This window comes from Hippoglossus hippoglossus, chromosome 8 (assembly GCF_009819705.1).
Source record: "Hippoglossus hippoglossus isolate fHipHip1 chromosome 8, fHipHip1.pri, whole genome shotgun sequence".
NCBI lineage: Eukaryota > Metazoa > Chordata > Actinopteri > Pleuronectiformes > Pleuronectidae > Hippoglossus > Hippoglossus hippoglossus.
Genome location: NC_047158.1, coordinates 19,440,783 through 19,500,145, shown reverse-complemented (window position 1 = coordinate 19,500,145; position 59,363 = coordinate 19,440,783). Strand labels below are relative to the sequence as shown.

The 59,363-nt window shown below is 44.3% G+C and overlaps 5 protein-coding genes across 11 annotated transcripts; 2 read left to right on the top strand and 3 right to left on the bottom strand.

The window, feature by feature from the left end:
* Positions 1-1,720: 1,720 nt before the first annotated feature.
* Positions 1,721-15,073, bottom strand: smurf1 (SMAD specific E3 ubiquitin protein ligase 1). Of its 2 annotated transcripts, none has more exons than XM_034593089.1 (18): positions 14,755-15,073; positions 9,913-9,951; positions 9,327-9,435; positions 8,994-9,127; positions 8,822-8,887; positions 8,670-8,745; positions 8,224-8,435; positions 8,030-8,114; positions 7,462-7,608; positions 6,520-6,751; positions 6,101-6,204; positions 5,289-5,403; positions 5,015-5,193; positions 4,697-4,834; positions 4,417-4,537; positions 4,025-4,226; positions 3,404-3,488; positions 1,721-3,316 (listed from the first exon to the last, which is right to left on the bottom strand). In XM_034593089.1, exons 1-18 carry the CDS (start codon positions 14,807-14,809, stop codon positions 3,217-3,219), a joined length of 2,199 nt encoding a protein of 732 aa, XP_034448980.1. In that variant the 5' UTR covers positions 14,810-15,073; the 3' UTR covers positions 1,721-3,216. The 2 variants fall into 2 exon arrangements, with proteins under 2 accessions (XP_034448980.1, XP_034448981.1); XM_034593090.1 differs by having other exon boundaries at positions 3,404-3,479; positions 14,755-15,072.
* On the top strand, positions 14,099-33,037 carry LOC117766297 (myosin-16-like). Its single transcript, XM_034593199.1, has 47 exons — positions 14,099-14,244; positions 15,771-15,819; positions 17,821-17,930; positions 18,323-18,553; positions 18,649-18,792; positions 19,641-19,797; positions 20,252-20,279; positions 20,374-20,470; positions 20,629-20,721; positions 20,847-20,910; positions 21,122-21,220; positions 21,695-21,798; positions 21,971-22,109; positions 22,401-22,502; positions 22,584-22,750; positions 22,830-23,000; positions 23,106-23,282; positions 23,484-23,669; positions 23,812-23,899; positions 23,989-24,106; positions 24,408-24,528; positions 25,384-25,520; positions 25,608-25,689; positions 25,784-25,957; positions 26,054-26,134; positions 26,352-26,498; positions 26,617-26,721; positions 26,844-26,930; positions 27,115-27,260; positions 27,432-27,522; positions 27,681-27,737; positions 27,878-27,964; positions 28,055-28,300; positions 28,410-28,527; positions 28,632-28,759; positions 28,999-29,195; positions 29,357-29,489; positions 29,789-30,005; positions 30,128-30,264; positions 30,394-30,497; positions 30,933-31,125; positions 31,226-31,429; positions 31,597-31,722; positions 31,836-32,006; positions 32,123-32,323; positions 32,478-32,699; positions 32,781-33,037. The coding sequence occupies exons 4-46, from the start codon at positions 18,344-18,346 to the stop codon at positions 32,673-32,675; spliced, it is 5,832 nt and encodes a 1,943-aa protein (XP_034449090.1). The 5' UTR covers positions 14,099-14,244; positions 15,771-15,819; positions 17,821-17,930; positions 18,323-18,343; the 3' UTR covers positions 32,676-32,699; positions 32,781-33,037.
* wipi2 (WD repeat domain, phosphoinositide interacting 2) lies at positions 22,198-39,985 on the bottom strand. Of its 4 annotated transcripts, none has more exons than XR_004614686.1 (13): positions 39,759-39,982; positions 39,088-39,170; positions 38,360-38,529; positions 37,854-37,950; positions 37,336-37,433; positions 37,104-37,196; positions 36,891-36,961; positions 36,655-36,768; positions 36,197-36,361; positions 35,956-36,063; positions 35,338-35,435; positions 34,918-35,119; positions 22,198-22,211 (listed from the first exon to the last, which is right to left on the bottom strand). XR_004614686.1 is itself a non-coding variant. In XM_034593125.1 (12 exons), exons 1-12 carry the CDS (start codon positions 39,830-39,832, stop codon positions 35,007-35,009), a joined length of 1,284 nt encoding a protein of 427 aa, XP_034449016.1. In that variant the 5' UTR covers positions 39,833-39,985; the 3' UTR covers positions 34,494-35,006. The 4 variants fall into 4 exon arrangements, 2 of the variants coding, with proteins under 2 accessions (XP_034449016.1, XP_034449017.1); XR_004614685.1 differs by lacking the exon at positions 22,198-22,211 and adding an exon at positions 34,383-34,394 and having other exon boundaries at positions 34,688-35,119; XM_034593125.1 differs by lacking the exon at positions 22,198-22,211 and having other exon boundaries at positions 34,494-35,119; positions 39,759-39,985.
* A 3,034-nt stretch (positions 39,986-43,019) lies between these two features.
* Positions 43,020-50,959, top strand: mmd2a (monocyte to macrophage differentiation-associated 2a). Its single transcript, XM_034593166.1, has 7 exons — positions 43,020-43,380; positions 46,876-46,957; positions 48,097-48,257; positions 48,573-48,647; positions 48,732-48,833; positions 49,015-49,084; positions 49,741-50,959. The coding sequence occupies exons 1-7, from the start codon at positions 43,268-43,270 to the stop codon at positions 49,942-49,944; spliced, it is 807 nt and encodes a 268-aa protein (XP_034449057.1). The 5' UTR covers positions 43,020-43,267; the 3' UTR covers positions 49,945-50,959.
* Positions 50,960-51,249: 290 nt separating this feature from the next.
* On the bottom strand, positions 51,250-58,623 carry ap5z1 (adaptor related protein complex 5 subunit zeta 1). 3 transcript variants are annotated; one of them, XM_034593080.1, is made up of 19 exons: positions 58,504-58,623; positions 57,615-57,752; positions 57,186-57,363; positions 56,570-56,720; positions 56,316-56,428; positions 56,055-56,229; positions 55,816-55,869; positions 54,793-54,933; positions 54,578-54,615; positions 54,100-54,262; positions 53,795-53,973; positions 53,556-53,698; positions 53,330-53,448; positions 52,784-52,911; positions 52,579-52,676; positions 52,289-52,421; positions 51,816-52,030; positions 51,462-51,728; positions 51,250-51,407 (listed from the first exon to the last, which is right to left on the bottom strand). In XM_034593080.1, exons 1-18 carry the CDS (start codon positions 58,542-58,544, stop codon positions 51,476-51,478), a joined length of 2,460 nt encoding a protein of 819 aa, XP_034448971.1. In that variant the 5' UTR covers positions 58,545-58,623; the 3' UTR covers positions 51,250-51,407; positions 51,462-51,475. The 3 variants fall into 3 exon arrangements, with proteins under 3 accessions (XP_034448971.1, XP_034448972.1, XP_034448973.1); XM_034593081.1 differs by having other exon boundaries at positions 51,250-51,414; positions 51,469-51,728; XM_034593082.1 differs by lacking the exon at positions 55,816-55,869 and having other exon boundaries at positions 51,250-51,728.
* Between the last annotated feature and the right edge of the window lie 740 nt (positions 58,624-59,363).

Sequence of the window (59,363 nt, the reverse complement as noted above, 5' to 3'; positions counted from 1 at the left end):
CATCTTCAAGTGACAAAAACTGAATGCAACAAAACTGGTTTCCTACCTGCTAATTTAAATTTGTGATTATATGAAATTTTTCATTATAATAATGAATAGGGCTACAAAGCAGCACTTAGCGGGCCCGAGAACTCGGGACCTGATGGGGGATGGCGGACAGGGACTGGGCAAAAGGGCTCCGCGTTGCGTGCATTTTGCGCACAGCAGGAAGGATAAACGCTTCACTTCCTGTGTCCAACATGCAAAGCCAACACTAATGACGCATTACGGTCCACGCCATCAAATGCAGACCACACAGTAAAAAAAAATTATGTAAATATTAGAGTTGTAAAACTAGGCTTACTTCCTGTTGCCAGTAGGTGGCGCTATCACTATCCCTACATACAGACCAATAGATCTGTACAGGTCGGGGCTCTGATGAAGTTTGAGCAATTTGGAGTACTGGACAATGTACAGTGGAGTGACAACAACCTAATTTTCACGCTGATCAGTAGGTGGCGCTATGACTGTCACTACATATAGACTAATAGATCTGTTCAGGTTGGGGCTCTGATGAAGCCTGACAAATCTGGGGCTGATCGGACAATGCACAGTGGGGTTGCAACAACTTAATTTTCATGCTGATCAGTAGGTGACGCTATCACTAACCCTACATACAGACCAATAGATCTGTTCAGGCCCGGACTCTGATCATGTGACAGAATTTTTCAGGCACTTTTCATTTCCATCTTGTGATGATGACACTCACCTTGATCTGATGATTTTCCCAATGCTTCGTGAGACTTTTTTGTTCGTCTGGTCATGATACGTGTGTGTACCTATTTTCGTGAAGATCAGCGAAAAAGCAAAATCAGGGGCTGCCTCTATCACTACAAACAGACTAATAGATCTGTTCAGGTCAAAAACACTTGTTTCTCTTCAGATCGTATAAATCTTTCACCTTCGTAGCATCTAAGACATCAAATGAATCAATGACCACTGACACTGTGACATTATACTTATACAACAACCTTGTGTTTTGATTGGCGTGTGAAAGCAAACTTAGGGGATTTTCCTTAGATGGCGCTGTTGAGCTATTTTGCCACGCCCATTTCAAATTACTCCAGAATACGAAATTGTTTTTTGGACTTTGAAGTTCCTTCAAAGTTTCACGAGTTTTTAGAAATAATCACAAGAATAATGTAAAGCTTCTTTCTGTGGGCAATCTTCAAAGAGACCAAATAACGTTAACTATAAAACACACAAATTACATATTTTGCGAATAAAGTCTTTGCAGCTGAGCAGTGCCAAAACAAATGCACCACAGATTCTGGACATTACAGAAGCTACAGTTTGCATCTGTCTTATTTAATTTATAGACTTTGGCTGGATGACATTTAAATTACACCCACCAGAAATCATCCATTTAGGTCAACAAATGTAAATGTACACACACCACTTGTTTCTTTATGCTGCTGGAAAAGCATTTATTACATGTAAATCATATCAGGCATGAAAATCAAACATCAATACGTTCATGTTTATATTAATCTATCATATAGAAATATGTTATTACAAGAGCTTATAACTCAACAGAAAATCAATTTGCAGATATTTTGACAATAAACTAATAACATCACAATTAACACATTAAAATCATTACATTTGATTTTAGTCAAATTATTTTATTTATCACCCCTGTGACACATCCCCCCCAATAATGCACACAACACAAGACATGTATTTTCAATTTAATTTCTTTTAATATAATCTTATTTACATTGTATTTTTTCATAAATGTTTAGTACATAGTAAGTTACAATACTCTTGCATCCATTACACAGTGAACTGAGAACCTAAAAAAAAGCAGATTGAAATGATACTGCTTAACAGTCGTCACTCTTCAATCTACGACAGATCTCAATGTTTTCCACGTCACTCGCTCAACATTTAGGTTTTTGATTTCATTCACTTCGATGGAGAATTAATGACTGTAAAGAGACTTTGTTCATTCATGGTGGTCTTGAGGAGGATGATTACTGTTCCTGACATTCAGGCTATTGACAAAAAGAGACGGGCAGAGAGAGATATCCAGGCTAGAGACGCAAAGAAAGTTGGTGAAATGGATGATGAAACATGTACGAAAGGCTGAGGAGATTTTATTATACACGTCACATACAACCGAAGAATTCCTGAAGCTGACTCCGTCTTTCCGTCCTCCTGGCTCGTTTTTGAAAAATATCCAGGTCATGCCCTCGGTCCTCTCGTGAACGTCAGTAGAGTTAGATTTGTCAAATTAGGGCCGGGAAAAGTAAATCCCTTTCACTTCAATAAATGTAACATGGTATTTTACACACCAACACACAAACAGTTTCCATACAATGACAAAGAGTATTTCACCGCAATAAAATGATGGTTAAAAAAATGTAACGAAATTCAATAAAACCCACTTTGTGGATTACTTGAATCACAAGTGAATTGACCCTTCAGCTCTGGTAGAGGGGCTGATGAAGAGATTAGTGTCGGCTCTTTGTAGAGCACATAGCAGCTTGGTCGGTAATCACTTAGTAATAAATAATAGAATATTAGAGTGGATCAGAGTGGTCGCAGATACAAACGGAAGAGACAAAAAGTTACCAAACAAGAGGAGCAGGCTCATTTGATCTTTTTTTTTTTCTTTACAGCGTAACTGGGTGCCATGCCTGACACACACACACACACACAGTCACTCAGACGCATTCACGCACACACACACACCCACCCACCCAGGACAGTGGTTAAACATAAAGCATGAATATTAGTCGATCAATCAGCTTGTCAGACAGAAAAGACAATCGGTCTCCGCGTTGTTCTTCACACATCGAATTTCAACATCTCTTGTTCGCAGGCTCGTATGTGATTGGTTGATTCTGTCCGGAGAGACTCAAGCGCGACTGTGGCGGTTAGACATTCTGATGGATGACATCATAGCTTGTTAAAACTGAAGGATAAAAATGCTTCTTCAAAACATTTGAAAAATTTTAAAATACTTGTCCCCCCTCCTGCTGTGCTTCCTCCTTTTACCCCCAACAGTCCGGTGGTGAAGAGGCGGCAAGAGACTGTTCTTGTGATGCTTGGCTGCTCAGTATACGCTCCGTATACATCATATTCCGTTTGTGTGTGTGTGTGCATATGTAAAATGTCAAATAGTCGTGTGCAAGCACAAGTGTAATTGTGTGTATGTTGGTACTGGATTCATCACTCCACAGCGAAGCCGCAGGTCTCCTCCACAGCCGTCAGCAGTTTCTCGTAAAGTTTCTCATAAGACTCGTAGGGTGGGATGTCTATCCTGTTAAAACTAGACACAGAAAAGAGAGATGAGTCCCTCCAGGCCGAACACCAATGTTGATCAAGAAGAGCATTTAATCCTCTTAGGTGTCCTTACCATGTGTGGGCCTTGGGCAGGTTGTCTGTGTTGGCGTCTATCAAATGGATGGTGAAGAGCCTTGGTCCTGCAGAACCTGTAGAACCTTACACACATTCATTCTAGTTATCACTGCTCTACTCTGATACACAGAGAGTTACACAGCATTTAAGGTCCTGTTCAAACCGGCTATAAACAACCATCCTGAGAAATGATCAGAGCCCACTTCCCTGCTGTATATGCAAGTACATGCTTACATCATTTATGTTCATGAAGATCAAATGATGTTGTTTCAACCCCGTCTGAGTTTACAGATGTGATGGATGAGTGTTTGTGTGAGTGTCAGTTATTGTGAAACTGTGAGGGTGGTCCCTCATATGTGGCCCAGGACACATTTGTGTTCACACAGCTAGAACGTAGCCACATGCGTCACAGACCTCCTCCGAATGTGGTCGGAGAGATCAGATCTCAAGACGCATCGAGGACACGTGTGTGTAACTAGCTCTGACCACTTGTGATCAGATAGCTCAGGACTGATGTTAATACGAGGTCTGATAACAGTAGAATTAGGTATTTTAACTGGCCTGCGTTAATACTGCATGTATAGTGTGTGTGTGGCGTCTGAGCCAGTGCCTGACCCACCCTGCAGTGCTTTGAAACCCTGGAGCGGGACCCTGGTGGAGCCGGTGACGAACTGCAGCAGGCGTCCTCTCCTCTCCTCACTGAAGGCCTCCACCGCCTGCCAGAACCACCGAACCACATTGCTTTCACTTGTGCAGTGCTTCAGCCGGGTGTTTGTCTTCCAGTCTGCAAGGTCGATCTTCCCCAATCCACCGATGATCAACTGGACGAGGGGAATGGGAATGGATCAAAAAGGTGACTCAATATAAACACCACGCATTTAGACTACACAACTTGTTTTTACTGTTGTCGCCTTTCTGTGGCCAAAACCAAACAAATAGGACTGAAATGACCGTTATGTCTCAATGATACAGAAGTTGAACTATTAAATCTCTCTCAGTCAGCACATTTACCTCAAGTTCTTTATGGTCAAACGGTTTGAGGAGGTGTTGGGGGATGAGTTCACTGAATCCCTTCTGTAGAGCCAGAAACTGGGCTTCGATTCCTCGCATGAACCTCCAGTTCACGTAAAGTCTGAAAAACACAAACACAGGTGATGTGAGCGAAATAAAAATAGTGTAATATAACAGCAAAACTATTGGGCATAATAGCTCTATTGTTTATGCTGTATCTGGAGAAACACTTTAGATAAGACCCCCCAAACAGATGGAACATAACTCTCTTTGTTCTCACCTGACATATTCTTTCTTGTTGTCCTCGGTGACGGGGATATTCCGCCCATTGGGCTTGAGTTCATGCTGTGAAAACTTTCCAAAGGCATTGTGCTCCACGCAGAACGTGTGGTCGAGGACCGAAGTGATGTCGTTCTCTCTGCGTTGGGAGTAGAAGAGTGAATTTCAGTGAAAGAGAAAATCTATCCTTTTCCAGAAGGGAACAGTGCACGACAACCAAGAGACATATTCATGATAAAAGAGCTTTCTGCTGTCAGATTGACTTGAATTTGATATATCATGTAAGAGTGATTTGACTTGTGCAGGTTAATGTGCTCACAATATCCAGACGAGACTCTTGTGCAACTCCGGGTCGGTGGTCTCCAGGTCGTTGAGCTGGATGGGTTTGCCCAGCAGCTGTTTGTAGAAGGGCAGCGTGAAACTCCCGTTGATGTAGTGACCATGGAAAACTGCAAGGCCCATCACACGACCCACAAAGTGGAAATATGACAAGTGGTCCTGAAAGTAGGCAACACAAAGAGACAGTCAGAGTCGGAGAGAGGCCCCTTATATAGCCCAGCCATGAAGGGCTTTATGTGTTTGTGTGAACTCACGGGGTTGATGGAGGAGTCAGGGTTGATTTGTAGTGTGTAGATATTGTCTGTCGAGTATTGGAACAGGCCGTAGTATGGGTTCAACATTTCATGACAAAGCAGGTACAGCCACTCCCTATAGAAAACCAACACATGGTTAACAAAAGGTTCAAAAGTTACACAGAGTTTGGTAAATTAATAATTTACAGGAAACAAAAAGAGAAGAGTTGTGAGAAAGTTGTCAGGTCTGTTGAAGCTTAATGAAAGTAATGGAAATCACCCATTTCTGACTGAGTTCAACAGATGAAAAATATTGTACAAGCCAGACAATTCAAGACGAACCAGGGAAACCTGCTCAGCCACATGATTATTATACGAAGCTGACACTTAGAAGAGGCTCAATAAAAAAATAGTTATATCAATATTGTCAGTACTAGCCAGGGAGTCAGAGCTCCCAAAAAAAGTTCATATCACGATCAGCTCTGGCTGAGCAGCTGTAAACCAACCACAGGCTACACCAGGTAAGTTCACTGAATGGACCTCAAAGAAAATTGTTTGTTTGATTTCAAACTGCCAAAGAACATTATAGAAAACAAATGTTTGACACAACATTCATTTTTAAAAAGCTGTGAATTAAATAGAAATTTCATATTCAGGGAATAGCTTTGAATTTCAGAGAAAAACAAGAACAATCTGCAGGTTTTTGACTTATTTGCTGTATTCTGATTTCCTAAGCACCTGTGTACTAAGGTAGCTACTATTTCTTTACCATTTTAAACTAGATCACATGTTTAGTTTTATAAATGGTGCTCGAGGACAGAACAATGAATTACCTGGCCACCCCACCGTAGTCCAGACCCTCCTCTCCCCTGAACTTCACCATGAGACGCTTCTTCAGGTCTTTGGGCCTCATCTTCATTATTTGCCGATATGACTCCTGCAGCAACACACACAACATTAATACATACATATATATGATCAGATACTCATTATCACAGTGATACACAGCACAGCTCTTTAGCTCAGTGATGACAACCAGAGCCGCTTTTGTTTCTACAGAGAGATGACAATGAAAGAATGGTTTGAGGTGACTGGTGTAGAAGTCAGGAGGCGTGTGGATGTATAAATAAAAACGTTCACATTTGTACAACTGTTCGATCTGTCTAGCTGTGTGTATCTTGGAGATGTTGTGATTTCTTTCAGCTGGTTCTTTTACAACCTCTTCATTTCGTTACTTCCTGGTTGCACCCACCTCAAAGATCTCCTCTCGGGACACCTCTATACGACAGTGTCCCGCTTGTGGCTGCTGCAATGACAGCTCGTGCCGGAGCAGCTTCAGCTTATGGACCAAGTCTCTCTCGTAACGTGCTGCCACGTCTCCATCTCCTCCTCCACTGCCGCCGCCTACTCCGCCACCTCCTCCATCCTCGCCCCCCACATCCATCTGGGGGGTTTGGGAGGATTCCTTTGCTTGGGATTGCTGGCTGGAAGTGTGGAGAAGCAGAAGAAGACGGGGGGGGGGAAGAGACAACATGAAGAGAGGAAGAGAAGGGTTGAAAGAAAGACAGGAAAAAGCATTGAATACCGTGCATTCACTTTGAGTAGCTTAATCTATTGCAAGCCTGCATTTCTGTAAATCACACTATGCAGCCGAAACATAGGTGATGACTGTTAGTAGGTCATGTTCATAACCAGTCTGAGTTCAGCATTATAGCAGCAACAGATTAGATTAACAACAGATTAAGTCAGGAAACCACCAACGGCGTTTTCAGACATTCTCCGGAGAATGTCCGAACTTTCTCCGGAGTTTGCCTTTCACATATGAAGAACGAAACAGGAAATGCTATGTTCAGATGCATTCTGTTTACAGCACATCTTTCCAAGTGGATATCTTTGTCGGTCTCTTCTACGTATATATAGCACTTCTTTTTCATACAGAGATATTTGTTTAGTTTTTGCTTTTTCTCAGATTTCTGTCCTTTGCATGTTAGAAACGCCCACTTGTTGGCGGTGAATCCTCTGTAGAATCTCCTGCGGTTATTCTCACATGGACATTATGTAGAGTTTTCACTAAGGGGCTTGTTAAAGAAACGCCGGAGGAGGTCCGCAACTACTGACTCGGACATTTGCATTCTCACACACACCCTCTGGATTTCAGGAGAACAAGTTTTTAAGTGCGTGTGCATTCCTGTACCTGATGATGGTGTGTAGGCGTGGATCTGTGAACTGTGTGGTTCTGTTGTTGTGGTCCACAAAGTAGATCCGACCGGACACAGTGCTTCGGACCTCCCAGCCCACCGGCAACGGACCAAGCTCTTCGCAGCTCACACTGGCCAGGTCCCTGCAGCAGAGACAACACTTCTTTAGCTCTTATAATCCTACACACTGTATGTTCTTAACTCATCGTACTGACGCAGGAGGCCCAAGGAAATAACCCGAGAGATTTTCTTTTAAAACTATTGGTGTAATTAGCGGAGCATTTAAGTTCTTCTGTTGAGTGATGCACGAAGTGATGCTACCATGAAAGCGAGGACACTTTCATACATTTCTGAATCCATGCCTTGACTGGAACATTTCCTAGTCATAAAAATAGAACGATAATTTAAGTTTTATGGCATTTCAAAGACTTAAGTGTATAAACAGAAAACAGAATTATCCTCTGATGCTGAAATGACCTAGTTCCTCAGCAGGGTTTATTCTAGGGGAATCTCGTTTCAGGTTAAGCTTGGACTAGACCCAAGTGAAGGGGGGTGTGATCGTACCGTGGTATCCGAGGGTCGTGCCAGGTACTGACACCTGTCTGTGTGTGTAGGAAATACACCTGGCCCTGCACCGTTGTTCGCTGCTCTGTATGATTGAGAAAACAAAGAAAGATGTTATATGAGTTTATAAAGTCCACATGAGCGATTTCGTTCAGATAAATATCAAGAGTTGGTCAGGGAAGTGTTGGACGGACCATATCCTTCTGGTAGATCTGGCGGCTGGTGCCCGTGAGGTCTGTTCTGAGGGGTGTGGCCGTGGCCTCTGGAGTCCTGCCCTCTGATTCGCTGGGTCTGAAGACGGCTCTCCTGACCGGGTGAGTCAAGCCGGCAATTCCCACCCCCCGCCGCACCAGTGGGGTCAGAGTAGGGCAGCGGTTCTTCACTGAAACATCCCTCAAACACAGGCCTACACATACAAAAACATACACACAGTTTCATGGTTAAACGAGATACTATCTTTTCAGGAAACAGAGTTTGATCCACCAAGAAAATATCAAGTATTTAGTTTTTCACAGTTAAATCTTTCAAGTCAGAAACCGAGATATGCAATAATCTATGAAACATGTTGAAACATTTAGTAATCGTTTGTCAAAATGTGACTATATGACTTTGGCAGCATTATGTCCGGTGACACACTCACCCATCATTTTCCAACAGTCCTCTGCAGTCCACCACGGGGCCTCCGCTGCCGATGCGGTCTCGTGTCTGTAAGCTCACTGGAAACAAGAAGGGGTCCGAGTGAGATTAAAGTGACAAAAAGTGAGAGAAAAAGATCTGTGTATTCATCCTTACCAACAATCTGCCCCCGCACCGCGTCGCTGTCCGAGGGGTTGAGCTTACATAGATCTAGACGCTGGTCTGGAAAGAGAAGGTGAAGGAAATACATTCAGTTAATTCCACAGACCTGATCTGTGAGAATGTATGAATTTATATCTGAGCACTGGAAAAAGAAAGGTAGACTTACAGCCTGTGTCTTTTAGCCTGCTGATAGCATTAGAAAGAAGTCGTATGCAGCCGAGGAAGCCCGCCCCCTGTCGTTTATGGATCTTTTTGTGGTTCCATATACTGATGGTGATGGAGTCTGTCTTTCCAATGTAGCTGAAAGAGAAACATCATCACGATCTAATGTCTTCACTTTAAAAGCAAAACACTGAATCAATAAAAGGGTGCATTTAATAAGTGAGCACATCATTTAATATTGATTTAAAGTACGGCTACACTTCATTGTATTTAACATCTCAAAGACAATCAGCATCATCAAGAACACAAGTAAGTGAGTGTGGTGCAGGAGACTCACAGGTCATAGTGCTGATTCCATTTGGGATCCAGTGTGCTCTTGACTGTGTCTGTCGAGTGGCATTGACCTGATCCGTCCACCACAACTTTGGCAAATGGATCTGGCAGACCTGCGTGCACATAATTCAGTTGTTTGCACACACATAATAAACTCACAAAGACAATAGTAAGAGTGTAGCATGCAACACTCTACACAACAATGTCAAAATCTCCATCACTGCACACATTCAGCTAAATGTATTATTCTTTTCTGCATCTTGTTATCTGTTATGACAATAAAGTCATTTTTAAGTGAAGCCTGAGAAGCTTTGAGAACATGTCTGAGTGTGGGCCGCTCGCTGCAGTCCACTCAGGCAGGCCAGATGAACGTGTTATGATGGTGCTATCACAGGTCAACACTGCTCCTCCCTGCTGTGCGGGAACGAGGGGAATGCATAGTATGATCACAGCGCACAGCAAGCGAGCCGCAGCAAAGCCAATTTATGCGGAGTTGCTTTTGATGGCACAAACAGCTCCTTAATGACACACACAATCATCATCACCAATCACCACACTGTCGGAGTAGCACACACAATAGAGGTACTTACGAAAGAAGTCTTTCTTTGCGAGGTTCTTGGCACATAATACTGCAAAACAAAAAAATCATTATGAACAAAATGCCACAGACACAAATATGTAAATGATCTCCGTGTGTGTAGGCTGCTGCAAATGGATGCTGCTGCAGATAAAATCATCTGAGGAGGAACAATGTTGGACAGGATAATATATGAATGCCAGGGGATGGTAATGAGCAGGAAAACTTATGTGACATGCAGACTGAGGGAGACGTAAAGTATAGGCTAGTGTCAGGACCATGGCGCACACACGCACACGCCGCCCACAGTGAGAGTGGCAGAATGCCTTCTCTGCCACATCATCTTTGTGGATTCAGAGAGCAGCTCTGATCTGACCAAGACAATGTGAATTTATAAGTCTGTGCTAAGTATTTAGTTTACTGTGTGTGTGGGCGAGTGTTTTTGTTTGACAGACAGTCTGTGTGGTGCAACAGCTGGCATATGTCACTCTAGGTTAAATCTGCTGCAACAGACAACTGAACCACATGAAGCCAATTTTTAGAAACACACTCATGTCCAGTCTGTCACAATATGACTTGATTATAGGGCAGTGTGGAGGAAAACAAGCTGCTTGTGTGTATTCAAGGCTGATGTAATGACCTCAGAGAGTGACTGCAACAAAAAACATTTAAACTATGATTATATTAACACTGCAGGTCAGAATGGCAAAGTCAGTTTTTTTTATCATAAACTTTATTTGGTCCAATGTAAGCATGAACATGATAATCTTCTCAAGAGTGATCAGAAAGAGATGCATCACCCCGACAAACCCAAAATATTAAAAGGCAGTAGTACAGCCATATTGAAGAACATTTTTTCGAGATCGTAATTTATAAGAAAGACATGATACAACAGGTTTTAAGTATTTTTAGGAAACAGCCAACAAGGAGTAACACTCCATCTGGATCCAAACTCTTAATCTCATCGTTTCTTAAGAAACTGTGAAACCTCTTTGAATAACACAGATGTAACCAACGATGTGCAGCCGACCACTACCAAACCTTTCCTCCTCCAGTAAAGAGGCAATTTCCTTTGAGTGTATGTGGTTCTTTCTTCGGAATAGACACAGATTCTTTCACAATCTTTTCAAAGTCCTGATACTTATTACGATGTGGAGCTGATGTGACAAAAGATGAAGTATTTCATTAGTTATACAACCTGTACTAAAAGTATAACTTCAAAATATGCTCCACGTTCCTCATGTCAACATGTTCCTGTCGAGGCTCAAAAGAACAAAAGCAATTTCGTGATCGACATCACCTTAACATGTTATCACTGCTTTGAAATCCATTTACAATCTGACATGATTTGGTTCGGCCCAGACATCTATCTAGGAAGTTAGTCAGTCAGCCAGTGGTTAAGGATGTGGTGACTGTGGTGGCGTAGATGTGTCTAGTGTAGGCCCATCTATTTCCTGTGATTAACGCGTGGAGAATGGCTGCAGGATATCCTTCTCTCTTCCTCATCATTCCCTTTGATTCCTCCTCCTCTTCATCCTCCCCCTGACTCATACATTCCACGGCGAAACCTCATCTTTTCTACACAGACACAATGAAAGAAACACAGCGACAGAGGGAGAGAATCAAGTTTCTAGTTAGCCCCAGCCTCCTCTTCCTGATGAGCAGGAGAGGACTTTCTCTGTCACTGTCACTCCTGCGCTCTCCTCCCCTCTCACCCTCCAATCTCTTGCCAGAGACAAGAGACACCCCTACTTTCACCCTATCTCTCTTTCTTTCTGCCTCTTGACCAGCTCTTCTGTGTTACTGAATGTGTGACAGGCCCTTTCACTGCATCTCAGGAAATTCCTCTTTCTGCCAAGGTCAGGGCTGGTGAAGGCACACACACACACAGCCACAGTTCAACTGGTTCTCAGTTTTCCCCCAATGCCGCTGTCTTTTTTAATGCCATTTTTTGTCCTCTTTAAAAAAAAAAAAAGCAAGAGCTGGGGAGAGGCCGTGCGGGGGACAAATTCTATTCATCCAATCTTGAGTGAAAAAGCAGAAGCATTTTAAGGGAGATTGAAAAACGGAGCTACTTCTGTACCAGGTGAGCAGCTCCTCAAGGAATTTGAAGACACAGCACGTTTGTAGCACAATTAACCATCTCACAAATATCTCAAGTGTTTGCACTACTGCTCCCCGCTTGCAGCTTAACTTCTTAGAACTTTAGATATTTTTCAGGTAAATGACACGAACCATAGAAGTTTAGAAGGTGATTAAAACTTCTTAAATCAGATAATAGTTAAGTACTTTGCTTGATGGGGATTGATAACCATGAGCACAGATCTAAAAAACTTAATGAACGCTAAAATCCTTATGGGTCCGACTAGACCGTCTTAAAATGCAGTTTACAAGTGAAGTAAACAGACGTGTGTAATATCACTTTCTGTCTAACCATCATTCCTTTGCTCCCGTTCTCTTTAGTTATTCCTCATTGTCCCACTTCTCTGCCCTCTTTCCAGTTTTCCCCCTCTCCCTCCCTGCTGTCCTGACATTGCCCTGTGCTGGCGCCTGGACAAGTCGGCGTTCAATCCAACTAACGGGCACAAAAACCACAAGCAGCACGTGTTGCTTCCATGAGAAAAATTAACATAATCCTGCTGAATCACTGATTCTTTCATTCATTCATTCATTCAAGTGCATTTCTCACAACAAGGCCCATTTATTTCAAAACAGAAAGACACTTATTCCCCATCTTTGTTTTCTGTCTCTTGCATTGTTGTGATCATGTATCTACATAAATAAATCAGGGCAGAAGAATCTGAACAGTTGTCCCCAATGTCAGCATTAAGGTTCAATAAATCCTGCCAAGATCAGAGTATCAGCAATTGTTTCCTTGAAACGTCTACTGTTCTTCCACATCTCACAAGAACACATTAGATACGGACATTTTTCTTGCACACAATTTGCGCCTCCTTCGTGTTTTTTTCAGCTCATACCCAAGAACTGATGGCGGAGACAGAGAGAGACACAACAATCACCTCTTCGTTGACGAAAACACGTCTATACAAACACAAACCAATCTCTTTAAATGTGAACCAATGTCAAACTTGCCTGGTCTGTTGTCTGAGGCCCTGCCACAGACACAGGCTTTTCCGATGTAGGCCAAACAACCCCTCTCTCCCACAGACTAAACAGAGCACCGGCCAGCCAGGCAGCATTGCACTTCCATTGGCTCACCACACATTCCTTGCCCAATTAGAATTCCACTCATACCTATGGGGGCGGGACACACAGTCACAGGCAATAACTCCTGTTTGAATCCAAGCTGAAATAATGAATGACTGGTTCATAACCCCAACATACTATTATCAATGTCAAGTCAATGTGTTGAGCACTTTCTTGATTGATGGTTTGCTCTACTAAATGTGATTTATTACGATAAACGTCACATTAATATTTCTTTTAAATTTAAAGACTGACTTTTGCTTCTTGAAGGTTATGGCTTTAAACCTGATATCCGGCAAAACATTTTACAAATCTGAGCCCAATCAATTATGTGTTATACCTCCTCACTGTGCTTGCAAATGCATAAGCACTCTATTTACATTATGTTTCTATTGATTGAATTCATACTGTGATAATTGATATCGTTCTAGTACCCAGGCCTGTGTGATACCTGCCAATTAAATGTAAACTGAAACGAGCACGTCAGAGTCTAATTTTATTCTATTTTATTTATTTTGATTCTCTCGAAGCTGTAATCAAGTCTCAGAAAACGAGGAACAGAGTAGAAAAATAACCACACGGCACTTTGGCTCATCCTAAATCATAAATTTGACAACACCTTCCTTCATAGATCTTTATAAACCAAACAAAGGCTCGAAATTGGGAGTTTTGCTCAGTTATTATGAACCAGGGGGACAAGGCGCCTGCCCAGCGGCAGAGGGGTCATTACCATTTGAATGGAGGCCCCTGGATGCCCAGTGGGGTCACATTAGCTACAGTAAAAACCATTGTTCCAGCTGTGTGTGTGTCTGTCTGTGTGTGTGTGTGTGTGAGGCTCCTGTGTGTCCTGCAGGGGAGACTCACACCAAATAACCCCGCACAGAAATGTCCGAGTGAACACTGAACCCTGGGAGCAAACGTGTCCAGCCTCTCCGGGCACAGGACAAGTTCAGCGAGTCAGACACTCGTGTGGCTGCAGCTGACACAGCAGCGAAATCAATACTCAGAGCTAATCTAGGCTAGCATGTCACATCTTCCCGATAGATCGATTCCCGGTGAGGCTGCCCGGTCCACGCTCGCTCCACATCCTTGGTGCAGAGTTCGTGGCGGCCGGGTCAGTCGGGGATCTCGACTGGTGGTCAGTCTCCCCCCCCCACCCCCCAAAAATATGGGTGTAACGTTAGCTAGCTGAGCGTTAGCGGTCAACGTTGACTACAGTGTTGGTGTTAGCTAGCGCAGGCTGGCTAAGAGTGGAGAGGGGAGAGGGGGGAGAGAGAAGTGTTAGCATCGGGTAAAGTTTCTGGCTAAATCGTCGGTGTTTCCAGTGACCCGGTAAACAGCGGACCGGCCGGGGGTGTGAGCGGAAACACCCGCGGGACAGAGGGGCTGCTTCCTAGCTCTCGTTTCGGTTCTCTGGCTAGCATGGCAGCTAACAGGCTAGCACTTGTGCCCCTCACAAAAAACCGGATGTTTGGGCTAAAGGCTGAGCCGCACACACTCCGCGGCGTCTGGCTCCGCTTCGCTAGCAGCCAGCACTTGTGCGAGTGGCTCGCGAACAAACAGAAAGCTCCAGTTTAAAAAAATAAATAAAAAAAACACGCGCAGAGAGCGTTGTGTTTTTTTCCCCTGCGTTTTTTTTCCCGTTTACCTGTCAGTCGGATTTTAATGCTGGACCCGTTCCTCCTGGTCCCAGGATTCGACATCACTCCGGGGGGGGGTTGGAGGGGGGGGGGGGAGCCGCGGATCGCACACAAACTTCCCGTTCGGAGTCGCCGGTAAAAAAAAAAGCCGCGGTTTCGCCTCTCAGCGGGGACCCGAGCAGCCGCGGGTCGGACTCATGCGCTGCGCCGTCGCTCTCCTCGCGGACCAACACGTATCATTTCATGGCGAAGTCCTGCTTCTCCGTCGAAACCCGACAACACGGGAGAACATTTTCGGGCAGGCTCAGAGCGCGTGCTGACGTCACAGGCTCTTAACGGGCAGGGAGCGTTTCGCGTGCTCGCGTCCGGGAAAGCGTGGGCGTGCCCGAGAGGACTGGGGGGGGGGGGGGGGGGGGGGGGGGGGGGGGGGGGGTTCCTCCAAACAAAGCGCTGAGGTTTAGTTTGATTTATTTAAAAAAAAAAAAAAACACTTTAACCCCCAAAAACTGCCTTTATTCTTTCATGTTGTTTTGATTCTATTATATTTTTTTATATCTCTAGTTTTATATTTTAGGTTTTATCTATTTACATCTGCTGAACCATAATTTACAGGCTTTATATGATTTTACTCATCTTATATCTGTATTGTAAATATCAACATTAGCACATACTTCTCTACAGTGTAATATTTTTATTAGTTATGGTGGCTAGGCTTTCATCTCACTACAATAAGTGGACTTATTCTTAACTTATCCTTGACTTTTTATCATTCTTATGCTCTTGTGTCTATCTCTCTATCTCTCTATCTGTCTATTTATCTATCTCTCTCTCTATCTATCTGTCTATCTATCTATCTATCTATCTCTCTCTCTATCTATCTATCTATCTATCTATCTATCTATCTATCTATCCATCTCTCTATCTATCTCTCTATCTCTCTATCTATCTATCTATCTATCTATCTATCTATCTATCTATCTATCTACAGACAATGCAACAGGACAGTGGTGGACGATGTCAACAGTTTGCTTAAGTGAAAAGTACAACACATTAACTTTTCTACTTTACTAAAAGTAAGTAAGCACTGGCTTTTAAATACACTTGAAAGTATTAAAAATAAAAGTAACCTATCCCCCATTTGAAACAGTCTACTACACCAACTGTGCCCACTGTATATCTAGTTTGATACAAGAATAATACAAACTCCGTCATATTGCTGCAGAATGCTGCATATGACGCTGACGATAACAGATTATTAGTCATATTATTAAATGTTTAAACTAGTATTGATTTCTCCCAATGTCACCAGCTCCTGGATATTTACTCTCTTAAAGTCGTACCCCTAAGAATAGGCATTTTTGTCTGTCTGCCCCCAATCAGCTTCCTCCAACGTCATTAAATTGACATTAAAGTACTTTAATGTGAGAGCCTGACACACTTTTTTTTTGTATTCTCCCACGATCAATGAATTCCTCTGGTGTCGGCCCCTCATCAATAATATCTTTGTTCAAAAGAGCGTGTTGTTTTTTTTGTCACTTGAAACATTCACTGGAGAATCATTGCAGACATCATCCATGAAGCAGCAACTTCATGGACGTTGGAGCCTCCTAAAAGCACTTGAATGCAACATAATGATAACTTTCCACAGTATGGATGTGCAGATTTGAGCTCTAAATAGTGGCTGCATTGAAATTAAAGTAACTACATTACTCACTAACATGATGTACTCTAAAAACTATAAATCAGTAGCGCACGGTGGATGAAAACACTGGTCCCGTCCGCAGAAGGCTGGGGGAGAGCCGGGTGGACAGGGATAATAGTTGGAGGGATTTGGTTCTTTAGCAGCACTGGGTTTAGCTGCATGGCTGCAGTATTAGCTGCTGGAACAATGGACTCTCTCACCAGCCTGTTTACAGGGCACACTAAATCCACATAAGCAGTGAAACGGCTTGCAGGACACCAGGCGAGGCTCGTAAACACACACTTTCCTCTCATAAACAGAAACATGCAGTTTTTAACCTGCATATCGGTTTTTAGTCAGTTGATCTGTCTGGAGTCTGGAGGTGAACGTGATGTTAAACCAATTATCTTTTTGTTCTAACCCGTCCCTCCTCTATTACTACTTCTGTTTAATTCCCTCATGTGTTTTTATGTGTTTGTGTGTTCAACTATTTCAACACTCCACAGGTGGCAGGAACATCAGACGCACACAAACCAGCACACACAAATTAGTTTATCCCTCATGTACAGCTGTTAGTGGGATTATGGGTGTGTACTGTATATGTGCACATGTACGTGTGTTTGTAAGTGTGCGGTGAGGAGCCCCTGAGCAGCTGAGTGTGTTCACGGCTACTTAGATAATTTTGCTCATAGAGACAAACTTGGTCTGGGATCACAGACACACACACGCAGACACACACACACACACGCACACACACACACACACGCACGCACGCACGCACGCACGCACAAACACACACACACACAAAATATGGTCAAACTCAAACATTAACTCTTTCGATGCTGATGCTACGTGTGTGTGTGTGTGTGTGTGTGTGTGTGTGTGTGATTAGTGTTGATCTGTGTCTAAGAACAACAGCTGCTTCAGTTCTATGGAATCTACATTCTGGATAAGCTTTTTAATGAGTTATTATTTCCTTGTAATACAGTCGGTTTAAATAGTTTTACTTAAAAGATCTGAGGACTTCATCCACCACTGTGAGTCAGTGATTTAAAAAAGTCATGTTTCTGTGAAGTGGTACTTCAACAGAACTCAACTCAGCTTTCTCACAAAAACCTCAGCTCAGCCTCAGAAATCTGTTCATCCATCCTCCAGTCCACAGCGGATTGTGTGAAGATAACATACGATGCACATGTCCTGATTAGGTCATGTAATTAATACTTGGTTAGAGAAATATACAGATTTATTCTACAGCAGATGTGGTTTTGAGCACCGTAGAGAAAAAGACAAGGATTATAACATAACTAAGACATCTAGACAAAATGTGTCCACTCCTGCTCCGTGTGTCATTGGTTTTAATTTAAACTGTCTTACTCATCCCAAATCCCATCAGGCGCACAGAGAGAAAGCAACTGATGGTCAAGAGCAGAGGCCGTGGTTGGATGAAAAGGTGTGGAAGGGCGGAGGGATGGAGAAGATAGAGCCAGCGATGGGGGTGAGGAAAGGAGATGCTTTCAGCCGGAGTGATGGCTTTCCAGGGAAACCTTAAATGGAGGGAGACACACTGAAGAAATTCCCAGATCCGGAGCTGCCACACAGATCAGAAAGATGAGACCTCAGGGTGGTGGCTGGTTTTAGAGTTGTGACCATATCAGGAAAGTGAAGCCCTGATATAAAGCAGCATGACTTCAATACCCGCACCCATAGTCCTCCTCAGCGGAACTCTGCCTCTTGCATTGGTGAGTATCATATTGATCAGACAGCTTCTGTCCGTCCTTTGATTCTCTTGAACTTTATTTCCACTTTCTATTCTGTCGCTCAGCTTCTCTCCGCAGCAGCCAGTGGGTGAGTGAGCCGGTCAGTGTGTGTGTGCAGCAGCAGCAGCAGCAGCAACAGCAGCAGCAGCAGCAACAGCCATGCCGGCTGCGTATAAAGGGGAGTGCGGGGACAATGTGGACCCCATGCCGTTCCTGGTTCCCGTAGAGAAGGAGCGGCTGGATGCTATGAATACCCCATACGACATCAAGCGCTCCTGCTGGATCAAAGATGAGAAGGAGGCTTTCGTCGCTGGGCAGATTCAGTCAGAAGATGGGGACAAAGTCACCATCAAGACGAGGAAGAACACTGTAAGAAGAAAGTTGTGTTTAACGTTTACTTTAAGTGAAATGATAATAATATTCATGATTCAAATATTGACTCAGTGATGATTGTTTGTGCTCAGACGGTGACTGTGAAGATGGATGATGTTCAGCAGATGAACCCTCCTAAGTTCTACCAAGCCAGCGACATGGCCAACCTCACGGTCCTCAACGAGGCCAGCGTCTTGGAAAACCTGCGCAGCCGCTACGTCAGCATGAGGATCTATGTAAGCCTGATACTCAAAACACAGAGAACCTCACAGGCCCCTCACGACCAGGTCCTCGTGACAGCTCGAGGGAAGTACAAAGATCTTTGTTACATCGCTGTCATGGCAAAAACTGATTGGGATAAATTCAGCTTAATTTGCTATGGGTTATAAAGGGCGGTTCCGCCAATTCTACACATTAATATCATTTCATTTGACACAAGAAGTATCTGTTATCCCTTTGAAAACAGTTATCTAATACATCAGGTCTTCTGTGTCCCGGGAGGAGCTTTGTTAAGTCTGAGAAAATAACCACAATGATGTCGAAGCAATGTCATCGGGGTTCTGTCGGTTTAGGGTCAGAAATTGGACATTTACAACAGAAACTCTGAGTTGTATTATGGGAAATGTGGTTCTGAAGCTTCACCCATGCTGCAGATTAAAAATAGTTTTACATTTTATTTTGACAGCTGTTTTTAATCAGTCTCTAAAAAGTCCCCTGACTCTATGGAAGAGAAATAATAGAAATGATAGAAATAATCAGTGGATTAATTATGACATAACTAACTGAAGTAGAAGTACACATCTGACAGTAGAAAGATGAAAAAATGATTTAATTTCATCACAAAATATCTCTGCAGTTGTATTGAACACATTTAAATATTAATATTATTGAGCTTTCCCTTTAATTGCATCAGATGTTTCCCTTTTTATGTACTGAATTAACGTTTAAGACAGATACACAAGGAGAAAGGGACTAAATAACATTTGAAAGCGCCGGTGAATCAGATGCGTGTCCCCTCGGCGAAAAGCTTCTCAACTATATCATCCTGTTTGCATCTTTCCTCTTCCCCCCCCCCCACTCCCAGACGTACTCCGGCCTCTTCTGCGTGACCATCAACCCGTACAGATGGCTGCCCATCTACGGCGCTAAAGTGGCCCAGATGTACAAGGGGAAGAAACGCAACGAAGTTCCTCCTCACCTCTTCTCCGTCTCCGACAACGCTTACCACGACATGATGATGGGTGAGGAGAGGGCGAGGGGTTGGAAGACTAAACAAAATGAGGGACTGTCAATCAATCATAGGTCATTGATGGGTGAGGGGTTATAAAGTTGGCAAAGAGGAGTGGTAAACATGCAAGTGGTATGTGGTGATTCGGGATGACCCCCTCGAGATGAGTTGCTTGGATGTAATTGCACAGTTATATGTGGAAAGAGGGAGTGGGGCAGTTGCTGGAGGTGTGTGATTAGTGCGGCGTCCGATGATTTGTTCAGGGAGTAGAAAAATACTTTGAGGCCATTATGTGGTATCAGGGGAGGGCTGTCAGCTGTCTGTGTTCTTGCTAATGCTGACAGGGAACATCAGCAGTGCTCTGATCTGCTCTCAGGGAAATCAGCAGTAATTATTCCCGCCTGGCTCACACTGTCTTTCTGTCTCTCTCCTCTCCTGCCTCCCCCGTCAATGTCCCGCCACCGCAGAGCATGAGAACCAGTCTATGCTGATCACGTGAGGACACCGTGCTTTTTTTACACTCCTCCACAAATGTTGTGCATCATGTAATCTGTATGTGAGTGACTCCTTTCTGGCGTCTGTCCTCCAGTGGAGAATCTGGTGCCGGCAAGACTGAGAACACGAAGAAGGTCATCCAGTACTTTGCCAATGTTGGAGCCTCTGGGAGCAAAGCCTCAGACTCCAAGGCAAGTGTGTCTGTGTGTGAGCGGATGATGCAGACATGAGTTCAGATGGTGCTTTTCTAGTCTGATATGAATCATAACTCCTCTCCTCCTCTCCTCCTCTCCTCCTCTCCTCATCTCCTCCTCTCCTCCTCTCCTCCTCTCCTCTCTTCTGCTCTCAGGGCTCTTTGGAGGACCAGATCATTCAGGCTAACCCGGTGCTGGAGGCATTTGGCAACGCCAAGACCATCCGTAACAACAACTCCTCACGCTTTGTAAGGACACACACACACACACACACACACACACACACACACACACACACACACACACACACACACACACTAGTACAATCATCACATCAACAGGAATCAGATTCATGTCTCTGTCTTGGTTTCAGGGAAAGTTCATTCGTATCCACTTTGGGTCGACAGCTAAGCTGGCTGGTGCCGATATTGAGACTTGTGAGTGGCTTTACTCTTTTATTACTTTGGATCAGGCTTCACCAGCATCATTGCACATTGATGAAATACCAAATGTTCTTTTACTTTGTGATATGTGTTATCATTCTAAAACCAACATTAGCTGTACCATGAAAAATAAGCGAATTCTTATTAACTGTGTTTATCTTTTTCTTTTTTCTTTCCCCCGTGTCTCTGTTCGCGTGTGAATCAGATCTGTTGGAGAAATCTAGAGTGATTTCCCAGCAGGCCACTGAGAGAGGATACCACATCTTCTACCAGCTCCTTTCTGGAAAGAAGCCTGAACTCATTGGTGAGAGACATGAAGCTGCTCTGTCTCTACTTTTTTTATTGAACTAAAGACAATATTATATATAACAAACCAGAAATCTGTTGTCAATTTCGTTTGGTTATTTAAAACTAATGGATTAGGGGTGAAAAAGCAACAGGTAATGCAAGTATTTGAATGAAAGGAAACAAACTTTCTTTTCGATCATGTGTGAAATGACCAAGCATGAATATGAATAACAGAACCAGCTCAATATCGACAGAACTGTTTCATATATTTAAATTTAAATACAATAATATAAGCAATGATGTGAATAATATTTTTAGCATATAATTAAGTGAAATATTAACATTTTCGTTTTCGATAAGTTGAGAAACAGGCAAAATATGTTATAAATGAAATGTGTGGTTAATAATGATTAGCATCCATTACACAGATTTGCTTTCAAGGTGACACATGATTATTTTCTTCTTATTATGTTAATGATATGTTTTCCAGAGGCTCTGCTGCTGAGCCCAGACCCCAAACAGTATGTGTGGGTGTGTCAGGGCGTCACTGTGGTGGACAACATGGATGACGGAGAGGAGCTGCTGCTCACTGATGTGAGTCAACACGTGTTCGCTCTCATGCTTTGATTCAAAGCGTCTTTGTGTGGCTGAAACACTCAATCAATCATGAATCTGGTCATATAAATCCAGGAGCCTGTTAATAATGATGTTTGCCACTGACGACCTCCCCTCTGTCCTCACTCTGTCTGTGGTTGTGTGTCCACAGGAGGCGTTTGATGTCCTGGGCTTCACTCCCGAGGAGAAGAAGAGCGTGTACAAGCTGACTGGAGGCATCATGCACTTCGGCAACATGAAGTTCAAACAGAAGCCCAGAGAGGAACAGGCTGATGTGGATTCCACTGAGGGTATAACCTCCCCCCAACCTTTCTATCAACATGCCTGTCTATCGTCAAACTACCTCACTCCACCGTGTCTATGTGACCTAGTTCTCTTCTTCCTCTTTCATTCTTTTTTGACATTTCTCTCAAAGCCTCCTCTTTCATTTTGACATCCCAGCTTAAACTTTTCAAACTGTACATATTGTTTCTTCCTTCCATAAATCCTGGTCTTATTTGTGTGCAATACCTTCTGACGTAAAAGACGCTGTTAAAATATTTAATTAAATCCTCGTCCCCTCTCGTGATCCTTTCCCGAAGTGGCCGACAAAGTCGCTCACCTCATGGCCATCAGCTCTGGGGATCTGCAGAAGGGCATAACGCGTCCCAGGGTGAAGGTCGGCAATGAGTTTGTGACCAAAGGTATATCGCAAAAACATTATTAAGATGATTAAAGAAAAATCTTGGAAACATTTAACTTATTCCCGGTCCATATGAACTCAGGTCAGAACCAGGACCAGTGTGTGTACTCCATCGGTGCTCTGGCAAAAACCATCTATGACCGCATGTTCAAGTGGATGGTGACGCGCATCAACAAGACTCTGGACACCAGGATGCCGCGGCAGTACTTCATAGGAGTGCTGGACATCGCTGGCTTCGAGATCTTTGAGGTGAGATGCACGTGGGTTTTTTGGTTTGAGATATTTAGTTTATTTACTGTTGTGATCCAACTCCGTCTTTTGTCTCCAGTTCAACAGCTTTGAGCAGCTGTGCATCAACTTCACCAACGAGAAGCTGCAGCAGTTCTTCAACCACCACATGTTTGTGCTGGAGCAAGAGGAGTACAAGAAGGAGGGCATCGACTGGGTCTTCATCGACTTCGGCCTGGACCTGCAGGCCTGCATCGACCTGCTGGAAAGGGTAATGCACTCACTAATGCACAAGTGCACAGACGTGGATGTACAGTATCTTGTACATTGAGTATGTGTTTCTCTTTCTGGCCCCCCCTCTGTATCTCCTCTTCAGCCTATGGGGATTTTCTCCATCCTGGAGGAGCAGTGTGTGTTTCCAAAGGCGACAGATGCGACCTTAAAAGCAGCTTTGTACGAAAACCACCTGGGCAAGTCGTCCAACTTCCTCAAGCCGAAGGGGGGGAAGAAAGGAGCCGAGGCCCACTTTGAACTGGTGCACTACGCCGGCACTGTGAGTACTTGATGGATACAGATAGAAGTTAGTGGCAGGTATGTGTATGCTAATGTTGTATAGGTATGTTCTGTCATTTCCTGCAGTGCATAGCCACTCACCAAGAGCCGCCCCAAAGTCCTTAACATCTCTGACTTCATACTAGAACATGTAACTTTAATGTGTACATGGGTGCTTTAAAGGGGTTTGTGTCTTTCACAGGTTGGTTACAACATCGCTGGCTGGCTGGAGAAGAACAAAGACCCCCTGAATGAGACGGTGGTGGGACTCTTTCAGAAGTCCTCCATGCCCCTGCTGGCTCTGATCTTCAAAGAGGAGGAGGCCTCTGCAGGAACCAAGAAGCAGAAGAAGGGCTCTTCCTTCCAAACTGTCTCCCACTTCTACAGGGTAACTCATGTGTATTATACTTAAATATATCAGCTAAGCAACCACAATACTTGACCATCACACCAGTAAAACTAAATACTGAGGCTCACAAACTCACAGGTGTCTGTTTACTTATATATTTATATTTATATTTACACTCAAGGAACAACTGAATAAGCTGATGAGCACCCTGCGAAGCACTGCTCCCCACTTTGTCCGCTGCATCGTGCCCAATGAGTTCAAGAAGTCAGGTTAGTGAGTGAGGAGTGATGTTGGATTATTGAAGACGTTATAAGTTTAGAAAAGTGTTTTCACCTCTTCTTTGTTTCATGCTGTAAAGGTGTGACAGACAACCATCTGATCCTGCACCAGTTGGCCTGTAACGGCGTATTAGAGGGCATCCGTATCTGCAGGAAAGGATTCCCCAACAGACTACAGTACCCAGAATTCAAGCAAAGGTCTGATTCTGTCATTACTGTGTTAGTCTCCATTATTCTAGTATCATCTCCATTTTTAAAGAGCAGTAATGTTAGATATGTACATTCACATAATCTGACTATTTATTATACCTGGTGTTTTAGGGCTTTTACATTGTGGTGTGTAGGAAAAGTGTAAATACAGAATCTGAACAAAACATGAGGTGGTTTTTTGAGAGATTAAATGAATTTTGAGCTCAAATCAGAATCTTTGTCTGACCCAACTTTTCCATTCCCCCCCCCTGTTCTTCTTCTCTTGTTCTACCCCTGATGTCTCCTTCAGGTACTATATCCTCAACCCCAACGTCATCCCCAAGGGATTCGTCGACAACAAGAAGGCCTCGGAGCTCCTCCTCAGCTCTGTTGGCCTGGATAATATGGAGTATCGCATCGGCCACACCAAGGTACATCAGCCATGTATTTACATATGTGTTGAATACACGTTGATAAATACATTTACACAAGTTCTGCACCTGCGAGTACAATTTTGAGCTAGTTTCTTTTATTTTACACAGAAATACGCCTGTTTCTATGCACTGTAATAGATGTGTTGCACTGTTTAATCTGAAAATATGAGCTCCACCTCGACCAACTGATGAATAATAATGGCCCATTAATATACACACACTGACAGAGGCCATTTTAGACATGCATTTTATTCCTAATGCGTATGAACCGCTACTCAAGTATTTAGTTTTGATGCAGTATCTTTATTTTTGACTTTTTATGTATTTTTCTTGTATATTGTGCTACTTTTACTAGAGTCAATGATCACCCCCTAGTGGTAGCTACTATAAAGTTACATGTTATGGTCAACATAACACAGGCTTTTCCAATAGAAATATACAGTTATTATATATCTAAAACACAACAAAAACATAATTATTTCTTATCAAACAATTATAATAACTAAATAAATAAATATATTGAAATGTATGTATAGATATTAGGAACAACTTCACTTGTTACTATCAGTATTATATTAACATATATACTTATTTTTTTACCAATCATTAGGGTAATTGCTTACATTGTTGTTTCCCATATTCAGATACAGTATATGGTAAATATATTATAAATATATATTATGTAAATAATTGAGAAAATCTCAGAAAATCCCAAGCGAAATCACTTTGTGTACATTGTCCTCTCTGCTGCTTATTGTCTATCATCTTCTGTGAAGTGTTTGTGTTTGAGATGTTTTTCCTCACCCCATCTTCTTCTTCCCTCTTTCCCCTGTTGGTGTTTTTCCTCTCCAGGTGTTTTTCCGTGCAGGCGTCCTGGCAAAGCTGGAGGACATGCGTGACGAGCGGCTGGCGAAGATCATAACCATGCTGCAGGCTCAGCTGAGAGGAAATCTGATGAGGATTGAGTTTAAGAAGATGGTAGACAGACGGTCAGTGTGTGTCTGTGGTTAACAGCCTGGTTTTCCTTTGGTGGTGACTCATGTGAGCTCTAACTTCTGCATTTGTGTGTGATGCAGAATTGCTCTAATGGCCATCCAGCGCAACGTGAGGAAGTTCCTTCAGTTGCGTTACTGGGGCTGGTGGAAACTCTACACTAAGGTCAAATCTTGAACCCCCCCCTTAACAATCGATATATTACTTTAACTATCATCATCATCATCATCATCATCACACATCACATATCTTCCCTCAGGTGAAGCCCCTGCTGATGGTCGCTCGTCAGGAGGACATCTTCAAGGCCAAGGAGGAGGAGCTGAGGGTGGCGGTGGAGAAGGTCAAGGAGCTGGAGGGAAAGGTTAAAGTTCTCGAGGGGAAGGCGGTCACTCTGTCGCAGGAGAAGAACAACCTGGCCCTGGCGCTGGCTGCAGTAAGTGCACAAACCTCAGTTTACATTGGACTCCATGTAAGGATCACACGTGTCTCTTGAAACATGCAAACAAGTGTAAATCTTGTTTCCCTGCAGGAGCAGGACACGCTGGGTGATGCTGAGGAGCGCTGTACACAGCTGATGCACCAAAAGGTCCAGCTGGAGGAGTCAGTGCAGGTAACTTACCGTTCTGATTGAAATAACTGTTCACCAATACCTAGATCTATGCACTAAACTGAATAAGAAGGGATGAGGGAGGGAAGGAGGATGGAGGGATGTAGGCAGGGACGAGGGAAAGAGGGAAGAAGGTAATGTTTATATGCAGACGCACATGATGTCTTGAAAAGAAAGATAAAACTAACTGGCTATTGTTTAACTAACATTGTGAATTTAGGATCTGCATGAGCGCCTGGAGGAAGAGGAGGGCAACGCAGCCTCCCTCCACGGCCAGAGGAGGCAGCTGGAGGGGGAATTGATGGAGCTGAAGAGAGACCTGGAGTCTCTGGAGGCCATACTGGCCAAGACTGAGAAGGAGAAACAGGTAAAGGGAGGGAGAACCAAGCCGAGGAGAGAGGACGTATATCAGCTTTGGAGAATTTATTTTACTGTTTGGCATCTTTTGAGTTTAGCACTAAATTCTTGTTCAATGGTGCGTTCAGGGTCTGGACTTCAGGGTGCGGACTCTGACAGGGGACCTGAGCCAGAGGGACGACCAAGTCAGTAAGCTCCAGAAAGAAAAGAGAGCTCTGGAGGAACTGCAACAGGTAGACAGACACATGGACGCAGGGAAACATGCATGCACTTTAATTTGTATTTTCTATCATGTAACATTATGTGTATGAGAGACCAAGATATAAAGCCTACATGTTTTTTATAATCTATTCAGAAAACTCTGGAGGATCTGCAAACAGAAGAAGACAGAGTGAACCATCTAACCAAGACTAACAACAAGCTCAACACCCAAGTGAACGAGGTACCACAGGCTTCACCTTCAGAGACCTGACGGGTTGTTTGTCTGCAAAACTCTTTATGATGCAGACATGTGTGGATTGGTCTGCGTGGGTAATGTGCATGTGTGTATGTGTGTGTGTGTGTGTGTGTGTGTGTGTGTGTGTGTGTGTGTGTGTGTGTGTGTGTGTGTGTGTGTGTGTGTGTAGCTGGAGGACAGCTGGGAGCAGGAAAAGAGGATCAGGGCAGAGGTGGAGAAAGCGAGGAGGAAGGCAGAGGGAGATCTGAAGATGACGTTGGAGAACCTGAATGAGATGGAGAACGCAAAACTCGATCTGGAGGAGGTCATCAAGAAGTAAGAGAGGAAATCTTGCACATGACCGCACACACACACACACACACACACACACACACTCTTATGCAACTTCATATCTGACACAGTCGCTCTTAATTCTGATAAATCTGATTCTCTCTCTCTCTCTCTCCCTCTCCCTGTGTGTGTGTGTGTGTGTGTGTTTTCGTGCAGGAGAGACTTTGAGATCAACAACATGAACTCCAAGCTGGAGGATGAACAAGCTCTCTGCTCCATGCTCAGTCGCAAGCTCAAAGAGCACCAGGTTTGTGGTCAGAGGTCACAATGATGTTTTTATATCATCAAATTATTCAATACCAAATTTACTAGCCTTTTACCTGCTAGACATCAACCTGTAAACAAGTAGTTTTGTTATCTGAAGAGCCACGTGTTCATCCATGTTGTCTTCTCCTCCTCCCTCAGGGCCGCATCGAGGAGCTGGAGGAGGAGCTGGAAGCTGAACGGGCCATGAGAGCCAAGGTACAAAGTTTTCAGGCTACTTTAGTACAAACCCCATTCACGACTGACCACTACAACATGTGTATAAATGTTTGGATAAAGAGGCTGAAAGGTGAAAGATTACATGCTGCAGTTAAATTAGATTCTCTGTTCTCTGGTAGGTTGAGAAGCAGAGGGCAGAGCTGTCACGAGATCTAGAGGAGCTCAGTGATAGGCTGGAGGAGGCGGGAGGAGCCACTGTCGCCCAGGTGAGTGTGACTGACAGCTGTCAATCAATCAGGCGGTGGTACTCAACGTGACCTTTGCCCTCTGACCTCCTCTGTGCCCTGTCGCTTCAGATTGAGCAGAACAGGAAGCGGGAGACGGACGTGCTGAAGCTGAGGCGGGAGCTGGAGGAGGCGGCGCTGCAGTCAGAGGCCACGGCGTCGGCGATGAGGAAGAAGCACTCGGACGCGATGGCAGAGCTGGGCGAGCAGCTGGAGAACCTGACCAGGCTCAGGGTCAAACTGGAGAAGGACAAACAGAGCATGAAGGCTGAGATCGAAGACCTCAACGTCACCATGGAGGCCACTCAGAAAGCAAAAGTACAGTGTTATTTGGAAAATCTTGTTTAATGAACTCTACCAAGAAAACACAACATGGATGAATGTAAACTTCTCTTGTTGTGTCTTCTCTGTGTATCTGTGTGTGTAGATGAACTCTGAGGCCCACGCTCATAAGCTGGAGGACAACCTGGCAGAGGCAAACGCTCGCCTGGCGGAGATGGAGCGAACTCACACTGAGCTCAACACTGCCAAAATCCATCTGACTGGTGAGAACACGCCGCCACAAACACAAGCACATCTTGTCATACTCCTGTTTTCTATTTATTTTTGTATTCTTGGTATGTGTGTGTGTGTATGTGTGTGTGTGTAGTGGAGAATAATGATCTGAGTCGGGAGTTGGAAGATGTGCAGAGTAAACTGACGCAGTCGACCAGGCTGAAGGCCTCGCTCACCCTGCAGAACGATGAGCTGAAGCGACAGGTGGACGAGGAGAACAAGGTACAAGTCAACACATTTGTATTATATTCTGTCGTCTAAAACTTTTTTGATGCAAAAACATCAACAAAACAAAGCAATACGATGCAAAAAAAGATGATACAAAACAAGATGATACGAAATGATACGGTACAAACAAAGATTCAACCCAATTATTTTTGTTGTATTGAAAACTTGCCGATCAAACTGTTATCAGACCCTCAAATAAAACCAACAACTTAGACCCCTCTCCCTCTCTGTAGGGTCGCAACACAGCGGTGATGGCCCTCGCCAACGCCCGCCATGACCTCTCCCTGCTGAAGGAGCAGCTGGAGGAGGAGTCGGAGGCCCGCGGGGAGATGCAGCGTCTCGTGTCCAAGCTCAACGCTGACGTCACCTCCTGGAGGAGCAAGTATGAGACGGACGCCATCCACCGCACCGAGGAGCTGGAGGAGACCAAGTAGGTTAAATAAAGCTTGAAAAAATAAAACTCACAGACAGTGTGTTTCATATATCAGTCAGATATGTGCCAATGAATGAAACTACTGAACTAGTGTTGATACTTTTTAATTTAATGCCACTCTTGACTCTCGCTCTTTCCTCCCACCCACTCTCCTCCAGGCGCAAACTCGCCGTGCGTCTCCAGGAGGCCGAGGAGGCAGCGGAGGCGGCACAAGCCAGAGCCGCCAGCCTGGAGAAGGTCAAGCAGAGGCTGCTTGGGGAGGTGGAGGACCTCACCATAGACCTGGAGAAGGGACACACACACACACACACACACACACACACACACACACACACACACACACACACACACACACACACACATACAAAGAGATCCACTCATGCCTTAAGTTTTACCTAATACTACTAATCCTTATTTCTCACAGATTTTCTTACTGAACAGATTTACTTACTTCAAGCCCCCTGCATTGTGCTGAAGCTTTAGTGTTATTCCCCTGTTACTTTGGATAAAAGTGTCTGCTGAATTAGTAAATGTACTATAATATAATGTAATGTGCATATAAGTGAGACATTATCTTTTTAATCAACTAGTCCAACGCAGCAGCAGCAGCTCTGGATAAGAAGCAGCGGGTCTTCGACAAACTGGCGGCCGAGTGGAGCCAGAAGAACGAGGAGCTGCAACTGGAGCTGGACAGCAGCCAGAAGGAGAGTCGCTCCTACATGACGGAGCTCTACAAGCTGAAGACGGCCTACGAGGAGAGCCAGGATCTGATAGACAACGTCCGCAAGGAGAACAAGATCCTCTCAGGTGCCTTCTAACTGCTGCAGATCCTGTGGTACAGCAGATTATAACGGGAGGTGTGAGAGATGCAATGGAATCTGAAGCAAATGTATATTAACATGCTTTTTTTTTTGACTATGTCCTCTCAGAGGAGATCAAGGAGCTGGTCGACCAGCTTGGCGAAGGAGGCCGCAGCGTCCACGAGCTGCAGAAAGCCAAGAAGAAACTGGAGGTGGAGAGGGAGGAGATGCAGCTGGCTATGGAGGAAGCAGAAGCTTCATTAGAGGTGCAAGAAGCTCTTACGGCCAAGAAACAAACGGGCCTTGTGTAGAGTGACTGAGTGTAGATTTTGTGCAGACTTCCCCCCCCATTCCCAGGTGCAGTGGTCAGAATGTGGTGTTTTGTGTGTGTCCAGGTGGAGGAAGGTAGGCTGGTGCGTGTGCAGCTGGAGTTGGCTCAAGTCAAGGCCGACATCGACCGCCGAATCCACGAGAAGGAGGAGGAGTTCGAAGTCACCAGGTCAGACAAACTGTGACATGCACACACACAGACACACACTTAAAGAACCACCTCAAAACACAAAGGTCATACAACCACTTTGTATTTGTATTTACATATCAACGTGTACTTGTGAACACGACATCTCAAGAACATCTCAATGGAATGAATGAATGAGATTCTAGAATGATTAAAAATATCAGGAATATCAAGTCAATATAGTGATTCTTTACTTTTCACTATTTGTGAGATGCATTTTTCAACATTTTTGCTGATTTCTCTCCAAATAAAAATATGGACCTAGTTAATTTAATTGTGGTTTTAAAGGGGGACTGAGAAGTATGTGCTCTAGTGAGTGACATTGTAGTTCTAGTTAAGCAATTACAGACTTTTCATTACTTCTGCACTATACATGTTTATATATCTAAATACGTCCTGTGTGTTTGTGCGGTCTAGAAAGAACCATGCTCGTCAAGTGGAGTCGCTGCAGGCCAGTCTGGAGGCGGAGGCCAAAGGTCGTGCCGAGGCTCTGAGAATGAAGAAGAAGATGGAGGGAGACTTGAATGAGATGGAGATTCAGCTGGAGCATGCAAACAGGAACAACGCTGAGCTGGTCAAAACCCTCAAGAAGCTGCAGCAGCAGATCAAAGTGGGTGTTTTATTCGAGGTGGAACTTCAAAAGATACCAAAGTGGGAAAAGTACTGCAGCGCTAACTTTTTGTGCCCCGCCCCCTCCACCTGTAACGCAGGACCTGCTGGTGCAGATAGATGAGGACGCCCGGCACCATGAGGAGCTGCGGGAGAAGTACAGCCTCCAGGAGCGGCGTCTGTGTCTCATTCAGGGGGAGATGGAGGAGCTGAGAGGAGGCCTGGAGGCGTCCGAGAGGGCCCGCAAACTAATAGAGCAGGAGCTGGTGGACACCACGGAGAGGTTCAGTGAGATCAACATGCAGGTAAGTGGCTGCACAGGACGGCTACAGACAAAACGATGGGGTTTTAATACCATTTTCCCTTTTTAATTACTGTAGGTAATGTGTTTATTTGGATCCCTCCTTTGACTTCCTGTTGCTGTCATCTTCTCTTGTAAGATATGAGGTCAAATCTTTTTTTCTCACACTAGAACCAAAGTCTGACGATCCTGAAACGGAAACTGGAGGCCGAACTCACCCGGCTGTGCAGTGAGAACGAGGAGCTGATCTCAGAGTTCCGAGCTGCTGATGACAGAGCCAAGAAGGCCGTGACTGACGTGAGCCACCTGACTACACACGGGAAAAAAAGAAATACAGAAAGTTTTAAACATGCATATCACGGCAAAGGCACAACACATCCTAATGCGCTGGTATTTGCGTCTGCGTCCAGGCAACACGACTGTGTGAGGAGCTTCGGCAGGAGCAGGATCGAAGCTCCCACCTGGAGAAGATCAAGAAGAACCAGGAGCAGAACCTCAGAGACCTCTCACTGAAGCTGGAGGAGGCTGAGCAGCAGGCGCTGAAGGCCGGAAAACGCACCATCCAGAAACTGGAAACCAGGGTGAGGAGATGGATTCCCTGAGGGAGTTATAGAGGGGAGGAGGTCACACTCCCACACACCAGGATCAGGCCTCTCTTCCACATTTTACATACTTTTCCCCCCATTTATTGTTCTAGATCAAGGAGGTGGAGAATGAGATGGACCAGGAGCAGAAACGCCACCTGGAGACGGTGAAAAACCTCCGTAAGGGAGAGCGTCGACTCAAGGAGCTGATCTTCCAGACGGAGGAGGACCACAAGACCAACCAGCGCATGCAGGAGCTGGTGGAGAAACTCCAGAACAAGCTCAAGTCCTACAAGCGGCAGATTGAGGACGCTGTGAGTGGGAGGGCTGACACAGGATTTAAACTGCAGACGTTTGAATTGGGGAGGATGTTTTACAGGGAGCGTCTGCATGTGACATATTTTCCACTTAATCTGAAGTTTGTGATTATTTGATACTGAGACCAACTTGTCGTCCGTGTCTCTGCAGGAGGAACAGGCCAACAGCAGCTTGTCTAAGTACAAGAAGACGGTCCACGAGCTGGACGACGCAGAGGAGCGTGCAGACATGGCGGAGATGTCCCTGAACAAAATAAGGACCAGGAATCGAGCCTCGGCCACGAAGGGCTTCACCTCGGTGGAGATTGTCCAGGTCACTAAGCCCAGCAGCGGAGGACAGGACGGCTAAAGTGGACACACAAATAGCTAGAAGGTGGACACACACACACACATAACATGGAGATAGACTACCTGAGCATGTGCTTATATGTGTGTTTTTGCCCCCCCCCCACAGTGACACACACTCATTCAGCCCTCTGGAGGACGCGTTGCCGAGGACAGACGAGCACAGGCACCCAGAAGACAGTCTTAAATAATCCCAGACAGAGAAGCTTAGAAAGTCTTAAACAATAGAACAAGTCTCTAACATCACCAATAGTCTTAATCACAGGTCACGTAGCCTGTTCTTGTTCCTTTTAGTCTGCATGCTGTTTGACTGTTAGATGTCTGTCTGTACTCTGAAGGTGTTTTTATGTCGTGTCTGACCTTTCCTCTCGTGGCTCTGTACAGGTTGTCTGATCCCATTTTGTCTGTCAGTATGTGTGATAGTTCTTTTTAAATGTGTTTATAAGTGTGTCCCTGTGCCGAGCGTCGTCTGGGCTCGTGTCCCCCGACTGGAGGGAGGAGTGGGTGAAGCTGCGTTCTCACGTCAACGATAGAGAGCCCACGTGTGTGTGTCGCTGCTGCTATGAAGTCTCAATAAACATCAAGCAAGCAACAGTGCCGTCATGTCGTCCATCTTTACTACTGGTACTACGGTCAATGGTGTAACTGAGGCAGTGACAATCATTATGAATAATTATATGTGTAACCAGGTTATTTTCAGCTTTAACAGTAAGTCAATCATTCACATTTTGTGCTCAGGGTCTTTTCTTTGGTTCACTTGAATATAATCATGTCTATATTTTTAAATAACATCAAAATCTAAAAGTAGCAGGGTGAGTTTACACCTAGTTTAAGAGTGCCACAAACTGTTGTGATTGAAAAGTCAGTGCTTTTCTTAGTGAATCTAAAACACCAGTGTAACAAGAAGAAGAAAAGCACCTATCTCATACATCAAGATGGAATTTATTTATACTCATTTTAGTTTCAGATGAACATTTCACATTTTTATACAAAATCATTAGAAAATGCCTGACACTCCGAAATCCCACGGCTAATCCTCGTTTACTAGATTCAGACACCAAAGGACCGATGGTGGGGGTGGGGGGGTCATGCAGCATCCTGGACCAGGTGACCGAGCTCAGTCCCGTTCAATCCAAACTATAATCCACAGTTCACTCGTTTGGCCGCACGCCCGCTATCCCGCTGTCTTTCACCCGACAACATGGTACAGTGATATCTTGCCACATCTAGTTATGTACAGAGTATAGATACTGCGGGTGAGGAGGAGGAGGAGGAGGAGGAAGAGGAGGCTGTCACTCAACAGCTCCACTGATCTGACTGATCTCCACCCAAATATCTCTGATGTATGGACACAGTAGCACACCAACACCACCATGCATGTTTTCATACACATGACACATCATTGGCTATGATTGGTTAAGTAGATATATATTTTTTAAAAGTTCATTAATACCAATGTTTGAAATCAACCCAATGAGTGCAGGCCTCAGGAGGGAGGGGCAGGCAGGAAGGTCTATCGAGCCTCTGGTTGGATGAGGAAGGAGTGAGCGGGGGGGGGGGGGGGGGGGGGGGGGGGGTGGGGGGGGGGGGGGGGGGTGGGGGGGGCAGGTGGAGGCTAATCACTCACTGCTGCTGATATACATGCCCGGCAAACACACACACACACACACACACAAATAAGGTCTCAACACAAGCGCACAAACACACTCTTACACACAAACACCTCGGCCTCGCGCACCGAGCCTCCACGTTAATCTTTCAAAAGTGAACTCGACTGTGTGTGAGAGAGGAAGAGGTTAGAAAAGATAGCACACACCCTCGATTAAGATCCAACAACTGAAAATAGATTTTTATTGAGCCAATGAGAAAAGAGATCTCCCTCTCGGACAGAACGCGCCCGGACACCGGGGCGGAGAGGCACTTACACAATCGCTTTCATTTCACACAGTGCTTGTGTCCGTCTTTTTCGAGGAGACACGGCTACATTGTTTTGATCGAATGTCCAAATACGCGCACACACAGACACTCGTTTTCACATTGGAGCGTGTTTTTAGCGGTTGGCACGTGTTCATGCAAAAAAGCGTCAGTTTCCGCCCACGCAGGCGAAACTGGGGGGGGGGGGGGGGGAGGAAGCCGAGGAAAGGTGGGGAAGGAGGGAAGAAAAAGATAAGACTTGATATGAAGAGACAAACGTACAGATGGACTGACGGACAGGCTCTTGAACGCTTTGAGCGTTTTAAAAACACCCCCCCCCCGCCCCCCCTTGTGTCACATGTTTGTAGCAGCACCAGAGGAGCCCTCTGATTGGTGGGTACAGCCTTTTCCGTTAAGTCAGTCAGTCAGTTTCAAGGATGAGCGGCGGCTGCTCGTTCTCCTCATCTAGGCGCAAGTCGTTGAGGTCATCGTCTAGGCCCGCCCCTCCCACGGCGCCCTGCTCTTCACAGTAGCCTAGGACACAAAAGTTCAAAGGTCATGTTCTATTTACGGTACTAAATATAGAACACAGAACATATATATTTAAAACTTCCTTTCGAGGGAATGATCAACTGCTTACAAAGTAAACACAACTAAACTTAACAGTACAATTCACTGCAGCGAGAATCCAAGAGAATGTTAGAAAACTTATAAATTAAACGCATCACTAATCTATTGAAGGTGACACTTACCTTTAGTGATAGCAGCACTGTAAGTTTGGGCCACAAGTGGGCGATCATGTGACCCTTGATCAAGGATCTCATTGGATGGTTCAGTACTGCCGTCTAACCTGAGGTGGACAGAGAGCACAGATTCAGTCAGGGTTGGGGATAATCCACTGAATTGGCAATAACAGTGTGAACAGTGAAACACTGTGCCGGTACAATCATTAGCATTAGTGATGCAGTGTAGAAAACACCCAGCTGCAGCTTCTCACTTTTCACTGAGCATCGCTGACACCAGTTCAAATCACAAACACCCAAGTGGCTCATCGTATCAGCTGTAACTGATTCACTTGATGAAACCGGGTCGTTATCAGTTTCTCTTCCCTGCACACAGCTGGCGCGTCGCTGTGTAACGTGACTGCACCAAGTGTCCATATCCATGCTACTCTCTAGAGCTGCTTTTAGACATGCACCAAACTCCAGACGCTTCCCTGAAATTGTCTCGGAGGGGCTGCATGTGAGAATGCAAATGTCCGAGTCAGTTGCTCCGGATTGCTGCATTTTCTAAACTTTCACTGTATCGACTGTGTGTGTGTGTGTGTGTGTGTGTGTGTGTGTGTGTGTGTGTGTGTGTGTGACAGTTACCTGTGCTGCTTCATGAGTGTACATTCTCCTCCCTCTTGTGGATCCAAGTTGTACAGGTACAGATAACCATCAGCTGCTGCAACCAACAACCTGGGAATCTTCTGAATCCTGATTTCAAACGATTGTTCACAAACATCGCACATCAAAATAAGAAAATATAATATTCACTAAGCATAAATGAATAAAAATAAATAAAAGGCACAACACAGATTTGCATGAGACCACACAGACTGGCTCTTACACAGCTAAGGCGCAGATGTTCTTGTGTCCACAGAAGGGCAGACGTACGGTGGCGAACGCTCGCCCCTGGGTGAACATCTCTGTGACCTGTGAAGGCAGGTAGGTGGTGGATGCCATCAGGACCTTGCCCAGATACCCTCCCCAAGTGGTGGGCTCCTCCGCAGGCCTACACACACACACACACACACACACACACACACACACACACACACACACACACACACACACACACACACACACACACACACACACACACACACACACACACACACACACACACACACACACACACACACACACACACACACACACACACACACAGACAGACAGACAGAGAGAGAGAACATAAGAACCACTGTGTAACATGACATAAGGTAAACAGGAAGGAAAACCCTGTCCAGCTTCCTCAGAAGTCTTAAAATCAGCCGTAAAAAAAGACTGAGACAGAGAGATACATACACATACTTCTCCTTCTGTGTTTCTAATTTGAAGATGTGGACCGTCTCTGTGTTGCTGGAGGCCGACAGGTACAGGCCTTCCATACTGAACGCCAATGAGCAAATGCTCACACACCTAAGAAGACAGACGTGTTAACATTCAGGGAAGCAGGTGAACGCAAACACACAGAATCATCCCAGTAAAACCACTTTGATTTTTAAAAAACTGTTGTAACAAAGTCATTAAATATGTTCAACCTCTTGACTCCTCGCCGAAACTCAAAGAGCTTCTGTCCCTCTGGGATTGAGAAGACGCGAATCACTGTCCCCTGGGAGGAAGTGAAAGAAGAGCGAAATACTGAGGATGACAACACTCGAAAAAGAAGCAACAACAAGGAAGTGTGTGTGCTCAGGCAGGAAAACACAAATTAGGCCCACAGATAACACAGAGGCAGAGAGAACGGGACCTACCTTCTCTGAGGCTGTGGCTAGCTTGGTTCCACTGGCATCGAAAGCCAGAGCAGCTAACGGGCTGTCGTGGGCTGGAATCATATTAGCCGCTCGCTGGAAAAACAAAATCCCACTTTAGTTAGAGATGTAGCAGACAGATAAATGCTTTGACTCAGAGAATAGAGACAGCAGAGTCTTGATCAACAAGCTTCAGCTCTTCAACTTTAACTTTACTGTGTCTGTGTTCACCTACCAGGTTGACGGTGTCAAACACTTGAACCTCTCCTATCGTCGCACTGCCTGGGTACGCAAGGTAACAGTTATCATTGCTGATGGACAGGGCACACAATCCTGGAGAAAGGTGGAAACAAATAGAAAATCATAAACAAAAGATCAAACGCAGCAGAAACACATGTATCTGAACTCGACAACGTGTAAAACTGACACTGAAATAATAACTTAATTATGTAATAAAACTGTAATTAAACTAGAAACTGGTTCTGGCAGCAACGTTTCTCTTTCTCTTTGTTCTGTGGGTGTTACAGATAGAGCAGCGGCACATTTCTGCCTTTAGGGCAGCAGCAGTCAGAACAAATGATGAACAGGCTAACAGCGCTAACTCAAAATAAACTGAGGGAAACGAAAGAGAAACCCAAAGCCTGAGGAAAGAAGGACACATCCCTGGTTACAGTATGAGCACACAAACTGTACAGGGGAAAAACCTCACATTACAAACTATATGATGTTGTGTTGATAAATGTCCTCCCTCACCTGAAGGGTTGGGGGGAGTCTCTCTGATGGTGTGCAACACTTTCATGTCTCGGATGTTGTGAATGTACAGTGACTCCTCCAGACACACGATCAGCCTCTGCAGAGGGACGACAAAACATCAACATTAGGGTATTTTTCCACAGGTCAAACAAACCCTCTAACATCGGGCGTTTGTCTGGAACCACAAAGGATACAGCCGCCATTTAATCCAGGGTAAAACAGCTCTGCAGTAGACAGGGATTTTATAAATCAGCTCTGATGGAAACATGACACCCACTTTTTTTTCTTCGGATCATGCAAGATACAACACTGTCAGAAAGGCAAACTCCTTTTCTGGCAATGGGAAAGGAGTCAATACTACTATAACTGTGTTTAACTGTATTTAAAAAACAAGAGTATATCCACTACTTTTGGTGTCAACAAGGTATTTAACATTTGCCTAAGATAAAGAAGTTGTTGGCTGCTTGATGAAGACGTTATTGCGACAGACGGGTGTTTCCTCCCACCTGTCTGTTGAGTTTGACGGCCAGTATGGTGTTGGAATAGGAGTAGTTGCAGATCTCGGTTCCCTTCTTGAAGTGACAGACTTTGAGCTTCCTGGGGGCCTTCAGGCTGACGATGGCCACCAGGCTGCTGGAGAACAGACGCTCCACAATGCACACATCCTCTGTGTCTGCTGCACACGCACACGCACACACACACACACACACACACAGACACACACACAGACACACTTAAATCATTTCAAAGCTGTCATTGCTGAATGAAACAATCACATGATAGTTTGGGGGCCGTGAGCCACAGTTTTCCAGCTTTCTGACAAATGCCAAGAGTGGTTTGGCTTTAATCATTGTGAGTTTTGTAGTCTGTACAAGCTATATTTATGAAAATATATCAATTAGGCAATAACTTTATTAGTTATAGTTAATAGAACATATCTGCCAGGACGACTCAGTTGTTAAAAGGACAGTTCAACACAGACGGGTGCAAAGTGAGGACGCTGCAGAGCTCATATCATGATGTATGTGATGTGAATGGACTAAAGAGGAGGACGGCTCATGTTAGAGTATATAAGACAAATGCTGACAAACGTTATTAATATTTAAGAGCAATCCCCTAATGGTACAGAGACTGTGTTCCGTCTCGGCAGCATGCATTAAACATTATAACTTGAAAAAACAATGACTCAGTTATCGTAGAAGTGTCTTTTGTATTTACTGTACATTTGACTTACGACATTCATAAATCTGCTCCAGCTTGTCCACTGAGGACAGAGAGAAAAACTTGTATCCGGATTTGGTGCCAACAGCTAAGGACCTACAGACAAAAGAGACAACAGCATTGATCAGTGACAGTTCACACACAGACACACACAGACACACACTGAACGCTGTCAACCCCAGGCACACGCGTGTCAGTGTGACCGGATGTCCCAGTGAGGACTCGGACAGTGACCACACAGCTGCAGGTGTTTTGCAATAGGCTCCAGGCCTCTGTGGTCCCCAGCAGCCACAGCACCGAGTGGGACATGTGTTGCTAACGGCTAACGGTCGCGTCTGAACCGCTGTCGCAGTCCATAAATTACCCAAATGCAAATATGAATAAATTCACCCACAGGTTACATGACACCCAGCCTACATGTGTGCTGTGGCTAAAGGTAGCCTCGGACCACACATCCCTCACGTTAGCTACCGAGCTAAGCTAGTGACGGGGGAAATGAAGCCTAAGTGGACATGGTGTTAGCTAGCTAGCTAGCATCAGGGGGCGTTAGGAGCCTTCCCTCCCGGGAGAAGCCCCGTCCCGACTCCCTGTCGCCCGGTCACACGCACGGTCCGCAGCTAGCTACCGGGGGCTAGCTGGACACCCCGGGCCGTCGGACCCTCACTGTCCCCGGCCCTGCCTTACGTGTTGTCCTGGTTAAAGTTGGCGAAGAGGAGCTGGCTGCCGCCAGCGTCCCCGCTGTGACTGGCCAGGTTCATGGACTCGGCGCCGTCGACATATAAAGCTCCGGAGGAAACAGCAGCGGTGGTGACGGACCGTGATGCGGATCGGACGTGTGAAGCTTCACGAGTCCATCTTTCTCCTCTAGCCCCTGATTGTTGTTGTTGCTCACAGGTATACAACTGCGCATGCGCACGGGACGCGGCGTGAGGAGCGTCTTAAAGAGACACGAGCCGGTTCCACGCGAGCTGTCAATCAAAACCCATCAGCTGTTTAAACTGTTCTAGTTTCCAGGGAAACGGAGAAACATCTGGAGCCAACACCTGGAAACACTCTGCAGACACTGTTCATGACTTCCTCCAACACGCACGGTCAATGTGTGCAAACTGTGTAGGGCATGAGTGTAAATGTCAATAAAGTATTAGATAAATGTAGAAATACAGAAATATAGAAATAAATAAATGTAGGAATATGTAAATAGTGACCTACAGGTGTAGTGTATTGCATGTGCGACAAAAACTGCGAGAGGAGTAGCACGACGACATTTGAGGCAGAAGAACGAGGAATAATAGTTACGATAAGAAGTATGGGGAATAATAGTATATGTGCATTCATTGCATTACTGCACACATAATTAATAAATACATAAATAAATGTAGGAATACATGGATAAATAAATAAGCGTAGAAATAAATGTAGAAATGTAGAAATACAGAACTATATAAATAAATATGTGTAGGATTACATAAATATTTAAATAATTAAGTAAATGCAGAAATACATAAATTTAGATATGAATAAATATGTATCAAAAAATACACGTATAAATGCATAGATAAATAAATGTATTTATATATTAATAATTTAATGAATATGTTTGAAGGTACAGAAATATCAAACTGCATTTATTTATCTATCTATTTCTTAATTAATTAATTATTTATTTGCTTTTCTACTGTTCACATGTGTGGTTTATATATATACATTTGAATGATTTATTTAATAGCTGTTATTTTTTCATACGTTGCATGTCACAGGAGACACAATCTTCAGACCCACGTTCATAACTTTTCAAAACAAAAAGCTCCAATTCAGCTCGATAAATAGCATGGCAGCAACAGAATTCCAGAATGCCGGAAAACAAAAGTCAAAATTGCACCAAATCTGACTCTGCACTTCTCTGGACCGTTAACAACACACGAGCCAAGTGTGAAGCTGATGAGATGAAGTGTTTGTGAGAATTCTGAGTCATATACAGACAGACAGAAAGCTGCTCGTGGAATTAGTGGGTAGAAACTTGTGAAAACCATCTTTTCACTTCAACAACACTATTGTTCAAGGATCTCAGATCGATTCTCTTCGGGGGCCGGCTCGTTTTTTTTTTATTCCACATGAGCTGTGTTTGAAAGGAGCACGAGCGTGATGCAGTAACGACTGGAACGACTGGAACAACAGGATCTGAGGCTCGGGATGAGAAGGACACGCTGACTGATGTGATGCCTTTGACTGGAGCGTAATTTGGGCTGTGAGTCACAGATCTTGTCTGCGTGTGTTAGTTTCATCACGCCGTCAGTTGTGGGTTTGAGCGTGTGACCGATACAAACTATTGAAACAACAGGAAGCTCGGCAGTTGGGAAGATTCTGAGTGAGACTGACTCTGCAGACAGCTGCCGCTCATCCTGTGTGTGCGGATCTCACAGAACAAAAGAAGGATGTCGAGTAGAAACACTGTCGAGTAGAAAAAAGGCAAGAAAATAAAGCAGCACATCTGAGGAGATATCAGACCAGCACGATGAACCCTCATTCACAAATACCTCAATACAGTTGGTGCATAAACTCACATGTCGTCCTGATAAACACAAATTGTAAAGTGAAGTCTCTGAGTGGCCTCGGCTCTGTTACAGTGTGTAGATACATTTTATATTAATATAAAGAAGGATAACAATAATGAAAATAATAATAATGATACTACTGCTACTATGGTACTACTACTACAACTACTACTACTGATAATACCAGGATTTGGTCACTTAAAAAAGATTTAATACAGCGTTAATCTACATGATCACACACACACACACACACACACACACACACACACACACACACACACACACACACACACACACACACACACACACACACACACACACACACAGTTAGCCGTATTTACACTGTATTATTTACCTGTACAAATATGCTCATGCCTTCCGTCCACTGATATTTTGAATGTTATCTTTGAACACAGCTGTGGCGGTAAATGTGTAACACGTTTCGATGGAAGCTTGGATGACTGTGTGTTTGCATAATGTGTCTGTTCTGTTTCACACAGCTGCTGCCACACAGGGCTGCTGCTGCCCACTGTTATTGTTGGACAATATTTAATTTTCCATTCAGTGTGTGTGTGTGTGTGTCTGTGTGTGTGTGTGTGTGTGTGTGTAAGTGATTTGCATCAGTGGATCTGCGAAAGGACAATTTGCCTTTTTCTGACACTGTGAATGTGGCTGCTGAGCTGGAGATAAAGTGGAGCCACATCTTTTAAAATATCACTTACAACATAGACGTTACTTAAAATGTATGTTCCACAACATTTCAGAAGGAAAAACTGTACTTTTGTACTGCACTACTTTTGTCTGATAATCTAGTTAATGATTAAACACGTCCTGTTTGACTTGTGAATCTTCACAGTGTGTTTCCACTTTTAATCTTTATTTAGTTTCATCTTTTGGAATAATATCAAACAAACTCATGATCTCTCCTCAAGACTCATTCGCTGTATTTTCTCCTGAAGGTCTGATATCGATTGCAATCATTTTTTAATCTTTTATTTGATCTTGTTTTAAACTAATCTCATATTCTTTCTGTGCTCGATTGCTGTTGGATCTTCAAATTGCTTTTTAACTGTTTCCAGTTGTTTGCTTTTTAATTATTTCCCATTTGTTGCCTTTACATTTGTCCATGTTTAACCTTTAACCCTGTTTTGAGAGGAGTTGTGTAGATACAGTTGCATTTATCATCTATTATCACACTGGGCTGTATTGTAAATAAGGTCAATGAGTCGTAATAAAGGTTGAATGACTGAGTGAACTTTTCTCTGCGTGTCCAACATGTTCACGTCAGCAGCAGTGAGCTGCAGCCAGTTGGAGACGTGTTGTGGGGAGGGGCTGCTGTTTGCTGCTGTGTTATCATCAGGGGGTGGGAGGGGAGGAGGGGTTACAAGCCCAGTCCCGCGGAACATCCTGCAAACACATCCGAGACTCTAACTAAACTCCGCACAGCTTCCCCCGCACTGTGCGCCGCGCATCGCCCGCGCCGCGCTCCGCCGGATGGCTGCGGGTGTCTGGTCCCCAGAACAGACCAAACAACGCTCCGGTCAAAAGTCGAGCAGCTGAACCGTGGAGCGACTCTGCAGGTCGTTGTCCCCGCTGGACCTATGTGTTGGCGTCCGGACGCACGGCGGTGGGACATCCGGAATGGGGACGAGGCTCGCGGCTGTGGCACAGACGGAGCGCGAGCGCACCAACGCGTTGCGCGCTCACGACCCTCGCACGCACGAGATGGACTTGAGGAAGACTAAATTCGGAAGGTAACGTGATTTAGTCTGGAGAGTTTGGCTGCGAAGTATCTGGCACCAGAGTTTCTCATGTGCGACGGACCCATGTTCATCCATGCGCACTGGCACAGGGGCAATCAGAGGGATGTTATAGATTAGTGTGTGTGTGTGTGTGTGTGTGTGTGTGTGTGTGTGTGTGTGTGTGTGTGTGTGTGTGTGTGTGAGTGAGAGAGAGAGAGGTTGGCTATGACTGATTTCATTTTTCAGTTTCACTTGATTTCATGCACCAGAGTTCTTCTCCGACTGTCACCAATTACTAATGGGTATCGAACAAATTAATTAAATTTGTTCAAATCAGAATTGACAAGTTGTATCACCACAATTGATCAAATTAATTTAAATAATATATCCATATATATTTGTGTCAAGCCAGTTGTGGTGTGATGTTTTCATGTGAGGATGTGTGAAAGCTTATCTGCACAGGAGAACAGAAATCAGTATTTTTATCTTAAAGTAATTAATAAACAGCTGATAAAAGTACTGAATAATAGTTGAAGTAGATTAAAGTGACGGGGAAACAGTGGAAATCTGCAGCTAAAATCATAAATAAATACTTTGAATAGTTCGCTGTAAAAGAAATGGGTGAGGATAAACACTTTTTACCAAAAAACGAAACACTGAAATGAATAAACAGAAAGAAAGGGAATTGAAAGTGATGAATTAACAGCTGAAATACATGGCTAGTGTGTGTGTGTGTGTGTGTGTGTGTGTGTGTGTGTGTGTGTGTGTGTGTGTGTGTGTGTGTGTGTGTGTGTGTGTGTGTGTGTGTGTGTGTGTGTGTGTGTGTGTGGGAGATGGTGATAATCGTGAGAACCAGAGTTGTTGTCCCGGAGGAGATGAACTTGATCTTCAACTGGAAATAGGAATAGTCGTGGAGTGTACACACACACACGCACACGCACACGCACACGCACGCGCACGCGCACGCACACACACACGCACACGCACACACACACACACACACATATTCCTATAATGTACACTATATCTACCAGGATCCAAAGTCTCTGATCCTCTTAGATGCAACCGATCCTATTAATGTATGGAATGTGCTGTAAAGAGCTTTTAGAACTAAAGACTTTATGTGTTGACAACATGGGTTTTACACGGACACACACACACACACACACACACAAACACACAAGAAAAACAAGTGTGTGCAATGAAATAATTCAAGTAGCAGGAAGAGAGGAAGGAGAGAGAATAGTGAGCCGGCGATGCCAACAATGTCCTCTCTGATCAGAGCCTGTGAATCCCTATCCCTTCCTTTCAACTCATTACACACACACACACACACACACACACACACACACACACACACACACACACACACACACACACACACACACACACACACACACACACACACACACACACATATACACACACACACACACACAGGGTTGTGTCATAACCCATTAGCGGACATCAGAGTCCCACATTCAGGTCCATTGATAGCTCTACAATACCGCAACAGAGAAATACCGATCTCTTGTCATGCACTTGGCTCAGCATGTGGAGCGGCACGTAGGAAGAGAAGAGGGAACAGCGGCCGTACGACAATCACAGCTCCACGTAGAGTCGCTCAGACATTCAAGGTGATTATAAGTCTGTGTTTCATTTATTAAGTGATATGAAGTTGGGAAGAGTCTATTTCATGAATGTGATTGACATCAATAACGTAATGTTAGTTTAAAAAGAGAGAGAGAGAGAGAGAGAGAGAGAGAGAGAGAGAGAGAGAGAGATAGGGAAAAGTAGGTTTAGAGAAAATATGTGTGTGAGAGGTGTTTAGTGCTGGAGAGAGCCAAACCAGACCCACAACAGGAAAACACCGCAACATTCCTGTTGTGAGCATTGTGGTGGCGAGTGCACACACACACACACACACACACACACACACACACACACACACACACACACACACACACACACACACACACACACACACACACTTGCACTCCTGTCTTTGTCGGGGGTCCGTCTTAGACCTTGAGAGTGAGGAATGTAAATATTTGGGAAGTAAAGACATGTTGGTTTCTCCATTAAGAGCCTGTGGACTCAGACCTGTGTGATCCACTGACAAAGACAGACAGTGACTAACACCTCCAGTCCCCACAGTGTCCTGGTGAACCCGAGCCGAGTCCACTCGTCAAGTCCTCAACATTTTCTGGATCCCATCAACCACCACCAGTGTATAGACCCCGGGGGGGAGGGGTTTCCTATACTATACAGATACATACACACCCCCTTTCAACCTTGATGACATGGGGGGGGTAAGAATTCTCCACATGTCTTGATTCATGCTTATTGCCAGTGAGATGTATTTGTCTGGCAGGAAGCTTCGGGCCATCAGAACCAGAACCTCGTGACAAAACAAATGTAAACAAATATATACATATCTAACATTCATATTTTATGTATATTGTTCTAGTGTTTATCATATTTACACACTTTTCCATATTGTTAAAATGTTTTATTTATGCTTACGGACAAACATACCACAACTAATTCCTTGTATGTGTAACCTACTTGGCAATAAACCCTGATTCTGATTTAATTGTAAAATGCTGTTCACACGGCAGCGTCATATTCAGACTATTGGATTATTGGTGTTGATGTAAACATGAGTACTGACTGTGGGAGGAGTCTAAAAATAATAAACTCCAGTGATATGTATAAGCGAGTGTTGGTTAAGTGAATCTAGTGTTCGACTGCTTTGAGTTGGGATTCGTGAGCTGCTGCCGTAGTTGGACTTGAGCGGCCATGTTACCTTCCTCTACTTTCTTCTTCTGCCGCTTCCCTCTCTCCTGATGGCTCTCTTCACCGTGCAGAGTTAATAGACCGTTGCAGCAAACGCCGTCGGCCTAAATGTGTAATCAAATAACACAGCTGACCGACAAAGGCACACCTGTGGCCCTGCGCGAGCAGCCGCATTCAAGTGTGTGTGTGTGTGTGTGTTTGTTTGTTTGTTTGTTTGTATACGAGTGTGTTCATCTTCATGTATAAAATGTGGTTTCGTAACATCTCCAGATGTGTTTTTCCCTGTAAGCAGGGATTGAGAGATTTACTGCTGATTAAATAGCCTACACAACACGCACACACACACACACACACAAGCGGAGGGACATACAGTAACTCATAGCAACATGATAAAGGATGCAAAAAACGAATGGTCAGCGGTATCCTGTTGTGGTCGTGCAGACAGGGACACCGGGGGTGCCCATAGCAACGCAGACAGTTTCCCCAGTAACGATGAGGCACAGTAAAATTCAGACAACGTGATGTGGATTAGAGACTGTAAATCCCCCAAGAATGACCATCACACACACACACACTCACACACATACATACACACACACTAACACACACACACTTGGTCTTCATGGGTTCCGCACACAGTAACTTATTAACTAATAAAGCCTTGAGATCTAAACTCTCTTTCTCTCCTTCTTTCTGTCTCGCTCTCAGGTTCATGAACTGCAGGGCGCCATCCAGCAAGAGATATCAGCCCACCGACTATGAACATGCCGCAAACTGTGCCACACATGGGGTCAGACAAACACACACACACAGAAACACACACACACACAGAAACACACACACTCTCTCTCTGTCCCGGCCTCCTCTTGGGTTTTCTGCGTTCGTCAGTCAAGGGAAAAGATGGATTGCGAGGAATGAGGCAACATGGGGCGGATTTTTTGGCTGAGCTTTGGAGGCAGAGGTCTATAATCTGTGATTCATCCTGTAGCTTTCTCTAATCTGCTGTAATCCCTGTGCTCTTCTGCCTCCGAGAGAGCAAGACAGCGTGAATGGAGCAGACAGACAGGATGAAAACAGAGTGCAAACACGACCATAATTACTGTAAAGCCTTGAATGGGGCAGGATTTACTGAGGTTGTATTTGTTGTAATTTATATATTCACACATTCACGGGCTGCCAACTTGCCATGTTTCTGTGGAGTGTGCGGAATCAGTGACATTAATTCTGAAAGTGGACATTTAGTGAAATATTCCTGTTTGTTTTGATGAGAGTCGCAGGAGAAAATTGACACCGCGGTCGTGTCTGCAAGTTCAACATGAAGCCGCCTCTACGGCAGAATGTTTTCTGAGCCTGGTATAAATAGAGGCAATGGGGGAAACAGCTCGACCTGCTTCTGCTCAAACAAAACAAAATCCCTCAGGTTAGAGTGCTGCAGGATTTATTGTGACTTCCAGGACGTCGTTACTGTAACGTTGAAGAAATAATTTGTCCGGCACATTTACTACAATTTGTCATTTTTACACTTTGTTGTGTGGATCGAAGAAATTAGAGAAAACATGTTAATGCAGATGTTTTGGACAGAGTCAGGCTAACTGTTTCCCCCTGTTTCCACTCTTTATGCTAAGCTAACAGGTTTCTGGTGTCAAAGACAATTAAGTTAACTGTAACAAACTGGCCTGTTATTTGCTACATTCCCAGTAATTTTTGGTATTTGTATTCCTCCGTGCCAACGTGAACATGATATCGCAAAAACATCTGGAGGGAATTTGTTCAAATATGGGTGATGGAGGCGTGCAACTGCAGGGCAGTCATTGTAGTTAAGAGAATTTTAAATTATACCGAGCAGTTGTTAACGTGAAAAATCTTAAACAATGAAAAATGCCATAAGGAAACAACAATAATATGAAACTTTGTGTTTCTCTGTTGCAGTTGTGGATCTTACCGAGTCTGGTGGGCGTGTCGGTGCTCTACTTCCTGTCCGTGGACCAGTGGCATCGTGTCGCCGCCTGGCTCTACGGGAGCGGACTCACCGGCCTGTTCGTCACCTCAACACTCTTCCACACGGCTGCATGGAAAATTAGCCACCTCCGGTCCGTGTGTGTGTTTGGGTGTGGGTGTGTGTGTGTGTGGTTGTGGTTGTGTTATTACTACTGTCCTCTTCATGTGTACATATGGAGACAAACAAACTTTCACTCTCACCTACACACTACTATCAATTTAGAGTCTCCGATGAACTTGCATTGAGGCAACAGTGGTCTGCCATGTACTGGAAAAATAAACCTCAGTACCATGTAAAGATTTATTGGATTTTAATATGTTATACTCTGGTGCCTGTATCAGTTAATGTTTAAATGTCTTTTACGCAAACTAGATAAATATATATCGTCTCTTTTTCCTCCGTGTAGGAGAGTGGAGCAGCGTTTCCACATGTGTGACAGAATGGCCATCTACTTCTTCATCGCTGCTTCCTATTCGCCCTGGTGAGTCACGTGACTGTAGCCAACAAATCCCATAAACAACAGCGCACAGTGAATATTGACGTGCGTGTGATGTCTCTCCCTGAGGTTGATGCTGAGGGAGCTGGGGCCCTGGACGTGCCACATGCGCTGGCTGATCTGGGTCATGGCCTGTGTAGGATCCACGTACGTCTTCTTTTTCCACGAGAGGTAACACGGCCGCTCCTTCTGTCTCTCTGCTCCGCGTGTCCCGGTCTAACAGAATTAACCTGAAACCAAACTGCCGTCCTCGAGTGTTTACAGCAAACAGTGGTCTGCTGTTTGAAGCAGAAACAACCACGTAGGGAGACGGAGGCTTTGTCTTTTCACGTTCACAGTTTTCTACCTGCAGGTACAAGCTGCTGGAGTTGGTGGGATACGTGGCCATGGGGGCTGTTCCTGCTGCGGTCATCCTGTCCATGGTAAAAACAAATCACTGACTTTTAAGAACCAAACTAAAGTTTTCCCTCTTTAAAAGCTGCAACACACTTCCTGCTACTGCGCGGGAAACAAACAGAAGTTTTTATTGCCCCTAGAAACTTGAAACTTTTTGAGATACAATATAATGTCTCTGCTGACGGGGCGGTTCAATCCTATTTGATAAATCATAACGTTAGCATTTTGTAATAAATATATTTAAAAAACAATAATGGGTCCATTTTCATCTCTTTTACCCTTTCTGTGACATTCAGCCCGAAGACCATTCATTCTGAAGCTCTGTGAATATATATATAATATATAATATAATATAAATATTACAGAGGCAGCTGCAGGGCTTTGAAGTCTTTTGCAAACGTCACTGAAACAGGAGTAAAGAGAGTAAAACATTTGTTTGGGACAATTTCCTGCAGATTTATTCACATTTGCAGATTCAACCAAGTAAGTTTGGGAAAATGGCAAAAAAGGAAAACATATATAGAATATAAAACTCCTGGGTTTAAGCACATCAGAGCTATGATAAAGTTAATAAAGTCCAGACTTGGAATATAATCTCATATCTGTTTGTATCCTTCATTCTTTAAGATCCTTTAAATCGCTACCGACTCTTTCCCTCACAGATTCCTCTGATGTGTTACAGGTGGAGCGCTCTGGCGTGTGTGAACTGGCGGTGGGAGGTGTCTTCTACGTGGTGGGGGTGGTCTTCTTTAAGAGCGACGGCCTGGTCCCGTTCGCCCACGCCATCTGGCATCTATTTGTCGCAGCTGGAGCAGGAATTCATTATTACGCCATCTGGAGGTACCTGTACGTACCCGGGCCGCTGCTGCTGCACACGGCGAGGTGACCGGCCGCGCTCGGCTGGAGTCGCAGGGTCCGACAGGAAGTGACACGACCAAGAGAAGAGTGTTTGAGTGGTGAGATCACTGGGTTTCCTGTTGACCCTCAGCACCGACCTACAGCTGAGGATCAGGTGACTTTCTCCCCAGGTTGGACCAAAACCCCTTTAGCGTTTAGTTACTGTGTGATTTGGCCAAACCTGTAAAGACTGATAATAATTTATGATTTTACTACACAGAAATGTATAATTCTGATTAAAAATGCTTTTGATCACAAGGACCAACTCTTTACAAGAAAGGAAGTAAAAGTCAAACTGTTCCTCGACAAAACCTCCTCAGCTTGTAAACTTGTGCCAAAATTGACCAGACACACATTCCTTAACAGCGGTGCTCGGAGCCAGATGTGAACGGAGGAATTCAGTGACACAGTTGCACTGATTTTTAATTTCCTCTAACCTACTTTTGCACATCTTCAAAATATGAAAGTGTAGTCAGCCGATTAACTTCAAAGTCAAAGTTTACAGTTTCAGTTTTTAGGGCCGATTTTTTATTGCATTTGCCTCTGAGAGCATTTAAAAAACAAAACTGTGAGTCCAACATCTTTGCTGCCGCTGGTCTTTGATTGTCACAGGTTAATTCAACTGCTGTCACCAAGTATTATCTGAGGGACACATTAATATGAACAAACCTGACGAGAGAATACAGTTAAAACACAAGGAAAACTGACGATAAACAGACCCGTTGTGATTTTAAATTTGATTGTGAACCGTACAAAATCTGTTCTCATGGTTTTACTGTAATGTGATTTAAGAAATCTGAGCGCTACTGTAACTCGGACAAATGATAGTTCAACAAACCTGCGAGGCTGTTTGCATTGATTGTTTAGAGGACGATGATTAGCAGGATTCTTTAAGTGATTATCTTCGCGCACTTTTCTATCGACAGCAGGGACGATTCAAGAAGAATTTCATGAAATCCTCTGAAAATGAACGAATTAACACATGGGGATTAAATATATGTAGAGTATATATATATATATATATATATATATATATATATATATATATATATATATATATATATATGCAAATTTCTACTATTTTTATACTTCTTCCAGCATTGTATAGATCACAGTTTTCAGGTCTTCCCTAAACTCTAGTAGTTCAGCAGAATCTGTTTTATCAGAGCACTTACTCAGGATTTTTATTTTTGAAATCAGATGATCTATTTTGTAAAATGTTAAGTCTGTGAAATCACTGTAATAAAAAGAGAAATGATATGAGTGATTTGTTGATATGATTCATGACCTTAAGTTTCATTTCAATATTATCGTTTATTTACAAAAGTAATGTGCAAAAAAAAATCAAACAACAATCACTGAGATGCAGATTTGATGTAAATCCAGGTGCTGAGATGTGTGTTGTGCATGTTTGTTTGTGTGTCACTGTGTGTGTGTTTGTGTGTCACTGTGTGTGTGTGTCACTGTGTGTGTGTTTGTGTGTTTGTGTGTCACTGTGTGTGTGTTTGTGTGTTTGTGTGTCACTGTGTGTGTGTGAGGCTGGTGAGGGTTCGCAGTTGCAATGACATGGACAAGTTCGTGTCTCGGTGCCACTGTGGTGTGGTGACATGCGGGGGCGGGGTCAGGACACTCTGAGCCACACCGGGGGTCCTCAGCAGCGACCACAACTCCTCCCCCCTCGTCACTATGGCAACCAGGTCCTCCTCGTCAGAGCACCAGGCCACTGAACCCGCTCTGCTCACGGTTCTTAGCTTGGAGAGGAACAGAGAAACCCTACAACAGAACAAACACACACAATTGCACCACATTGCATAATATGAGGTATAATAAGATAGTTTGATATCTAGGCGCGTCACTCACCTGGGGATGAGGTCATGAGAGCGTGATGCCAGCTTAGCGAGAGCACTAATGAGAGTGGTGATGACTCTGGGGGCGGGGCAAGACGCCCCAGGGGGCGGGGTCGATGAAGTTATTTCAAACAGCACCGCCTCCAACGTCTCAAAACAGGAAGTGATGAGCGTCACAGAGCAGCGACTGTCGCAGGAAACAGAGAGGTACTCTCCCAGCGCCCACACCTGGGAGCCAAACAAGTGGAAAAGGAGTTCGGAGTCAGGTGTCATTGTTTTTGGTGCGAGACATTTGAATACTCAGGAAATGATTTGCCGCTCGAAATGTGAGATGGGATCAATGGGATCTGATGATCAATGTCAGGGACATTGATCATCAAAAAGACGTTCTGCCTCATGAGGACCCGGCTTTGGTCCCCATGACGTCTGCTGCTCCTGCTAAAACCATAAAGAGGCAACAATAACAAGTTCACACAGTTTCATTACCACGTGTGTGTAGATTTCTTCTTTGCTGTAGACGCCGGCTGTGGTTCCAGCAAACTCCAGCAACACATGAGACTGGTCCACTACCAGAGAGGGGTGGAGCTTGCACAGCCTCAGCAGGTGGCAGCTGAACACCCTGCAGAAACAAAGAGAGAGAGAGAGAGAGAGAGAGAGAGAGAGAGAGAGAGAGAGAGAGAGAGAGAGAGAGAGAGAGAGAGAGAGAGAGAGAGAGGGATGAGGCGAGTGGGGAGATGTTGAGCAGAGTGACACTGAAGTTCTGTGTGAAGTTCTACCTGTGTATCTCCTTGACGTATGTGGGGAGGTTGAGGAGGAGTCTGCTTCTCTCCAGCATCACCAGGATCAAATGGGCTAAAAGCTTCTGGTCAGCCACCTACACACAACACACATGCACGGTAGTAGAATATCCAACTGAAACTAAACACCCAGCACTTTAATGCACAGTGGTTGTATTTGTGAAAGATCATTTAATGTCTTCACCGTGATGACGGTGTTGAAAAAAATGTGCAACAGCACCGGGACCGTCTGGGAACACTGAACAACCCTCGGCCAATCAGCCGACTCAGCGAGGAACTCATGGAGCGTGCTCAGTCTGTCGATCGTGTCCCCTGTGGTGGGGGGAGAAAAACCAGTTTCAATGACCAAACTGCTGAAACGACTGATGGAACAGACAATCTTTACAACCATAATGTATTTAATATGAATATAAATACATAATATAAATCACTGTGGCATTATTTCTGTACGAAGAGCAGCTACAGATTTCCAGAAGAAAAGCCAGTATTTTACAATTTAGAGCCACTGAAAGGGGTTGAAATGTGTGATTTGTGAGATCTGAGGATTAAGTCGTAATAATTCATGAATAAAGTCATAATTTGTTTCTTCAGTATGGCCCTAAAACTCCTTTGTAGTATTTAGATGGACTATATTACCTTAACAAACGCCATCTAACATCATAGCAAGTAAGTGCAAAAGTAATTTTTCTAAGATGTCGGACTATTCTTTGAAGTGCGTTCCTGTGATTACCTGATCCGGCCTCTGGTCGAAGCAGGTAGAGAAAAAGGCCCCTGAACGAAGGGCTCCGGAAGGCGTCCAGTGACAGGAGCCCACGTCCACCTGGCTCGGAGATGGGCGAGCTCGTCGACCTGCAGAACCCACAAACAGAGGATCAGTCAGATGTTGGTAAAAGATGTGAATGCACTGAAGCCCAGTCAGGGTGGTTGGTAGGTTTTTCTCTGACGTGCACACGCACCTGAGCTGCAAGACCAGCGTGGCAGAGAGACAGGGCAGGTCGAGCAGCGTGTGGAGCAGCTCCACTGCAGTTTCAATGGTGACCAGAGAGGGCAGCAGATCCACGAAGTCATCCACCACCGCTGGGCTGTCCCAGGCTAAAAACTACAGAGCGAGAAAGAGAGCATAAAGTATCCCACTCATTAGTTTACAGTTAAAGTTTGTGTTTGAGTATTTGGATGCATAATCTGTGATCGTGACCTTCAGCAGGTTTGGGAATGAGCGAGGATACTGCGGGACTCGCAGCTGCAGGCTCCCGAGGTTCAGTCGTAGGAAGCGTAGAAGCTCATGGGCCAGAAAGGGATCGTTGAAGAGCTCGGCGGGGAACCGGCCAAACACCAGCTTCCACACGCTCTCACAGTCCACCGCCGCCATTTCACCTGCACAGGTTCACATTTAGCCATTTTGTACGTATGAGAACTACGACGCACACATACATTTTCTTACTGCTGTATTTACAAAGAGAAGCTGAATTAGAGCACGTGTGTATTGATGCATACACGTACCATGGTTGAGGTAGAATTGTGCTATGGGCAGCAGGACTCTGGCAAACGTCAGGTCGGAGCTGAGACGACCGAACAGGGCCTTCACACACGGAAACGTTCGGTAGACCAGTGACGTGTCCTCCACACACACACAGTCCAGGATACACACGGCCTCCACCAAACACTAGGGAATGATACAAAATCTGTTTAACAGTTCTGCCTCGAGTAAAAGGGAAATGTTTGTGTGATGTTTTTAAAACTTTTTCTCTGTCAAATCTGTTTCTTTCATTTTTTACTAATTTTAAACTTTCTTCTTGAACTTGATGGTCACTTTTGTTCATACTCATCTACTTGAGGATAGAAAAAGATGATAAGTAGATTTTAAGTTATTAATAAGATTTGATTAGTGCCATAAACATATGGTGGATAGGACTGGGAGAACCTGTAGGAAAGTATTGTTTAAGAAGTGTATATTTGCAAGTATAAAACATGGACTCACCGCTTTCTGCAGCTCGGTGTCTGTCCGTTTCAGTGCCTCTGAGACACAGAAAAGAATCCACATCAAAATGTAGTCTACTATAGTGTTTCATAGTATTTAATACAATGTACAGTTAGGAAAACAAACAAACAAACTTGAATATGAACAAGTTGTTGATTTATAATCTGCTTTACTGGTGGCACAAGTTACTCTTTCCTGGTCGAACACAAACTCACTGCGATCGCTCTGCTCGATGAGGCGTAAGCAGTACTGGAACGCCTTCTCCCTCAGACGCTCCTTTGGAGGCAGCAGTCGGCTGGAGGAGGAAGTTGCCGAGACCATGGACACCACTGAGCCGTCCACCTCCGACCGGTCATCTGCAACACAAGAGGTCAGGAAGGAGAATCACGAGTCAGATGATGTTTTTCCACACATGTGGACGGGGATCAGTCGTCTGTTAGAAGGTTTTTGATTTCATTCAAAATTAAATTAGTGGATGATTTACAGAAAGAAATGTTATGAAGAGAAGAGAGCAGAGCCAGGAGGGGCTGAATAAATCAACGTGCGTAAGATTTGACCCATTTAAAAAAAGGAAATCAATACCTCGGGTTCAATGTTAATTTGACGGTGGCCACAAATAAATCAATATATGGACACGGAGAAGCATTAAACATATTTTGGGGTTCATTATGAAACTGCAGCGGGTCAGAGGACATCGGGACACATTTCCAACACCACCTCCGGATGTGGTCGGAGTGATCGGTTCCCCAGACTCATTGAGGAGGCGTTAAGGTGCAATCATGACTGGATTACTCAGATAGGATGTTAATACAGAGCTTGTAAATTCCCCGGTGGCAGATTATTACAATATGATATTACATTGCAACATCTTACGTATACATGAGTAAAAACCACATATTTATCGGGATTACATAGAATATAATTTGATCCAAGTTGGTATCAACATGACAAACTATCAGAGCATCCGTTTAGTCATTCACCACAGTGATTCATTCAAGTTTACTGAGTCATCAGAAGATTCACGTTAAGGGCGAAAGACGCACACACACCAGTGAAAGTGTCGTTAAGAAAGTCCATTATCAAGATTCATCTGTTGAATTAAATGCGGTTGTGAGTCACGATCATATCAGGAGTTGTGAGTTGACCTGTGTCACCCCGGAGTTAGAGAACAGAAGATGTAGGAGTCACAGCTTCTTAGAGGCGCATGCAGGGAAGGTCAACAAACTCGCAAATCTTACCATTAGAAAAGGAGTGGGAGTGGGAGAGAGAGAAGCTGAGCTGTAGCCTGTTCGCTGGAGATGATGAAAACACAGTACAGGTCATCGGACAGGAGCCATTTAAATGTATCACAGCCATCGTGGCCGATTCTTTGTGGCTGTTGTTCCTTGTTTGTACTTTGTGGCTATGACATAAAGTAATGAGCTTCTCTTGCGTGGGAAGATGAAAGCTTGTGGTTTGCACCAGTGGAAAATCATACCAGTATCTGCGAAGGCGTTGCCACTAGGAGCAGAGTGGTAGGTGAGAAGCCAGTGATGCAGCATGGAAAAGGAGTAAACATTCATCCACTGGTCCTCGGTGAAGCCTTGGCCCACACACAGCACAGTGAAGAAATCCCCAGACACCGTCCCGTCCAGCTCTGCTATCGGCACCGGCTGATGTAAATAACACAAAATACCACAGTTGAAGGATCAAGAGAAAGCTTTGAAGACTGGTTTTTAAAAAAGGAGTGTAGATTTACCTGTCGCGCCCTGGGTCCTGTGAAAAATCCACCTGAAGAAGCTCCGCCTCCCTGTATGATGCTCGCATAACGCAGCCAATCGACAAGCTTTTTACTCAGTAGGGTGACGTTATCTGTGGGACGTCCGGTGGGGAGAAGGGAAGGTTAAAAAGCTTTGCATGTAAAGAACTTCATCATTGATTAACAATTCCCTTGAACTCTCTGTCTTTAGATTTGCTGGGAACTTAAGTGGTTGGTGTCGGTTTGCCTGTTACCTTCGTTGAGGCACTCGGGGCTGTGTGTGAGGACGGCGTTGAGGACGGGCAACGTGTGTGTGAGCGAATGAGTCGGACCCTCAGGTTGACGGCTGTCCAGGCTGCGAAGGAGCTGAGCGCACAGAGATGACAGATCGGCTCTGGATCCCGCCTGCAGGGGTCAAAGTGTGGGACAGAGTTTAGAACTAGAAACAAAACAAACAAATGAAGCCAACAGAGCAAAAAGTATGTTTTATAATAAGTAGTCGTAGTAGTGTGATAGTAAACTGTTTTCTGAGGTTTTCACAAAATACAAAGCAGGTAGTTCGGGTTAAGAGTTGTGGCAAAATGACTTAATGGATTTGATCAGTTGATCGTCAAGATTTTACTCATGAAGATTCATGATTTATTCTCTGAGAAATCAAGGAAAATGTTGAAAAATACCCTTAAGAAAGAAAAGATATATCCCTGGATCTGCCCCCTGACCCGGACCTGCACCAAACTGCATCCTTCCACACTCGTTCTTGTAATCTGTCCAGTAGTTTTTGCGTAATCCTGCCAACTAAATCTACTTAATCTACAAACGCCAATGAAAACGTTATCTCCCTGGTTGAGGTAGTTATGTTGAAGACGTCACCTGTGAGAGCAGCAGGGCGGCGGAATGGCTGTTCAGCTGAATGTTCTCCTCGTTGTAGTTCAGTTCCTGGCCAGAGAGGGGCAGTGTCTCTCTGAGCACAGCTGAGCTCAGCACCTGAAGCGGCTCCACTGGTAAAGAGAGGAGAGATAACAGCCTCCTGTGTAGCTCCGCGGGCAACCTGTGGTCAGGACAACAGAGGAGACACAAGACCAGGGGGTTGGACGAGGACAGAGAGGTTCATGTTGTATATTAAAAGGTTTGGTTTATCATAGGAACTATAAACAATATGGGTTTAGAGAAGGAGAAGCGGGGGAGTCTGTGTGCAATGCAAATTGAATGGAAAGACGATAGCAGAGTGGACAGTGGCTCAGTAATATGAGCGGTGTCGGTTATGGGATATGCATATGAGGCGTGGGCTGCAGCTCTTACGTCCTGGTGTGCTTGGTGGCAGAGAGGATGAGGTGCAGCCGCTGCAGGGAGTCCATCGTCTCATGACCGAACTCCTTCCCCACGAGCAGCTTCACCAATCTGCCGTAAAACTTCTGCAGCTCGGGCTCCTGGATCTCCCTGAAACGAGATGACACCGTCTCTGAAAAGTCTTACTGCTGAAACCTGAACGAATCATATTTTGATGATAGATTAATCTTTTTGATTGCTTGTCGATTAACAGTGCGAACAATGTTAGTTCACTTCTCTACTGCCGTTCTCCGAAAGCCTGTGACAAAGAGTAAATGGGTCATTACGCGTCAGAATCATCACATGTTTGGCTGCACTGTCACAGATCTTTAAGAAATTTGGCATGTTGACCAAGTCATATGAGAAACAGCGTATCTAAAGTCTCTGATCCAAATTAAGGACAGATATGCTCCATCTCTTTGAACTCAGCATCCAGTGATGACCTGGGAGCCCATCAAGGAAGTAGTGCATTGTTGTTTTGAACGTGCCAGAAGATTCACCAAACAAACTCTCTGATGATATTAAGTTTTTTATAGACATTCACAGTGCTGTTATTTGTATATTTGGGACATGGAGCTTGACAGGAGCTTTAAACGACGTGAGAACCATTTTCTCTGTGACCTATAATAAGAAGAAATGAGTCAAAGTCACTGAGTTTCCCTCAAAAAGTTCAGACTTTAGTTTCCCACAGGATCTGTGACGGGGTCATGACCCAAATACACAAACATACTGTGGACTAGGCAGGGTTTTGGTAAGCTAGCTGCCTTTAGCCCAGTTAGCATAGCAACAGCAAACAAAGAGTAAAACGGAGAAAAAACGAGTTGACGGAAGCAGGAATTCATCTTGATTTATATTTCCTTACCTCGCTTGTTTGATCAAACTCTCTGTACCGTGAGAGAACATGTTTCCAGGACATTTACTCGGTTACACCGGACTGCAGCGGAAGGTAAACAGTCCGCTCCCTAATGGTGTCCTGACTGCAACTCACGTGATGCGACTTTTAGTTCCGCTTTCACAACAAGGGAGTTTTTTTTAGTTTTTGCCCCAAAAAACTTTATTTAGAATCAAAAACTTTATTAAGAACAAAGACGGTGAATGAAAGCAGACTGAACACGAAGCTGTAAAACACTCTTTGATAAAAATAGGACAAAATTGATTAAAATAAAGGGTCAGAGGTCTAGTCAGGAAATAAAAGTTGCATATTTTCATAAATAAGTAAGCCATTTTTTTTTTTTTAGTGCTTATACTTTATATTTAGCACAGAAAAATACATACAAAAATGGCAAATAAAAAAATACAGTGCAGGAGGAGGCAAAAAACCCAGAGTTTATTCTAAAGCCTCTACCTAAATATGGTTATTTCACAAAATTTGAAAATACAAAAGTGACACAAAATACTATGACCTGCTATGAAAGTCAGGACATTAACAATGTAAAGCCTAAAAAACACTAATATCAGTGTAAAAGATGTGTGTGTGTGTGTGTGTGTGTGTGTGTGTGTGTGTTGTGTTTAATTGTATACACATGCAATAGTCGTAAAACTGGTAGAAAAGAGAGCAAGGGAATATTTATATTTACAATTAAATAGAAATAAAATATTAATATTAAAATATTAAAACAAAATACTACAACTACTTCTGAGGTTTCATAGGTTAATAGACACACGGATGAAACTAGACTGGACATGAAAGTCAGATGTAAATATTGCTGCTCTCTCACTGTT

What these genes read in the sequence shown, in the direction of transcription:
- smurf1 (XM_034593089.1), bottom strand. Translation starts at nt 14,809, where the DNA reads ATGTCGAATCCTGGGACCAGGAGGAACGGGTCCAGCATTAAAATCCGA. An exon ending in AGATCTACCAGAAGGATATG is followed by an intron (nt 8,115 to 8,223) that starts GTCCGTCCAACA and finishes TCAATCATACAG; the next exon opens with AGCAGCGAACAACGGTGCAG. An exon ending in AACAAGAAAGAATATGTCAG is followed by an intron (nt 4,538 to 4,696) that starts GTGAGAACAAAG and finishes TGTGTTTTTCAG; the next exon opens with ACTTTACGTGAACTGGAGGT.
- LOC117766297 (XM_034593199.1), top strand. Translation starts at nt 18,344, where the DNA reads ATGCCGGCTGCGTATAAAGGGGAGTGCGGGGACAATGTGGACCCCATG. An exon ending in ACAACAACTCCTCACGCTTT is followed by an intron (nt 20,722 to 20,846) that starts GTAAGGACACAC and finishes TCTTGGTTTCAG; the next exon opens with GGAAAGTTCATTCGTATCCA. An exon ending in TGCCAAAATCCATCTGACTG is followed by an intron (nt 28,528 to 28,631) that starts GTGAGAACACGC and finishes GTGTGTGTGTAG; the next exon opens with TGGAGAATAATGATCTGAGT.
- wipi2 (XM_034593125.1), bottom strand. Translation starts at nt 39,832, where the DNA reads ATGAACCTGGCCAGTCACAGCGGGGACGCTGGCGGCAGCCAGCTCCTC. An exon ending in TGTTTGACACCGTCAACCTG is followed by an intron (nt 37,197 to 37,335) that starts GTAGGTGAACAC and finishes TTGTTTTTCCAG; the next exon opens with CGAGCGGCTAATATGATTCC. An exon ending in TAGCCACAGCCTCAGAGAAG is followed by an intron (nt 36,962 to 37,103) that starts GTAGGTCCCGTT and finishes ACTTCCTCCCAG; the next exon opens with GGGACAGTGATTCGCGTCTT.
- mmd2a (XM_034593166.1), top strand. Translation starts at nt 43,268, where the DNA reads ATGGGGACGAGGCTCGCGGCTGTGGCACAGACGGAGCGCGAGCGCACC. An exon ending in AGGAAGACTAAATTCGGAAG is followed by an intron (nt 43,381 to 46,875) that starts GTAACGTGATTT and finishes TCTCGCTCTCAG; the next exon opens with GTTCATGAACTGCAGGGCGC. An exon ending in CAAACTGTGCCACACATGGG is followed by an intron (nt 46,958 to 48,096) that starts GTCAGACAAACA and finishes TCTCTGTTGCAG; the next exon opens with TTGTGGATCTTACCGAGTCT.
- ap5z1 (XM_034593080.1), bottom strand. Translation starts at nt 58,544, where the DNA reads ATGTTCTCTCACGGTACAGAGAGTTTGATCAAACAAGCGAG. An exon ending in CATCGAGCAGAGCGATCGCA is followed by an intron (nt 54,616 to 54,792) that starts GTGAGTTTGTGT and finishes TCTGTGTCTCAG; the next exon opens with AGGCACTGAAACGGACAGAC. An exon ending in AAGAAATCTACACACACGTG is followed by an intron (nt 52,031 to 52,288) that starts GTAATGAAACTG and finishes TTTGGCTCCCAG; the next exon opens with GTGTGGGCGCTGGGAGAGTA.